The 72,089-nt window shown below is 39.9% G+C and overlaps 1 protein-coding gene across 4 annotated transcripts; it reads right to left on the reverse strand.

Annotated features, from left to right (window-relative positions):
* Nucleotides 1-3,532: 3,532 nt before the first annotated feature.
* Nucleotides 3,533-39,155, reverse strand: pik3r1 (phosphoinositide-3-kinase, regulatory subunit 1 (alpha)). Of its 4 annotated transcripts, XM_062989074.1 has the most exons (15): nucleotides 38,892-39,155; nucleotides 35,443-36,082; nucleotides 18,222-18,317; nucleotides 18,065-18,139; nucleotides 16,249-16,380; nucleotides 15,170-15,371; nucleotides 12,936-13,018; nucleotides 8,231-8,333; nucleotides 8,053-8,151; nucleotides 7,321-7,501; nucleotides 6,932-7,200; nucleotides 6,656-6,832; nucleotides 6,486-6,560; nucleotides 6,216-6,386; nucleotides 3,533-5,327 (listed from the first exon to the last, which is right to left on the reverse strand). In XM_062989074.1, the coding sequence occupies exons 2-15, from the start codon at nucleotides 35,774-35,776 to the stop codon at nucleotides 5,138-5,140; spliced, it is 2,187 nt and encodes a 728-aa protein (XP_062845144.1). In that variant the 5' UTR covers nucleotides 35,777-36,082; nucleotides 38,892-39,155; the 3' UTR covers nucleotides 3,533-5,137. The 4 variants fall into 4 exon arrangements, with proteins under 4 accessions (XP_062845144.1, XP_062845146.1, XP_062845147.1 ...); XM_062989076.1 differs by lacking the exons at nucleotides 12,936-13,018; nucleotides 15,170-15,371; nucleotides 16,249-16,380; ... (2 more) ...; nucleotides 35,443-36,082; nucleotides 38,892-39,155 and adding an exon at nucleotides 10,803-11,155; XM_062989077.1 differs by lacking the exons at nucleotides 12,936-13,018; nucleotides 15,170-15,371; nucleotides 16,249-16,380; ... (2 more) ...; nucleotides 35,443-36,082; nucleotides 38,892-39,155 and adding an exon at nucleotides 9,640-10,295.
* Between the last annotated feature and the right edge of the window lie 32,934 nt (nucleotides 39,156-72,089).

Here is a 72,089-nt window from a genome sequence, read left to right on the forward strand (position 1 = left end):
AAAGCTGATCGGCGTATGAACTCGCCTCGTGAAGGTGAAAAAATGCAGTCGGCTACTGCGCACGTCGGAGGGGGCGTGTGTCAGTCACGCTCTCCTCAATCTGGGCGGGGGTTAGCACCAGTGAACAGGAAGCATAATGCAATTGGGAAAAAATTGGACGTGCTAAAGTCGGGAGAAAAAGGGAGAAAATGCATTAAAATAAACATAGATGCACCCAGGTGTCTGAACCCACTCACTGTCCACTCTATTAGACACTCCTACCTAGTTGGTCCACCTTGTAGATGTAAAGTCAGAGATGATCGCTCATCTATTGCTGCTGTTCGAGTTGGTCATCTTCTAGACCTTCATGAGTGGTCACAGGACGCTGCCCACAGGGAGCTGTTGGCTGGATATTTTTTTGGTTGGCGGAATACTCTCAGTCCAGCAGGGACAGTGAGGTGTTTAAAAACTCCATCAACGCTGCTGTGTCTGATCCACTCATACCAGCACAACACACAAACACACCACCGCCATGTCAGGGTCACTGCAGTGCTGAGAATGGTCCACCACCTAAATAATATCTGATCATTGAAGAACAGACTAAAAGGAGGTTTAAAAAATTACAAAGTGCTTCTATATAGTAAGTGGAGCTGATATTGTGTCGTTATTTTCTGAAAAAAAAAAATGCTCTAAATGCCAGTATTTGTATTTAAAACGTCAATAGCTTAAAGAATAAAACACAAGTCTTTTTAATATGTATGTATATGTGTGTCACGCCAGCTCACATTTCACCACTTCATTTGAGTCGATGCAAAATCTGTGTGCAAAATCTTATCTTAAAACAACAGAGAAAAAAAAAACCTTGCAGTGTACCAATCAGAGCATGACTGCACCCAGCACAGGAACAAGAAGTACTGCAACTTCATGTCCCCGTTTAGTACTGGTGACATCAATGGCGTGCCATCGTGTCATACCACTGAATTTGCATAACCTCAGTCGCTTCTTTAACAAAGTTCAACATCTAACAGAGCTAGTGGCGGCATGCCAGCAAGATAGATACTAACCCCATTTCCAGAGAAGTGGGGACATTTGGTAAAATGTATTTAAAAAAGAATAGGAATTGTTAATTGTATTGAATATTTAATTTAAAAAGTAGAAAAAATATTTCCAGTGTTTTTACTGATCACTCCATTGTAGCTTGTAAATATAAACAAATTTAGAATTTGATACCTGCATCAGACTACAAAAACAATTGGAACAAAGACGTGTATTTCATTACCTGTGTTTCACATTACCTTTCCTATTAATGAGACTTTTTAATGGTTTGGGAATTGAGGACAATTGAGTGGATTAAGTGGATTTTTTTCCTCAATTCTTGCTTGATACAAGACTTAAGCAGCTCAACAGTCCGTTATTGCTGTCGTCTGAGTCTGTCTACTCCTTATGCTGCACTGTACATTTTCAACAGGATACAGATCTAGACTGCAGGCAGGCCAGTCTAGCACGCACACTGTGTGTCTATTAAGTCATGCTGTTGTAGCACCAGCTTGTTGAAATAACCAAGGACCTCCCAGGAACAGATGTCACCTTGGTAGTAGCACTTCTCTGTCTTCTCTTTCTCTGTCTTCCACTGATAACAGTCTGGATTGTCCTTTTTGTCTTCGTCACAGAACAAATTGTCCTTTCTCCCAGAGAACAAGCTAAAATGTACAATCATCTTTCCACTGTCCATCTGAAGTGAGATCTGGCCCAGTGAACTTCATAGAATTGATGTCTGGATTTCTTTTTGTGTAATAGAGTTTCAGGTTGCATTTCTTGTTGCAGTGGCGGACTGTGTTATGCGACAATAGTTTTCTGTAGTACACCCGATACCATGTCATGGATTATATGTCACAGCAGCATGACCGTTTCTCACGCAATGTCATCTGAGCACACATTCAGTAGGGCTTTTCGAGATATCCCGAGATTCCCTGAATCTTTTTACAATATCATGCAAAGTAGATGGTGAAAGATCTTAATTATTTGCATTCTCTCTAAATTGATTGACGATTCTCTTACAAAGTTTGGAACACAGTGGTAAGCCACCAGCCATTGTTGTACAAACGGAGCCGTTGGTGGATCCTCCTTTTATAGAGAATCATGATTCCCTTACCTGTTACCAATTTACCTGCTTATTGTGGAATGTTTTAAAACAGTGTAACTTTTTACTCTTAAAGTGTAAATTTTGCCTGTCCCAACTTTTTCAGTGTGTGTTACCGGCATAAAATTCTAAATGTCTTTATACTAATAAACTACAATTAAGTTGATCAGTGAAAACATTGGAATGCTTTTCTTACTACTTTTATGAGTAAAATAAAGATTTAAGAGAATTAACAAACGTCCAAACCGATGACTTATTTATGAGGTTATTACCCAAACAAGTGTCTGCTAAATATAAGAGTGAACTCGGAGTTCCCCTAAAACACAGCACCAGAGCACGTTTCAGTTAGAACTTCCTGTCTGCTGCATGCTTAACACAACAGAGGGATGCTGGACCTCCGTTTCTTGCAATTATTTGCAATTCTAGGCATTAAGAGCTGTTGATAAATTTATTAAGAAACCAAATAGAAAAAGGAGTTCACTTCCTAAGAAACTAAGAGTCCAGAATAAATTACCAGCTTGTTATTTAGCTACATTAACATGTCTAACTTGTCTTTTAATGGTTTAAAAATTATAGCTATATACACACTGATCAGGCATAACATTATGACCACCTTCCAATATTGTGTTGGTCCCGCTTTTGCTGCCAAAACAGCCCTGTAACTGCGATACACCGTGTATTCTGACACCTTCCTATCAGAACCAGCAGTAACTTCAGCAATTTGAGCTACAGTAGCTCGTCTGTTGGATCGGACCACACGGGCCAGCCTTCTTCTCCCCACATGCATCAACGAGCCTTGGCCGTCCATGACCCTGTCGCCGGTTTACCACTTGGAGATGCTCTGCCCAGTCGTCTCGCCATCACAATTTGGCCCTCATCAAACTCGCTCAAATCCTTACACTTGTCCATTTTACCTGCTTCTAACACATCAACTTTGAGGATAAAATGTTCACTTGCTTCCTAATATATCCCACCCACTAACATGTGCCGTGATGAAGAGACAATCAGCGTTATTCATTTCATAATGTTATGCCTGGTCGGTGTAAGTTGTGAAACCAAATAGCATAGCTTGTTCTGCAGTCAATCAGATAAAGGCAATTGTGCCACTGCATAATTAGGGCTGTGTTTAGTGTATTAGCATTAACAATATTGTTACAGTGAGGGTGCTAAAAGCAAACCTGGTGTTAATTAATAAAACATGAATTCCAGACAAACACACACATACTCCCAACTCTGTGATGTAAACACACACAAAGGCCCTGTTCCAAACTGCATGTGACAGTAATGCAACAGAGGTCCTGCATTATTAAGCCAGTAAAGGACTATTATTTGAGATACAGCCACGACTAGTTATAGGACCTCTATTAAACCTCTGGTGCCTACTGTAACAAAAACAAGCTCCCAAACTGGAAATTGGTGTCACAATGGTGTTTATTTATGCAAAATATCATTGGATGCATAACTGCAATATAGACACGATTCAAGCTGGAGGCAAATCCTTATGGCAAACAGACTTCACCAGTCATAAAGCTTGAGAAATCGAACGACAGCGATGAATTGTGGCCACCGAGCTGGCAGTTACAAATGAAAGTAACTTGAGTTTCTTTGAAATGGTAAGGCTACCATTTATTAGAATTAAGTGAAACCAGAATATAGGTGCAATTCAAAATAACAAAATGACTCACTCATGTAAACACTAGTACATTTTTCTGATACAGAAAAACATCATGGATAAGGAACGTGGGGTGGCGTTTGTACCACTTGAATATGACAGTATAGTCTCGGACTTGCCTTATTCCACATTTGTGGAACATGTACCACAAACACAATGGCTTAACAAAAATTCATTAGACTGAAAAGATGTGAAGACTTTAAACTGATCAAACGTTCAGATATATTACCGGAACTACTGAAAAAAAAAGCAGCACTACTGTCCTACAGGCTCTGCCTAGACAAAATGAGCTGAACGTGAAAAATACTCGTTTAATCTTATTAGCTGTAAATAGAGATTTGTAATAATAAAGTACTTTATCATTTGTTGTAAAACTGAAGTCATCTTTGATTCTTAACATCCGTTTACTAACATAAAAAAGACTTCAAGCTTTAAAAACCAAAAGAAAGTTTATATTATGGATAGCAACATGTAAAATAAAAAAAATCACAACTCTGGCATGAAGAACAAATCTTGCATAGCACATTAGAATACAACAGAAAGAACCGAGCGCTAATTTTGGTACAATATTCATCGTTTCATCGTTTTGAATATCTCCTTATGTACAGCGTGTAAGTCCGTCTAGGGTCCTTTCGCTTTGCCTTGCTTGTCCGTGAGAGAGAGAGAAGTCGTCTCTGTAATGCTTACAAAAGTAAATGCCACGCATCCTGTCGTCCTCTTTGTTTTGCTCGTTCGAGATTTGACGTTCACTAGTTCAGTTTTGAAGTCCTCTATAAAGGAAAAGAAAATATACTGATTTGAAAGTGCTATCTTGCTACATTGATCAGCTGATTCCATGGTCTGTTCATGTTCATGAAGGTTTCCTTCCTCATGTCGTCACCTTGAACGCCCCATGGACGAATAGCTTTAATATACTGTGAGTTTTGGTCACATTATGCCCGCGAACACATCCACTTCTCTCGCTCGTGTACGCGCGTGTTTGCGCTCCGAGTAGCGTGAAAAAGATGCACCCCAGAGGTTCTCATAGTCACATTTCAGCAGCAGGTAAAAAGCTTTGAAATGAACAAGCACCGATTACGAAAGGCCTCCAGAAGTCCTTCATTTTGTGAGAGAGATATTAGAAGATATTTTGTCCTCCTCTTGACTGCCAAAAAAAACCAACATTCAAGATTCTGGACTGGTCACCAGTTAAAACTCCCCTTTTAGGTTGAGTTTTGTCCGCCAGCCATGGGTGAAAGCCAGCCGTCTATCCTGAAACCAAAGTGGAGGCGCTGCTGCAGGAGCCGAGACCTTCTTCTAAGCTTCCGTCTGTCAAGAGTGTCCCATTGAGGTTCGTTGTCCGGTCCTCACCGCCTCTGGTGTGCGTACACTGGGTACGCTAATGTGACATTCAGAGAGTCATTGTGCTGAACCAGGGATGTGTGCTGGTAGTGCAAGACGAGTTCTTTCAGGGAGCCGTACAAGTTGTAGGGCTCCGCGAAGCCGAAGCCTGTGGGAGTTTTGTTGATGACGCAGTGCTTGACCTCGTTATCCACGCTGCAACAACAACAAACAGACAACGATTATTAGAAAGTGTGCTCAAATGAACTGTTATACAAGTCTGCTATACACCGATCAGGCATAACATTATGACCACCTCCTTGTTTCTACGCTCGCTGTCCATTGTATCAGCTCCACTTCTTCTTCAATGATCAGGACCACTACAGAGCGATAGATGAGCGGCCGTCTCTGACTTCACATATACAAGGTGGGCCGACTAGGTAGGAGTGTCTAATAGAGTGGACAGTGAGTGGACACGGTATTTTAAAAACTCCAGCAGTGCTGCTGTGTCTGATCCACCCATACCAGCACAACACACACTAACACACCACCACCATGTCAGTGTCACTGCTGTGCCGAGAATGATCCACCACCTAAATAATACCTGTTCTGTGGGGGTCCTGACCATTGAAGAACAGTGTGAAAGCAGGTTAAAAACGTATGTAGAGAAATAGATGGACTACAGTCAGTAATTGTAGAACTACAAAGTGCTTCTTTATGGTAAGTGGAGCTGATAAAATAGACAGTGAGTGTAGAAACAAGGAGGTGGTTTTAATGTTATGGCTGATCAGTGTATCAGTGCTGTCACTGCAGAGAGAAGAGAATGAGTAGCCCAAATGCAAAACCCACACTGACTAAAATTTTACTGAATAGGGGCGTGTCTCTGATGAGCCTGCTTTAGCAACCCTAGCATTTTTTTCCATAACGTGCTACACCAGTAAATAAAGAGACCTGGACTAAATATAACAGCATGCATCTTTAAGACTTACACCAATGCATACTGAGGCAGTGAATCATTGTGTAAACCTAAACAATATATTAAATCGCAAAATACTACTAATAATACTATGATTTTAATTTAAAATGAATTTAAAAGCAACATACACGACACTGCAGGCGTAGCAGCCCGGTTTGCTGCTCTCTCGGACCAGGAATGTTCCGTTTCTTTTGCCACGCAGTACAGCTTCAGCCTGGGTGCGGTTAATGTTGCCCAGTTTCCAGGCGCGCTCGTCGTGATGTGGCAGGTCCTCGTCATCCTCCACCATCGAGTATTGACTGTCAAAAAAGTTCAAGGGGTAAGTGTCTGTGCTCATTTTTTAAACAACATGCCATGCCATGCTATAGAGCATTTGCTTTGACAGAATTGATACTCACTCTTCCTGGTTTTCGTTTTTTATTCCCAGCCACTCGTTGAGCTTCTTTTGCCTGACGCCCTTTTGTGTCAACCAACTAAGGATCAAGAGGAAGAGCACGTGTCACATTGGTTATCAACCTGAGAAAACAGTTAACACGTACATGGAGCTTATGGAGGTGGAGGGACTTACAGGAGATACTGATCCCTGGTCTTCCTGAGCTGGATGAGGTCGGGCTTTATGCTGTTCATCTTCTTGTCGATCTCTCTGTAGTCGGCTGCCTGCTTCTTCAAGTCTTCCTCCAGACGACGTTTGCTGTCCACGATCTCGCTGATCCTGGACTTCAGCTTCTCATAGTTTCCCATGATCCTAAAAGAGAGTGCCTATTACAACCTGAACTAGGTACAAAAAGTACGAATCGCGTTCACTATCGGTCAATTCTTTGCACGTCATGCAGCATTTACGCACCTCTGGATCTCTTTTTCATTGCCCTCTCTTCTGAACTTCTCGATGTACTCTTTGCTGTAGCGCTCCTGAGTTTGACACTGCTCCTCAAAGATCTTGATGGTCTCGTTGAAGGCTTCGATAGCTGTCCTTTTCATCTGGATCTCCTGAGACGTTCTGGTGTACTCCTCGTACAGTCGGTCATATTCCCTGTTTTTCTCTTGGTACTGCAAATGGTATTCGTGCAATTTCTTGCCCACAGCTTCGACGTTGTCCTCTTTTACTACCTGATCCTAGTAAAGACAAAAGATGTTAAAATGTTATGCAAATGACTACCAACGTGTAATTTATTTTCAGTAAGATTTTTATTTTCACACACACACACACACACACACACACAAGCTTAAAATTACCTGCTGGTGCTTAGACACAGGATACAGCAGTTTCACATCTAGTTTGGGGTTGTACTGTGCAAGCGATTCGTGCCGGTAGTGATTAATCAGCTCGACCACCGAGTTAAAAGTCAAAGGATCTGAGAAACCATATTTCCCATCGTGATGAAATATTTTGATCAGCTTGTTGTTACCTCCTTTTCTGTAAACCAAATTAAAACAGAACGGTTTTAATTATGAAACAAAACGCATCATGTGATTTTAAAGCACTTTTCATGTTTTTTGAACATTCATTTATTGACTGTTCAACTATACAGGCAGATAAAACTTAAGAAAACATTTTATTTACATCAATTTTCAAATAGTTTAATATGAATTCTAAGAGCCAGGTTCTTAATAAAGCAATGACAATGGTCAGTAGTACAAATTCATACAAACGTAATTTCTGAATGATTAGGCTGGTTTAGTTTACTATGTCAGGTGAACTACATGAATAAAAATCTCAGTAAATGAGAATTTATCCTATGTGATAGAGACATCATACTACATGGATTAGATCTAACAATTTTTGGTTGAAGTGATCCTGGTAAATTCAGTTTAAAATACATTTAATTCTAAACTATATAAAACAAGCACAACCCCATTTAAATACATACATATTTCATTACACACTTAAACCAATTTTAGACATTTAAATAGTAAGAAGGAATATAAGGTTCAGAAATGAATATAGTTCATGGCTGTAAAAATTACCTTAAAGTAAGTGTGTAGTCGCCGTGCATTTTAGTGGAGGCATCTCGAACTAAAAACGTTCCGTCAGCTGTGTCTCTCAGCTTCTCGTTGACCTCCTCCCTACACGAGAGAAACCAAGGTTTAGTATGTTGAAAGAATGTCCTAAGCTTCCACGTTCATGTAGGAAACTTGTACTTGCCTTGAAATGTCACCCCAGTACCATTCAGCATCTTGCAGAGCCATGTTGTTGTTCATACCGTTGTTAGTGACAGGGGTCGGCTTGGGTGGTTTTGGAGGTAGTGCTGTGGAGAAAGGAACCCGGGTTAATATAGGGCTGCTCTGATTTACATGCAAATGCACCGGCTCCATTCGAGGTCATTTACATATGAAATGCGCTGAGGCGAGTCTTAACCTGCACGTCTGGACATGTCCACATGACCTGAACCTAGAGCCGAGAATTGGACTTTTCCTGCTCTGGAGTGGAATCGGAAAATAAGAAGCCTGCTGAGTGACGGCTTAATTCAACTCAGCTCCAACCTCCTTTGTACATGCATGCATTTATTTTTCTACAGCTGGAAGGCTGGTAATGACTGAGGGTGAGTATGATGGGGGGAAAAAAAACCACCACATTTTTATTGCTTTTTTTAATTTTTTTAACTAAAGCAGAGGAGGATGCAGCAATAAATTACAGCAGTGGTACACATGCAGCAGCAGTAATACACACCGTGTATTGACCACCTGACAGAATCATATAGCCAGTTTATGACCAAGTGGGACCGAGAGCGGGATCCATTTGCGAATGATGAATGACATCATGGTCAAAAGCAAAGATGTGCAGATAGGCTGCTAATACGCCGCAGCACGCACTCTGAAACGCTGCTCTCTTTCACCAGCCATTGAGAACGTGTTGCATCATCGGTAACAGGAAAGGAGCGCAAGCGATTGGCTGGTAGGCTGAGTGACAGAGAACCGTGGGGGGAGTGTGGTCTCTGTGGAACATGAGGCAGAGCTTCAGCACTGGGCTATTTTTATCCCCATCATCTACCTACACTCCCCTTTGTTCACTTCAGTAACTAAGCACAGGCAATGACAGTTTGACCATCTTTGTTTTATGTGCTATACATCAGAGCATATAACAAAATGTACAAATGCACAAAGCCAAATGATTAAATGATTAAAAAAAAAAAATGCATGTATTAGCAAAAGTAAACATTTTGCATACAATTAATAAAACTATACATTATCCTCACAGCTGTGCCAGCTTACATGAACATGCTCACGTTCAAATCAATTATAAAAAACAGGCATCTACTTATTCAAAATCAATCTAGAACTATTATATCAGCTGGAATTGATGACATGTCACAACATGTCTAGCAGTTTACCTGATTGTTCTACTTCTAAGAAAAACTGCATCAGTCGCAGAGCTTTGATCCAATCCCAGACAATCCATCATCACCTCACAGTTAAATATGTGGCGCATATCTAAGTAAACCAACATGCAATTTTCCAGCCTCTCGAATATGACTCAGCAAGTCATATTTCTCGACCCAGTTTTACGGTTTCACAAAATCACAAAAACGCAGGGTTAAACATTACATCACTCACCCCAGCCAATGGCGATGCAAGACTGTTGCTAGCCACTCCTGCATTATCATCTGCCCCTATAACGCTAATTCTCCTGAACGAAATGACGCCACTGTAAAACCACGTTTATTCCAGCTCGCAGAACGAAAGCACAGTACGGATCTCTGCTCAGTCCTTCAATACCATCCGCCTCCGTAATGTCTGACCGATGCGCAGTGGACCGAAGTACTAGTTCAGCAGAAGAAGCTCTCTGGTGTGAACCGCACGGTCGCCCAGCATCGTTTCGAGTGAAAAGAGGATCTGGTACTTGGTCTCCTCCTCTAATCTCCTCCCTCTCTTTGCTCTTACAGGTCTCCTTGGCCCCTCCTCTAAGCCAGTGGGGTGGCTGTAACCAGCCTCTGTGCTGGCAGGCAGACAAAGGCTGTACATGCTGATTGCTGTCACAGAGGCACGTAGGCAGCTGCTACGTCAAAGCACATGGCCCGGTCACAGGCGGACAGGAGCTCGCAGATGCCTCCAGTAATCCCATAATGTGAAGCTCACGGAGGGGTGAAATCTAACGGACTGAGAGAAGGGAGCCACCTGAAATAGCCACAGTTCTCTAGAAGAAGCTCCAGTTACGTGGCCTATTGTGCACTACGGTTCAAAGTGCAGAGGCCCAGTGAAAGGCTAGCTCCTGAACTCTTGAACGTGTTAATACCGGTTTTACTGGTTTAATAGAAAACCTCAGTTCTTAGACTTCAAAAAAACTGAAGCATGAACGTTTAATGAAGATTTTAGCAATCGAACACAGTTACTGATGTGTTAAAAAGGCATTGATCAGCTGAGCTCATGAATAACTACACACGTTCTACACGCGCTTAGACGTGTTGAGACCGGACCCAGACTGAGTAAACTGGTTAGCCTGCTTTTTTCTGACACGGTGTACTCAGTCACAGTACCTGCATTTATCAAGCATCTGTAAAGGCACTGACAGGCATGGCACTAAATGCCCCACAGTATTTCTCTGAACTTTCAGAAGTTTCAGATAAGAAAACCTGGTCTGACTACTGCGGCAACCAGCACTGTCCAAAACCAGTCCGACTACATTAACACCAAGGCAGTCATGCTTTAAATCTCAACCAGCCCTGGTTTTCTTTCTCAGTGTCAAGACCAACACAACATTATTTAAATAAATCACTTACATTGCAAATTATGCATGTTCCACAGAGACACCAGTTCAATTAGATGAAGTATGTACAATCCATTCGATGTTCAATTTCCAGTTATTAAAATGCAAAATGACAACATCCGAAGTTCTTAAGAGAAGTCCCAATCTTCCAGAAGAAGCAATCTGGACCTTTCTCACAGCACCCGAACAAGCTGACTGTGGTAGTGGAAGCAAAAACTGGGTAAATCAACAGATGAATTGTCTTGAAACTCAGTACGCAATAAGCGGTAAGATAAGCTAGTTAATGACAACTGGCCCGCGGGTGAGTGGTTAATGATTTCTGGAATGGCCGGTCCTTGCACTAGTCCTTTCAGACAGCCAGCTCTCAGCACTGTGCTGGCTTAAAGACACCGGTCTTATGATTAACTCGCTCTGGTTTAAATATTTGCTGAGCTGGGCAGTTTTAGGAGGGACATTCAGCGCGGAAAGGAGGGGTGTCCGAGGGTGGACTGAAGCCCTAGAAAGCGTGTGTATTTTTAAAAGTGTGTGTGTGTGTGTACAAGAGATCAGTCACTGCTTGCAAACTGACGAGGGTTCTAGGGATCAGATGCCGCTTCCAGCCAACCAACTCTAAGTGGGGCTTTAGCCACCAGCTTAAAAATAGCCTGCTTGTAACTGGGACCAGACAGACATGTACAGCCTGACCACAAACATACACAATTTCAGTCTGCACCGCCACATTTGTCGACAACAAGTAAGGTTGAGGAAAGTGATAGATGAAGAAATGTGAGGGCAGCGAAGAAGCATGCACAGTCATCCGATGCCTCGCGATATGAAAAAAAGAGGACTTATCAAAAATAGAATTCGATTCCGCTGGTTGACATAAAGGAAGCAACTTGAATCAGTAAAGATTGAACTAAGCAGAAAAGTTTCTTTCTTTTATTTTCTTTTTAACGCCGTGTTTACTCTTGTGAGTTATATTCACGGCAGGAAAGGTTTTGTATCGGTTACGTTGTCTCTGATATTATATGTATATTCCTAATTTAGTAATTGTAATGAATTTTAAAAGTTTTTCTGTTTTTCCAAGGTTAAAAATGTCTTCCATTGTTCCAGTTATGGATCATTTTCGTCTTTCCCTTTGATATTTAGGGCACTCAGTCAATATGTGTTTAATTGTGATGCGTAATTGGCAGGATTCACATTGCGGGGCATCCTCCCCTTTTATTAAGTGGGAGTGTGTAAGGCTGGTGTGTCCAATGCGACATGTGGAGTAGATAACTTGATCTTTACGTTTATCTGGGTATGATTTCTCAGAAAAGTTTTTAACTAATGGCCAATCCACTAGGAAAAGTGGTAGCCTAGTGGGTAGAGCTTTGAGCCATCAACCGGAAGATTGGTGGTTCAAATTCAGGCTCTGCCATGCAGCCACTGTTGGGTCCTTGAGCAAGGCCCTTAACCCCTTCTGCTCCAGGGGCACCGTACGATGGCTGACCAGGTGCTCTGACCCCAGCTTCCAAAACAAGCGAAGAAAGAATTTCATTGTACTGTACAACTGCATATGTATATATGACAAATAATATATATTATTAATAGACATAATAGTATATCTTCTATATCTTTAATCCTGGCAGTGCTGTATGCAGTGTAACACTACTAAACCACACTTAGCTTCCCTCCTTAAACCTTACGTGACGACTGGATTAATACGAATTCAAGCCACATCAGAACTGGAGTGCATTCTCACCTTAATCTGAGATCAGTTTTGGATGTGTATGTGTGGATGCAGTAATAAAAAGTAATTGTGAAGACAATAAAACTAAAAATAAAAATGTAAAAAAAAAAGTCACAGTCATGAGCTGCAGTGCAGAGGCTGCTGCTGCGGTAGTGCCACTGCTTTCACATTCAAACCAGCAGACATGCTAATAATAGAAATAGCTCTCTTGCTCTTATTCTCATTCACAGTCCACAGAATGCTTACTTAACGCTAACCTAACAAAAAGAAACTCACCAAGTGACTAGATAACACAGATATTACTGACATACACGTTTTTAAAACCTCTCTCAAGCAATATGGAACATAACATCACTGCCAAACAAGCAACACAGTATCAGTATGTAGAAGCTCAGGCTTTTAAGGTGGTTTGCAATAGCATAAAGGTTCATTTACCTGGAGCTGCCTGGCTGCTGCTCCATTCGCTGGTCACCAGGACTTCAATAACTCTAATGTGGGACTCTGGGATGGGCTCACAGCTATAGGAAAAAAAGAAAGAATGAAGATCAGTAAAGAAAATCATCTGCATTTATCTTATGTAACATAACTTTAGGGCTGCACAGTTAATTGTATTTTAACTGTTGGTACATTTTGGCTCACTGAGTTTGATGTGGTTTGCTGGGGTAGCTTAGTTTGGAACAGTTTCTATTGACTGGTGCATTAAACCATTTGCATCCAGTTAATTTGGTTGCATATTGAAATGTCATATGTATAATGTCAGTTATTAGATCAAACTAAATTAGTCTTAGTCTAGTCCTAGTCTTAGTTTTAAAAGTACAATATACATGTATAAATATCTAATTTTCTGTTGACTTATAATGACACAACAATAAAGCTTAATAAATAAACTGGCTAAGTAACTGTGCTGAATCACTGTGGTTTTAATATTAAGTGAATGCTTAATGATCCAGAGCATGAAGCATGAATAAAACAGTGGTAGTGGTAAGGTACTAGACTAGTGATCAGAATGTCGCTGGTTCAAGCCCCACCACCATAACATGTAATTTTTTATAATATAGCCTATATAATTAATTTTATATAACTGTTGTATTGATGATTCACAGCGATATTTTGCTAGTAATTTGTAAAAGTGTATTATGTAAAACAATACATAAACATCTATCCTATGTAAAAAGCTCATAAATGCCCAGTTCATGAGTCAGAATACAATTGCTCCTCATATTTAACCTTGACGCCCCAAAAAAGAACACATGGAGTTCAGGCATAGATAGAGGCATGGCCCTAATAAGCACTTGTAAGAAACTGCTTATTTATAAAGTATAATGACTGGGACACTCTATAAATTCATACACGTTAACTAACTTAATATAAAGTAAATGGACAACATGTATTTTAAAGCACTATCCATCCAGCCATTAACCCATCCATCCATCTATTTATTAACTCCACGTTTACTCTTGTGAGTTACGTTCATGGCAGGAAAGGTTTATGTGGGTGCTTTGTATCCGTTAGGTAGTCTCTGATATTATGTGTGTATTCCTAATTTAGTGATAGTAACAAAGTTTAAAAGTTTTTTGGTTTTTCTAAGGTTAAAAATGTCTTTCATTGTTTCAGCTATGGAGAATTTTTGTCTTTTCCTTTGGTATTTAGGGCACTCGGTTAGTATGTGTTTAATCGTGATGGGTATTTGGAAGGATTCGCATTGCGGGGCAATTTTAAAGCACTAAAATTTAAACAACATAAGCTAGGAAAAGGGATAGAGAATGAAGTTTGATGGACAAGCCCAAAAAGAAACATTTAGTTTTAATACATACCCTTGTATATGCTTATGAATACATAATTTTAGTTGATATTCATTAGTAAACATTATATGAGTAAATTTATTGTATACGTTTACAATCAGGCATACACTATGTGGCCAATCATTCATGGACACCCAACCACATGATTCGAGTTCGAGTGTTTTAGCTACACACATTAATTACTTATTTCTTTATTAATATTTTAACATCATGTTTTGACACTTTGGTTACATTCATGACGGGACAGGTAGTTACTAACCGGTTACACAAGATTCATCAGTTCACAAGTTTAATGTCAAACACAATCATGGACAATTTTGTATCTCCTTTGTATTCACCTCCCTTGGATGTTTTTGGAGGAAAGGGAGAACATGCAAACTTCACACAGAAAAGATCCGGACCACCCCACCTGGGACCCGGACCTTCTTGCTGTGAGGCTACAGTGCTACCCACTGAGCCACCGTGCCACACATTGATTATATGAAATGAATAATATACTTTGTGGCAACAGTATGTGCCAGGCCTATTCTATTCCAGTATGACCAGTGTACAAAATAAGCTCCATATAGTTTGACATGTTTGATGTGGTTGAACCAGTGACCACAGGCACACTTTAAAACCCAAAGAGAGGAGTGGGAGGTCTACTTCACATTACTGAAACTGGATCTTCAAAGAATTCATGGTCAGGTGTCCACATACATAAAGTGCATGTAGTAATTTCACTGATATTATTTTGGGACATTTAAATGACAACCTTGCGAACACTGAGCGCATTACCTAGTGCAGCCATATTTACGTGTGGTGTGTGTGGTTTTCATGTATACCACTTGTATGCTAGGTAGTGTTTAAGAGCATGTGACTAGGCACCTGGACGTTTGATGTCGGAACAGTGCAGGGCTGAAGATCTCGGCAAGTGCATGGGCATTTAGCAGGTTAGCCGCTGAGGCCTGGCACACGTGCGCAAAGTGTCTCAGCAGGCACTGCAGCGTCAGCCAGTACTGTGGGGGCAGAGCAGAGGAACTGGCAACCCTCCGCAGGTGCTGTGCACACTCATCTGTGCCCTGAGCCTCTGTAGTGAACAAGAAAAATAAAAGACAAGTCACGAATTAGCAAAACTGCAGCACTTGCTTCGTCGAATGAGTGATATTCTACAAGGTGTAAATCAAACACAAAAAAGCAAAGACCTAAACGTTTTAACAGGCAGGTGGAAAATTGTGCTCTGGGTTTCAAACCACACGACGATCATGTGTGGCAATGACAAAGGAAAGCGAGACATACGGCACGCTGATTGGCTGACGAGTCTGATGCTGCAGATAAGCTTTCAGCCTTCTTTTAGACCCTATTAACCACAGAATCCTGTTTTATGCAGCATGACTATGATAGACTGAAGTCACTCTTCACACGCGCTCTCTTTTTTTGACACTCCCCTATTGCTATGAAGTTACATTTTTCTGTGTATTAGTTTCATTTTTCAATAACATGGCAGAAGCAAACACTTTTTTTTTTGCCTTTGGCTAAATTCAAACTGGTAAAATAGTAGACCAGTTGGAAACTGTTTACACTAGCAACATTTACATAACTGCCTAACACTTAAATTGCCAGAATGCACAGTTATTGGCTCAGGCCCATCTTCAGGCTGTTATGCAAAAAGAAACGGGATAACAGTCACATTACTGGCGCAACAAAAGAACAATTGTGGTCACAGCAAGCGGACTATAATAGAGTTTCAAAACAAGAGCACCACCATGTGGTACCTACTTCACATCAGTGGGGAAATTACTGCCAAGTTCCTTTCACAGTATTCTAAATGTTCTAATCAATGAATCTAAGTTTTATTTTTTGCACAAAATTGAGATCTCTTGACTAATTGTAAAAAGCAAGCTGTTTACAAAGCAACACACATTAGAAATTAGAAACAGTTGTAGTCCAGTATATTGTGTTCTTACCTTGGGCAATGTGTACCATCTCAGTGTAGATTGCAGAGGGAACGACAGGCTGGGGCAAATCCAACAGATAGCGTCTCAGACCATCACACAAGGTCTGCAGGTCTAGCTGCTCCAGATCCACCGGTGGACCATCTAATTTAAAAACAAACACTGTTAGAAGTTTGCAACTGATCGCTGTACAGTTCACACAAGTGGATCTCTTGCACTCAGGAGTCTTTTCAGTTGTTGTGTATTTTACACTACGTGACTGATCGGCGATAGGGGGTTTGACATTACACAATCTATTACCGTGAGGAATCTCGGACGAGTCTGTCTGGTCTCCCAGACTACGTTTTGTCACAAAAACAAACGCAAGAATGACGAGGAGGTTAACCATACTACGTCCAAAAATGCACGTCAACAATAAGCGAGCGACCAAAGCTTGTGAGCTGATGTGCAGCGTAAAAGCAAAGAGGAAAAATAAATGAATCGGAGCTGATTTGGCTACACGAACAGCATGGATTGTCTGTATTGTAGTGAGTTGGAGGTTAAGAAATATTTTTTGCAATGCAGTGTTGGTATTACGTTTTGTCGCGAACGATAAGGTCAGAAATACTGTAAAACGTGTGCATGTGTATTCTGATAGAAACTATATTATGCCCCTGTCCTACTGACATTTAGTATGCTAGATATATCTCTTCAGGCGAGCCACTCAGATAGAGTCGTTGAGCAGTTTACACAGCTTTCGAGAGCAAACATCGTGTAGTGTGAACTAGGCATAGGGTTCGAGATCAGATTCTATTGACATTCAGTTTGTTTATACTGTATCTTGAAAGTGCTTCATTTAGGGTTAGTCTAAACAGGTCAAACTTCTAAACTGACCTTTATGCCAGGGTGGGGTACAGAGTCACATTACGTAGTTGGTATTTAAAGCAAACCAGAATCAATGTGGGACTTTTTACACAGTACTTAATACTTCTAGTGAGAGCCGAATAAATCAAGCAGTATATCAAGAAAATCTGACTAAAGGTAAAGACACAAAAGCAAGTTTGAAATCATAAATTTAATAAAAATATAATACTTTTTCATTTTTTTCGTTTCAGGGTCGCCCCAGTGGATCATTCTGGTCGGCATACATGTATCGGCACAGTTTTCAAAGCTGTATGCTGTTCCTGACGCAACCCTTCTTATTTTATCCGTGCTTGGGCCTGGCACTGAGAGCGCACCTCTCAATGGCTAGGCTGTTCTGCCGCCCCACCTCCACCTCAGGCACTGCCAATCTATCTGTCTATAGCATGTCTGAGATTTACACCCCAGAGCTCAGAGGCAGTGGGCTAGCATATTTCACTGCTGATATTGTAATAGAAGTTACAGGCAGTTGTAACCTAGTGGTTAAGGCACTTGACTAGTAATCAGAAGGTCACTGGTTTAAGCCCCACCACTGCCAGGTCGCTGCTGGTGGGTCCTGGAGCAAGGTCCTTAACCCTCAATTGCTCAGACTGTATAATGTCACTATTGTATGTCGCTTTGGATAAAGGTCTCAGCTAAACGCCAAAAATTTAAATGTAATACAATTAAATAAAATGTAAGCAATAAGTATTTAAGCTATTTTTGAATGACCCCCCTAATTTACAACCATGTAAAATGGCATTTTGTTAGTTAGTTCAGACTGAGGCTGCATTGACGCAGATAACATTTATGAAAATGGCCCAGATTAAAATCTCAGTTTTTTTTGCTTTCCACAAATGTCACATACGAAGAAAAGGACTGCATTTGGGCTGCTTTTAACCATACTGTTAAACTAGCCTTAAAATCCATCACACAAAATGCAACTTACCCAGATCAAAACACTGTCGGACATCCAGTCCACCTCCAGCAGTGAAATTTCTGTACAGGGTCGGGTTGTCCAGACCTGCAAAGAGTACAATTAAGGTAAGAAGGATACACTAAAGAAGAACATGGCATAAAAAGAAGACTTAAAAAACTACACTTGCCTTTCCTTTCGATGGCCTCCAGCAGTTTAAGCAGCATGGGTGGGGCCATTTCGGGAAGAGCGAACTGCTCAGTCAGATCTAGCAAAGCACTGGGACCTGTGGAGGAAGAGCACAGAAAAGTGCAATTAAAATCTGGCGGTAAGAAAGCCAACACAGGCCTCTTTTACAAGCCTACCACCAAATCATTAAACGTCAAAGCTGGAACTACACAGAGTAAGGACCTTGCCAGGAATTTACCAAAAAGGCGTGTGGACCAGCTACCTTTATGAGTTTGTGTTGACTCCAAAAATGGCAGGGTGGAGATTTTTTGCAAAGCACATCTGGAATTGGTCAAAAGTGAACAGGGTGTGCAAAGAAAAGCACTCAATGTGAAAGTCAGAAGCTAACGGAAGGATGAAGGTAAAGGTGACTGGGAATTTTAGGAAAAACTGGCTGACTGGCCAACTTATGTGGAAAGAGCAGCACAGGTGCGCGTTTAAAAGGGCTGTGTGGCTTAAAGGATGTTTTATTTGGATTTACAGGCCGGTGTTTCAGAAGCATACACTTCTCACAAGCCTGTATACTGGCAGTGTTAAAGCTGTGTAATACACTGAGTGCTTACGAATGGGACACATTTACTGTTGCTTCTATTCTTTGAACTAAAACTAGTTTATGTAAAATTTATGTCATTGGTCCACAGACTTACGCCAAGTTCACACTACACGACTTTCCAAGTCGTCAGATCGCTGAACAGTTCACACTACACAACTGGATATCTATCGGGAGTCTTTCAAGGCGGTGGGGTTCACACTACACCATCTATCACCAACTGGAAACGCAGGTGAGCTTCTCTGGTCTCCCAGACTACATTTTGTCACGAAAACAAACGCGAGAGATGACGAAAAGTTTAATGATACCACGTCCAAAAATGCACGTCAACAAGTGGCGATGTGCAGCGTAAAATCAAGGAGAAAAACTAAATGAATCGGAGTTGATTTGGCTACGCGAACAGCATGGATTGTTCTATAGTGAGTTGAAGGTTAATAAATATTTTTGCAATGCAACGTTGGTAATATGTTTTGTAGAGAATGATAAACTATATTATGCCCCTGTCCCACCTTTTTACAACGCCTTCCCTGCGTTTCCCCTCACACCGTATCTTGCGTTCTCATTGGCTGTTCGATACCGCACTCATTGCCAGTTGCGCGACTCAGATCCAGATATTTGACAAGCTAGATATCTCACTTTAGTCTCCTAGCGCTCGGCGAGTCGCTCGAATCGAGTTGTCGAGCAGTTCACACAGTGATTGGGAGCCAAGTTTTGATCGCCGAGCGAATGCAGAGTTGCTCCCGAGCTGGCAAATCTAGCGTCGACCAGTCGGCGAGCGAAAATCAGGGGAAAAATTGTTATGTGTGAACTAGGCATAAGACAACTGTAGAATTTAAAGTGCCATTTGGGACAGACTCTTGTATATTATAATGTCTATCAACCACAAGTAAGTGATGCATCAATAAACTGTGCTAAAAATGTAACAAAATGCTTTAGAGACACTTAAGAACAATTTAAACTGCTACATTTGAAGAGTTTTATTTTTCATTAAAAAGCATCAAATGTATTACAAAAAACAATTAAAATACAAATGTATGGTCATTTCAAGTAATAGCTTGTTAAATGTTATTGTTTCTCACACCCAAAAGCACAGGACACATTGCCACATCAACATGTGTTGGTGATATCAAGTTAAAAGCTGCGACTGCAAGTTATTATTTTCCTAAGGTGTGGAAAGAAACAAAACAAACAGAAGTACTGTGCTGCCAAGTCATCCAAGGTGTAACCTTTACCCTACAGTTTCTGAGAACCAGCCTGCTGAACCTGGCTACAGTGGATAAGATGTCCGTCAGGGCTAATTTTATTCTCTCTGCTCTACTTAAAAGTTCCAATACGGGTCTAATTTGTTTTAGAGAAACACACTTTTTAAACAATGAACGTATAAATATTAAATGCAGATCCTCCCGACATATGATAGATTTATCACACAAGTTCTACACCGATCAGTTATAACATTAAAACCACCTCCTTGTTTCTACACTCAGGGTCCTTACACAGCGTATGAAGACCCCACCCACGTAGTCCGGTCATCCCGCCCTAGCAGAACCGTGTCTGCTGCAGGCACTGCCAATAATGCCCGCTAGATTGGTAGCAACGGCGAGTTTTGAATTGAGGAGTTTAGAATCTCGGCGCTGGTGTGCTGGCGGAATATCCCGCTGCGCCACCTGGACGCCTTTACAATATCTTTTAAATGTGTCAGGGCGTAGTGTGCCCTTACGGTTCCCCTCTAGTATTTGGTGCACACAGCTTAAAACTGGGGAAAAGCAACATCATTTATACATAAATGTGTTATTTATTTAACAGTAGTTCTTTCTGAATGTTCAAGGAGAAGAAAAAAGTCAACACTGAAAATGGCTGCTTGTTAACTCATTAAAATAATTTCCATGTGCAAAAAAACGAATGTGAAAAACAGGCGAATAAAAACCTGTTTAAAGTAAGCTTTTTTTTTTTACTGTAATAAGAACAGCATTTTTATTGAAATAACTAAACACAGAAGTACAAAGTCTGAGTTTACTAAACTATTCCAATTTGCTTTAATGGTACCAATTAAACCTTCTGTTATGTAAAGCCAACAAGCTGTGTATGTTCGGCCAACTTCATGGTATAAAGCTCAGGTCTCCTGAACTGTTTACAAGTGCTTCCAAAGAAACAAAAAAATACATATACAGGGTGCCACGATTTGAATCAGTAATTCATGTCAAATGAATCGATATTCACTAGGGATGTAACGGTTCACCACAATACAGTTAATAACCGATTCAAAAATTCCACGATTCAAATCGATTTGACATGTATAATAAATTGATATTCACTTAAAACAGCACAGGGCACTGGCGCTATACACCTCACCTGGTTAAACGTCACTGGCGCTATACGCCTGGATGCCAAATTCGGGGTTTTTCAGCCAAATTGGGCTTAATTTAAAATTGTTTGCACAGTTTGTACCTACCTCAGAAATAAAAGGGTATTCATTATTTAGATAAATAAACGATAAGCACAAATACAGTATTTTATTTTTTTGAGAGAAATAATCATCATTTGCCTTCAATTTCAATAAAAAAAAACATCGGGAAAAAAATCGTGTTGTAAACCCAGTATCGTGAATCGCATCACATCATGGGTAGAGTCCCTAATATTCACTTTAAACACCAGAGGCCACTGGCGCTATTCACCTCGCCTGGTTGACATCACTACACAGGATTTTGTACAGAATTTTCCAGCCAAATTTATTTATGTGAAATACTTTCTTTATTTGTATTATTCATTTATTTATATTATGTAGGATTTGTTTTAAAATTCATTTGTTTTTTTTGGTTTTTTACACAAAAAGGGAAATGTGCAGCATTGTTTTGCATAGTTTGTACCTACCTCAGAAATAAAAGGGCATTCATTATTTAGATAAATAAAATATGTTTTATTCTTAAGAGAAATAATAAAAGGAAGCTGTCTCAATTCTGCTTCAATTTCATTTTGTTTTTTAAAAAAAAAACGGGAAAAAATCGTATCGTGAACTCGGTATTGTGAATCGTATCGCATTGTGGGTAGATCATTACATCCCTATTAATTACAGAACTTCTTCATATCAGTTAAAATCATGTTTGTTTTGCAGTGTTAGACAAACACTAGGTGCCTGTGTAATAAGTGGTCGAGGTTTAGAAAAGAACTAAGGTAAGGTGCTTTTTGGAACACTTGTACAAAGACGCCCATTTCAACAGCAAATATATGTCAGTTAGCTTTGTTATGAGTTTAATTCACCTCTCTGGGCTAGTACTAAAACACTTCTTAAAATAACTCACACTTATTTCTATATTTTACACAGAAATCTCATTACATATTGTATTAAATTCTCTAAAAACTTAAATGAAATCTGTTTCATAGAGCCTCATGCATGGTCATAGTGGAACAAGTAGGAGGGTTGGGTTGCGTTTCTTTCTAGGAAAACTAGGTGACTCGATATCACTGGTACTCGGATCGCTTAGGTTAAATGACACTAATAAAAATTGGCGAGATGTTTTCGGCTCATTGCTTTAGCATTTCTCGGAAACACTCCTTTCCAGACCAAATGTAGAGAGAAAGAAGGTGACGCTGAAAGTTAAAGCCAGTCAGATGCTATCTTTATCCTCTTGATAATGATAATGATATCAGGTGTGACAATAAATGTGTTTACATGAACACAGTTTGAATCATCAGAATCTGGTAGTAATTCGATTACTCAAATAGCCACATATACACATAACTTTAATTATTATAAGGTCTTTTTTTTTTTTTTATGATGAATAATTTCATTAAACTAGCTTAATTTCTACTCCGTAATTAGTTTATTTATGTCATACACATGGGCAATAGACATGCTGCGTGTTGATGGGCCGGTAGTTGCAGCATAATGTTGTCTGAATCAGTTCTTCAATACATCATGCACCTGGACAAACCATGCATAGATTCAATTGCAATGTTAAAATGTGTTGCTGGTTTAAATACATACAGACTGTAAAAATGAGACTGTTTATCAGTTAGAAGAACAATATTGCAGTTACGTTCAATGACCGAGATGTTTTTTGAGCTATTGTTTGTGGTCTAAGTAACCTAATATGATTCTAAATGTTTTGCTTTCCTTCTTGTCATCCAGTTCCTCGGGTAGTTATGTCTATTTTTATTTCAAGCAACTGCTTTACCCTGGACAGGGTCGTGGCTGGTCCCATTCCAACGGAAAACGCTGTGTGCAAGGCAAGAACACCCTGGACAGGGTGCCAATCCAATGCAGAGCTTCGCCTATCCCCTAAGAATTTTTGTTAGAATGCAGAGTGGATATTCCGCTAGCGCACCAGTGCGGAGATTCTGAACTCTTCGATTCGAAACCCAGCGTTGCCACCGGTCGGCTGGGCACCGTCCAGTGGGCGTAATTGGCAGTGCCTGCAGCAGACACGTTTCTGCTAGGGCGGGTTCGTTAAACGCTGTGTACTAAGTAGGTAGCACTGTCGCCTCACAGCAAGGAGGTCCTGGGTTTGATCCCCAGGTGGGGCGGTCCGGGTCCTTTCTGTGTGGAGTTTGCATGTTCTCCCTGTGTCCGCGTGGGTTTACTCCGGGAGCTCCGGTTTCCTCCCACAGTCCAAAGACATGCAAGTGAGGTAAATTGGAGACACAAAATTGTCCATCACTGTGTTTGATATAACCTTGTGAACTGATTAATCTTGTGTAATGAGTAACTACCGTTCCTGTCATGAATGTAACCAAAGAGTGTAAAACATGACGTTAAAATCCGAATAAACAAACAAACAAATGAACAAACGCTGTGTAAGGACCCTAATTGGCAGATAGAGAGGCCCCTGTGCAGAATGCATAGGTGAAAAAGGGTCCCGTGCGGGTCGTCGGAGGCGTGAGCAGCAATATACCCTAAACTACGCTAAATTGGAAGAGAATGCATAAATAAAACAAATAGACAAAAAAAACAAAGAATGCAGAGTGCTTATGTACACAAGCATAGTTGCAGAAAACTCTGTATGCATGAGTAGAATAACCCACATATTGGGCAAAAATCCAGGTAGCTTCATCAAAATCAATCATAATGCAAATATGTGCCTAATTAAAGATAATTAAAGTATGCTGTCCACATGAGCATTAGAATAATCACATTACTGCCAGAATGTGAGCTTAATCTAATCATTGGTGCGCATGTAAGCACAATCACTGACTTCCTAAATTGAAGGTTGTAGTCTCCGGCATACATATAGAGCTTTTAGAAAGCCCATTTTCTATCAAAATACTATGTAACAGTCCGAAATGACTTGTAACATCATTCAGACACATTCTTCATTGCTGCATGTGCAATTGGTAAATAGCAGAATTTTATGAGCCACTCCAAGCAGAAATAAAGGTGCCTGTGCTCTCTAACCGGTCATGTGACATGTGATGCACACGCCACTTCCCGCCACCAATAGGAGAAGCTGCTCTGCTTTCGGTTACCACAGTAACAGGGAGGAACAGGGCCTCGGGAGCGAGTCGACACACGCCTCGGACTACGAACGAGGCAGCGCTCTCAGTTTTGTTCTGTAAGGTAGGCGAGAGGAGGACTGTATTTGCGGAACCTCTAGGTAAAGCTGGCCATGGCGTGCAGTGCATGCAGGCTTAGACGGTCTGTCTGAATCGGCCGAACTGCAGGGTGAGCTAAAGATAGCAGACCCACGAGCTAAATTAGAGGGTCCGATTGTGTAACCTGCTTTTCCTTAGACCCACAAATAAATGGGTTTTCTTAAAGGGCTTTTCAACGGTCACTGTAACTGTGCACTTTCTGGGGGAGTTCATTCACTTCCAAAAGATGATGCTTAAAATTAAATCGGCTGGTTTCAATTATGTTATTGTGTGTTTTTTAATCGAGTTCCAGCATTTGGCTGGTATACATTTAGTTTAAAGTGATTTTACATTTACATTGTCAGCATTTAGCAGATGCTTTTATCCAAAGCGACTTACAGTACCATGACAGTGTATTATCTAAGCATATGAAGGTTAAGGGCCTTGCTCAAGAGCCCTACAGTGGCAACCTGGCAGTGGCGGGGCTTGAACTAGCGATCTTTGGATTACTATTCGAGTACCTTAACAGCTAGGCTACAATTGCCCTTTTAAGAACTATTTAATTTTTTCTGGTCTTTACCTAGACATGTATGGTCTTTTAGAAGAACAGGTTTCCTTCAAGGTGACACTAGTTTAAACAAATGGAATGAACCAAAGGATGTGGCTTTTTATATGTTTTATTCTCTACTCAAGAAAGGAATATAAAAAGAAAGCAAACTACACAAGACTACTACACCGACTGGAGGACTTCAGAAGGGACCTTTCTATCAGTTTTACTATTATTTTCAGTTCTCCGTGTGCATATTATAGTTCTTCTTCGCCCTCGCTGTCTTCATCTCCCCTCCATTCAATGTGTTGCTAATCTGTCGATCAGACATGCTCAGCCTCCAGTAAGAAGATTTGCCAATTCAGCCCTGAGTCTCTGGAGGCGGCCAGTAATGAAAGACACATGTGTGCGTTCTCACGCACATGACCTCTTAAATAAGAGCGTTTTACTGCAGCTCCCAAAACCACAGCCCAGGCGCACACACACATAAACATGGAAAAAATATCAACTGCTTTTCTTAGGTTTAAAAGGGCCCTTTTTGTTGGGCTACAGTAATTCTGAATGCAATTAGTAACATTCTGTTTTTTTATTAAAAGCTAGAAAAATTTTATTTTCACTGTAAAGAAACTGACATTCCCTCTGGCTTAATAAAGTTTCCGCCTATACTTTAGTGATGGCATTTTGGTTATTTTCAGTAGTATAAAAAAAGTTAATAAACTGCTGAAATCAGGGCTCAAATTTTAACGATGCTGTTGGTAGGCTGAGCATCTATATGGACATTATTGGCTGTGTTTGACGGCCAATCCAGGGTATTCTTTCCTTGAGCCTATGATTTACAATGAAAGTGGACCTGTTGCCAACCTGACCAGAATGAACCAGTGGATGAAAAATAAATTAGGGTATAAAAATGTTTTTATTTTAATTAATTTAATTAATTGTACAAGAGGTATAAACAGAAGACTGACAAGCTCGATTTATATATATAATAATAATTATTATTATTTTTTTCTTTATGCTTTTTCTCCCTTTTTAGCGCATCCAACTGCCCGATTGCGTCATGCTTCCTCTCCACCAATGCTGATCCCCGCTCCGATTGAGGAGAACAAAGCTAACCCATGCCCCCTCCGACACGTGGGCAGCAGTGCAGTGCAGCTCAGCGTTGTGTACGCAGAGACGCACCCTGAGAGCACTCTTTTCTCATCTCCTTGCAGGAGCCATCAATCAGCCAGCAGGTCGTAATTGCACCATATATGAGAGAGCGACCCCAGCCGGCTTAGTCTCGCCCATTTCTGAAAAACAGGCCAATCGTTGTTCATGTGGCCGCTCAGCCTTAGTCGGTAGGCAGAGCTGAGATTCGATACCATGTATTCGAGATCCCAGCTCTGGTTCCAGAGTGTGTTTTTACCGCTGCGCCACCTGAGCGGCTTGAATTATATAATTAACCAAACAAACCAACCACTTTATAATTATGCTCATTTCAGCCTGCTTCACATATTAAATAAATGTGAATGTTTAACCTGCTTTAAAAGCTAATTAAAACTATTATTGATCTAATAAGCTGCTAAAAGTTGACAAATCTAGAATTTTATATTGAAACTATTATTTATTTCTTAAACACAGATAAAGTTGCACTGTACATTTTATTTTAAATGTTTGCACGGTGCTGTTAAACAAGCCAAAATGCTGCTAAATGTTCTGTGTGTAAAAGTTCAAATAAAAACAGCAGTTTTGCACAAGTGTGTTGTAGGTTCTGTATTTATTCCTTTAGAATATTTGTTTCACAGTCTGAGCATTGTTATTTAGATAGCTAGTTTAACCATGGTGCATTGAGACATGTATTATTACTGCTTAGTTGTTTGAGAGGAGAAATGACCGTATCGGACTGGTATCGGTAGATACTCAATTTGCAGTATCGGACATAAAAAAGTGGTATCGAGCCAGCCGTAGTAGCAATTAATAACTCCGTATTCAGCCTTTTAAGCATGTCCAGCTTATTAAACAAAGACCCACTTGTTCTGAATATGGTGCAGTGAAACAAAAACGTGTACAACTTCCAATCGTCTTAACACAAGTCGACTTCAGTTCAGTTATTTTTAGCATCCGTTTCAATAAATCCATTTTCCAACCATCCAGCTATTTGAAAACACGATATTTAGGGTGGTGGTGCTTTGTGGGATCATGTACTTCCACCACTTCCAGACATTCCACTACTGCAGCATTTCCTTTGCCTTACACTCATTTGCTATGCATAAACGACTGCACAACTTTCCGAGCCCTTCCCAAAGTATAAAAAAAAAAAAAAAAAAAAGTGTGGGAGTACAGACTGTTTCAACCTAAAATCTGGTTTTGTAGCCCAGTATGGCAGCCAAGATTTCTACGCCTTACCGAGCTCCTGATCAGTGCCATCTGCACAGAGACAATTGTAGTGGGTAAGCACAAAGCTAAATCTGTCTGCTGGGTACAAGTTGTCCAAGCTTGCCGACAGAAACGCGTACAGAAACATATAACCACAACTGCAGGCTGGTCACAGTCTAGCCACTAGGGCTCAGAATGTGGGGGGTGGAGGCTGTCCTTTCTGGACGCTCACCAAGCCAAAGCATTTGTTAGGGTCTTTTCCGGGGCAGAGGGTGTATTAAACACAAGGGTATATCTATATTGCTGTACACTGGGAAAAGAGGAGGACCATACAACCCCCAGCTGCTTATTCCTGGGCTCAGGGGAAAGTGCACATTCTTTGTGAAGTAACAATTCTCCTTCAGTGAGTGGTTTCGCACAGCAGATGTTCAACCAAGTGCTAAAGAGGCCCTGAGAAGGAGAGTCCTACATTATCTTAAACTCCAGCTACGCGACGTGTAGTCCTGTACTTCATTCTCTGTGTCTTGTTCCAACACCCTCTCAGTTTTCTTCCTTTCAGTTCCATACTTTTCAAGCACAACTTTTTTTTTAGGTGCATCTAAAATTTGGCCTTGTGGTGAGCCTCAATAGTTTCTTTCTTTCTTCCCTAGAGCCCAAGTGTTCCAAATTTATTTTAAGTGTGTCATCAGTGTAAGAAATATGGTTTCTATGAACTGCTTAACAAAACAAAAGATAAAGGCCTCTTAGACTTGCTCAATAAAGAAAAAAGCAAAAAAGGAAAACCTCTGACAAAAATTAACATAAAAGAAAAGCAACAGATCAAGTACCCTCATGTATTATGCCTTAAGGCAACAAACCTCTTATCAGCTTATAAAATAAAAGGCCTCAGCTTGTGTGTTACTAATTTAAGAGAAAGGAGAAAAAAAATCCATTTCACTGTGTGATCAAAACACCCAAGACCTGCAAGAACTTGCAAAGTGTGTATTTCCTTTTGCTCAACAAAGCAAATGTTTGAACACTTTCACTTGTCAGCATAACATTAAAACCACCTCCTAGTTTCTACACTTACTGTCCATTTCATCAGCTCTACTAACCATATAGGAGCACTTTGTAGTTCTACAATTACTGACTGTAGTCTATCTGTTTCTCTGCATGCTTTGTTAGCCCCCTTTAATGCTGTTCTTCAATGGCCAGGACCCACACAGGACCACTACAGAGCAGGTATTATTTTAGGTGGTGGATCATTCTCAGCACTGCAGTGACACTGACATGGTGGTGGTGGTGTGTTAGTGTGTGTTGTGCTGGTATGAGCGCTGCTGGAGTTTTTAAACACCTCAGTCACTGCTGGACTGAGAATAGTCCACCAACCTAAAATATCCAGCCAACAGCACCCTGTGGGCAGCGTCCTGTGACCACTGATGAAGGTCTACAAGATGACCGACTCAAACAGCAGCAATAGATGAGAAATCGTCTCTGACTTTACATCTACAAGGTGGACCAACTAGATAGGGGTGTCTAATAGAATGGACAGTGAGTGGACACGGTATTTAAAAACTCCAGCAGCACTGCTGTGTCTGATCCACTCATACCAGAACACACACTAACACACCACCACCATGTCAGTGTCACTGCAGAGCTGAGAATGATCCACCACCTAAATAACACCTGCTCTGTGGTGGTCCTGACCATTGAAGAACAGGGTGAAAGCAGGTTAAAAAAAAAAGTATGCAGAGAAACAGATGGACTACAGTCAGTAATTGTAGAACTACAAAGTGCTACAAAATATCTATATCTATATCTATATATATATATATAAAAGAGTCAAAGCCAAAAAAGTGTAGCAGCACATTTCCAAAGAGACAAACCACTACACAGAGTCCAACAAAACAAGCATATTACTGGTGCTACATCTTCCCGTCCCTCACCTTGACACAAAGATAGATAAAAATCGGGTCATTTAGGTTGTATCCAATTTAACTAGATCAGTCATCACTATTCTCAATACAAACAACAAGACACAGCACTATTGTGCAGATTGTTCCTACAGATAAGCTTTTTATGCTTTCCTAATGGAAAAAAAAAGTTTGAGAAAACAAAAATGTTCTAAACAGACATACATACACCGACCAGGCATAACATTAAAACCACCTCCTGGTTTCTACACTACCTTCATCAGTGGTCACAGGACACTGCCTACAGGGTGTTGTTGGCTGGATATATTTTTGGTTGGTGGACTATTCTCGGTCCAACAGTGAGAGTGAGGTGTTTAAAAACTCCGTCAGTGCTGCTGTGTCTGATCCACTCATACCAGCACAACACACACTAACACACCACCACCATGTCAGTGACACTGCAGTGCTGAGGATGATCCACCACCCAAATAATATCTACTCTGTAGTGGTCCTGGGAGAGTCCTGACCATTGAAGAACAGCATGAAAGGGGGGTAACAAAGCATGCAGAAACACAGAAGGACTACAGTCAAAAACTGTAGAACTACAAAGTGCTTTTATGTTGTAAGTGGAGCTGATAAAATGGACAAAGTGTGGTTGGTTGTTTGCTTATTGAATTTTAACGTCATGTTTTACACTTTGGTTACATTCATGACAGGAAAGGTAGTTACTCATTACACAAGCACCTGGAGGAAACCCACACAGACACAGGGAGAACCACTGCATCTTTATTAATGATTAGGATGTTTAGTCACCACTTGTAATAACTGGTTACAGACTACAGGTTACATTCTGTTGAACTGGTTCTGCTTGCGGTGTTTATGTTCTACATTAGTGGCATGTTCACAATGTTTCATATAAACAAGTCTTTCTACTTTATGAAATAAAAACAGTGTAATGTAGTGACTTGGTTTACATTGTAGTGAGGGATTATAAGGTTGTCAGTTATCAATTACTCATCAACTAATGTCAAGTTTTTAGGGCTGCCGCGATTGGTCGACCTAGTCGATGACGTCAACGCAAAAATGCGTCGACATCAATATTTTAAGTCGATGCATCATTTTTAAAACTATGCTTATAAACGATCTTTTGTAATTTCAACAATGTTTCCATTCATATAAGAGTTCATATGATTTCCCTTAGCACTACTTGCACTACTTGCGTGCATGACCTAAGTCGTATTTGGTCCAGTCACTGGTTGCTGGCATTAAGTGCAGTCTTAAAAAATGCTGTCTGCAGCAGTCAGAGACCGATTGTAGAGAGCTTTCAAAGAAAAGCTCAAAGTTTTCCAAGACCCAAATCATCAAAAGTTTGGGAATACTTAAAACTGGCACCAGAGCAGCACTAGCGCGATGTTGCACATCCTGTTTCATTAAACTTCTTAATCGTGGAGATCCTAGAATACTGTATTCCTTAGTGAGTTCGGTTAGGGCGCATTTTTACTTCTACTGTATATTGGTTCATTAAGCTTCTTAATCGCAGAGATCTTGGAATACCGCATTTCTTAACGACCGCCACGCACTTTGCTCCGTTGGACTCGCAATTTTTGTGGGATTTTGCGCGGTCAAAGTGAAACGCTTACCACTTTGTTTACATGGCTTAGAATTTGAAGTACATTTGAGTGAATGTGTAAGTTAGAATCTGGACTCATTCTGTCATGACTGTATGTTGGACTTAATGAGACGTGCCCACCTCTAACTGTTTTATTTCTGCCATAAGTTTAAGCACTTTGCTTTGTGTACGGAATGCCATAAACACATGGTGCACTTTGTTTAATATGGAGCACTTGAGAATTTGATAATATGGACATAAACCCTGTTTACATTTAGTTTTGTGCCATATTATGCCGTACAGTTTGTTGTTAAAATAAAAGAGTAAAAGAGATTCAGAATTAATCATTAGATTAATCGACTAATCCATAAAATAGTTAGTGGCAGCCCTACAAGTTTTTTTTTGGTTAAAAATTTTATCCCTAATAGACAGTGTATATTGTAATATGCTTAAAAAGTAACTGTTTAGCTATATGTAAGGACCTATTTTATCCTAACTTAACTTTTTTCAGAATAAAAGTGAAAAACAGAGTATGTGACATGTTAAATTTCCTCCTGGTGTGTGCCTGTATGTAACATGGCCAAATTAAAGCGAATACATTTTGATGCATAAAACTTAATTTGCAAACACTGTCGTCAGTTAAAGCTTACTAAATCAAATTGTGGCTTCTTATAAAAACTAAAGCTTTGGAAAGCAAAGCAAAGCAAAATGAGTGGAAGCAGTTGTGAAAAGAGCTATTCTAAAGTTGGCTGTGCTGGTTTCGCCAGAGCACATACCGATCCTCTCACTCCAGAGGCCTGCGAAAAGGAGCACATTAATGTTTTTAAAAGCTAGGGAGCCGGAACGAACTGGAATTCCACATCTGCTACTCTCTGAAGTAAGCCCATGTGGCTTGGAGAGAGAAAAAGAGAGAGGGTTGAGCAAGAACCCACAAACGCAAAGCTCCTGCTTTCAACCCTTCCCCTCAAAGCCAGCCTTCTTCCTCAACTTTGGCCTCCCCCCCTCCTCCAGCTGAACGGAGTCCCAGCTACATCAACATTAAAAGGAGAAACGGGGGGAAAGAAGCGTGGAGAGAAGAGGGAGGGGATGAAAGAAGAGAGACAGAAATATCTGCCAGATCCTTGGATGGCAGGTAATAAATCACAAGGGTCAAGAAACAACAAGATTCCAGACCCTGGGCCTCAGTGCCTGCGTTTAGTCCCTTTCTCTGCCTCCCACTAAAGCAAACAGAGACTTTTCTTCTCTTGGTGCCACAATCACCCTTGCACCAAGCTACAAAGCTGTCACTAAACACTGCCAGCCTTCATAGAGACTGCTACCTCTGCAGACCTCACAAGAATTTCACAATGTCATCCCAAGGAGACTAAAAGACCCGAAGGAAACCTGCGACCGGGTAGATTCCAGACAGGAGTCAGCTCTAGAGTAGCTTGTCATAACAGCAAAAACGAAAGTAAATGCTTAAATTATAAGTATTGGAACAAGACCATGTTTAAACAAAGTTTCTTTTTAACCTCTTTTCACAACCAAAAAAATAACTAAATAGCAGGGAAGAAGCCAGTATCTTAAAGCTATTGCTGACATTAGTTAAAACAATATAATTCGTAGTTTAACAGCTATACAGCAGCACTGACATATACACATGCAGAATTTCATATTCTATGTGTTTAAAATGACTAATGCATTACAACATATCAGAGATGGGGACTCGTAAACAACAAGAGTCCCTAGCGTCAGCATGTGTTAACATTAGTTATGTGTCACAATTATATTTGAAGTGCACTTCATTTCAACATTTTCGTTACCTTTGGATTGGAATCTCACTTAAAATGGTGGAATAACCTACGTAGTGCACTTCACAGGAACAACTGGGGTGAATGGAACGCTCCTACAGAATTGGCGCCAATGGTTGAAAGACCGCTTTCTGAACCAATCAGACCTTCTGATTTTAAATTTTAGTAAGAAATGCTGTTATTTGCATTTATTCAGTTTGTGTCACACAGATGATGTGTCAATGAAACGCTTGATTGGCTTTCTAACGAGTTCGTGTTTTACTTAACAATCGGGAAAAGTTTGGAGGTTCTTAATTATAAGCACACATTTATAAAATAACGGATTATATTCCTAATGGAACAACACACGCTTATAAATTTAATAGCATCTGGAAGAACAGAAGCTAAGGTAAGCAGTGGTTATGATTTTTTTTTTTGCTGTGTTTTGGATTTTGGCCGCTCTGCCGTGATTTATTGCGCACTTTTGTTTTGCAATGAAAACAAAACGTACCAGTTTAAGCTTTTAACTGGTACCTTCTTGTTACGGAAATTACATTCGTTTGCACAATGACTAGGAAAGTAAAGGCACAAAGTAAAACGGCAAAATAATCTGTTGCTAATCTGTTGTTGTTTTTTATCTGAACTTATATATTATTTGTTTATTTCTACACTACATTTCCAATATGTGTTTTGTGTATATTATATTGACTTGTGACTTGACTCGGACTCGTATTTTGTGACTTGTGAAGATCTCTGCAACATATACTATGTATGCCTAATGGTTTAAGATTAATTGTTTGTTTCGCTGTTCATAGCAGGAAAGCATTTGAGAACAAAATTCTTACTGCATAACACTTAGTACTATACTCTCTAATATTAACTGTCAGTTATTAAAAATGACTTCATAACTATCAGAATTGAATTTTTGAATGTTGATAAACAATAACGTGTTTAATTGTGCCAGAAAACCTAGTATTCTGTGCACCTCCAGTGTAACAGACGTTCTCTATTAATGATGTATTACTGGTAATCTAAACTTTAAAATACTCGATTTTCAGATTAAAAACTTATTATGAATGCTAATTACTAGCAAGTGACTAACAGTAATTTAAACAATGTTTTGGGTTAAAATAATGAACCTAATTTTAACAGCCAAGTGACATTAATGCCAGGATGACAAGAGTTGAGTTAACTGACTTTGCCTGCATGCACGAGTTCAGGCAAGTAAAATTAACATATCACTACTACAACAGTCAGTACTCATACTGGGTCAAACCAGCATTCTGTGGTACTCCAAAAGCTCTGCCTAATATCAAGGACATACATGTTATGCTGTTTAGCCTCCTCCCCCTCAAACGGGTTTTGTTGCGGCCGGTTAAAATCTACCAAATGCGACCGCTGAAAGTTCTTAACCTTTGAAATAGCAAACTGTAGTACGAGGGGTAATGCTGGATTTTTAAGAACTATCTATATGAGCATTTCTGTACCTCAGAGAAAGACTGACAGGGCCTTAGCATAGCATATGGTATATAAGACAGGACAGACCACATAGGGTCAGGAAGTAGAACGACATGCTGGTTTAACCATTGTCAATTATGAGAACTAATAAAACACTATTTATCTAATGTTCTGTGTGCTAATAAAAGAGCTTCTAGTCATTTTGCAACCATGGCAACAATAATTTTTCTCTATGCTTACTAATCAGAATCTAATGCAGCATGCGTCACTAATTTTCTTTCTTTACTCAATGCATTAGGTTCTGATCAGGAAGCATCCGCCAGGCATGATGCACTTCAATTTGTTCAATCTAAGTGAAAGCTCTAACAGGAACAAAACATTTCTAAAACCTCTACTTTTAATTGAACGTATATACGCTGTACAGCCAAAAGTATCTGGACACCAATCTAATGACTGAGTCCAGGTGTTTCAATCAAACTAATATCTATTAAATGTATAAATGTACAAGATTAATGTGGAGAAACTTCAGATGGCCTGCACAGAGGCCTTACCCAGAGCCTCATGCCATTAAGGACCAGTGAGATAAACTGGAATGAATAGTTTCAATATCTCGTGGAAAGTATATTCAAAGGAAAGGAGGCCATTATTAGCCCCCCAACATTGATGCACATTGTTTGTTTATTAGGATTTTTAACGTCATGTTTTACACTTTGGTTACATTCATGACAGGAACGGTAGGTACTCATTACACAAGGTTATATCAAACACAGTGATGGACAATTTTGTATCTTCAATTCACCTCACTTGCATGTTTTTGGACTGTGGGAGGAAATCAGAGCTCCCGAAGGAAACCCACGCAGACACGGGGGAGAACATGCAAACTCCACACAGAAAGGACCCGGACCGGCCCACCTGGGGATTGAACCCAGGACCTTCTTGCTGTGAGGCGACAGTGCTACCCACTTGGCCACCGTGCCGCCCGCACATTAATTAAAGGGATGTCTAACAAGCTCGTGATCAAGTGTCCACATACTTTTAGCCATACAGTGTGATACCGCTGTGCTAAACACCCCTGCACCACCGTGAAAACAAAATCAGACTACTTAGCACATGCCAATACATACAGGCATTAAATGGCTTTCTGACAACTAGGCAAGAAAACAGCCCAAGAAATGTTGCCTCCAGTCACTGTCTGGAGTTTGGCATGTTTTCCCTTGTGGTTATAATGCAGGTCCTCCAGTTTTCCTCCCCCACCTTCCAAAAAGCAGAAGATTAACTGCCCTCATGAGAGTAGTGTGGTGAGATTAGTTCACATTCAGGATGTACCCAGGCACATGTTAAAGTAATGAACTAGTGATTAAAAGCTAGCTAAAAAGAGATTCCTTGATAAAACAAGGGCTTTCAAGGGAACATACCAACTAAAGTGGAGCTTACTCACCTCCTTGCTCAGAGTCCGAGTCGCTCTTGGCTGGTCCGGGTGCAACCGGCAGAGGTCTGGGAGGTCGTGGTTTTGGTGTTGGTGGAGAAATCTTCTTCTTGCCAATGAACTCCACGTAAGTACCAGGGAAGTCCCCTTTTTCCTGAGTCATTTCGTTATAACCAGGCAGCCAGCCTATCTCCTCCGGCCTTTCCTCCAGACCTTCGCCATAACCAAGTGCTAAAAGAGCACCTTTACTCACAATGAGTATGTCGCCGACATGCAGGTCAATGTCCTCCTCTCTTTCTTTCTTATAGTCATACAGTGCTCTGTACTGGTATCCTTCTGCGCTCATCTTGATATCTTAGAATTGCTTATCTTTTACTATGAACAAATTTTGTTCTGCGCCTTTGTCAAAATCCTGCAATGTTTTCACAAACTGCTTGGGATATGACTAAACTTTTTCTTTACGATGCAAAAATATATTTATCTGAAAACTACACAGTTACAAAGGTATCATGCTGCAGTTGTCCACTTGTAGTGGTCAGTCCTTTAGGTAAAACTAATTCTCCAGTGATCTAAAGTACACTCATGGTGCTTTAAAAATATTGTTTCCATTTGTGAGAGGTCTGAAATGAGGTTAAGCCAGTGTTACCACAACCTGCAACACACAAAACAAGAACTGCATATCAAACATTGTTGACAGTAGACCTAGACATGTCCCATTCTATTTGCACTTAATTGGGTTATTATGATCAAGATGAAAGTAACTAAGATTACAAAATTTATTTGTGAAACCAAGCGAAAAAAAAAACATTTTCTCAAGATCTTTAAACACAGACTGTAATAGTTACTAACAAACAAGTTATCTTCATCGAATACATGCAAATAACCAGATATTCTGGGCTAGTATTATGGACATTATTATTAAAATCAGCATGGTGATTAGTATTTCTCAGAACTAAACATGAGAAACAACCTGATCCTGGATATTTCTGCCACACATCTCTGCATTTAACATTTCTGGTCACAACATGCTCCAGTTGAATTATGCATCAATTAGAATTTTCAAGCAGTGCTTTTTAATATTTCAAATTTTTACAACAGTCTGTATTACTGCAACACATTGTGCATTCTATTCTTGTGAATTCTATTCTAAATTACACATTATAAAACGGATGGTTCCGGTCCTAAAATCTGATTGGCTGAGCCGCGTTCGAAGCCGTTGTAAAATCCCCGATAAACGCACACCTAGGACCACCTCACATCATTCCATATTAATACGCCACTGAAAAGAAAAAGTTAATGTTATTTTCACCCTCATGTTGCCTAGCAACACTGTTAATCGAACTATTTTGCGTCGCGGAAGAATGCTTTATTGTAACTTTATACACAATAAATACATTTATGAATTAAACATTGTTGTATTTATTATATTTTATGTTGACCACCGTTTTATAAAAGCAATAAGCCACTCGAGACCGTACGTTACTGTTACGATTTTAGCACGGGGAAAGAAGTTTTAAAACGTCATCCCGTGCTAAAATCACAGTAATGCACGGCCTCTCGTGGCTTATTGCTTTATTAAGGTACCTTTTAACATCTAATGTTTTTGTGTTTCGATGCAAAGAAATCACAGGACAGAGCAGTCGCATCGGCAAACTCAATAGCCTGGTGGGTTTGCCATCAAAAGTATAGGCCTAGTTTGTCTGCTTCCTTATAACGAGCAAATATATTTTACCAAATGTTTGTTTGTTTATTTGGATTTTAACGTCATGTTTTACACTTTTGGTTACATTCATGACAGGAAACGGTAGTTACTCATTACACAAAGTTCATCACTTCTCAAGGTTATATCGAACACAGTCCTGGACAATTTAGTGTCTCCAATTCACCTCACTTGCATGTCTTTGAACTGTCGGAGGAAACCGGAGCACCCGGAGGAAACCCACGCAGACACGGGGAAAACATGCAAACTCCACACAGAAAGGACCCGGACCGCCCCACCTGGGGATCGAACCCAGCACCTTCTTGCTGTGAGGCGACAGTGCTATCCACCTATTCCCAAATGTAATATATAACATGGAACAAATTTAACACAACCAAAAAAACTTCACGATCATGACAGGCTTATGCTTGTTATAAAACAATCAATCAATTTTGCATGTAAGAAACAGACTTTAGTAAAACTCACAGATTTAAGAATACTAAATTTTGCATGAATATGTACCTCTGATCTATACATAGGCATGATAAACTTTGCAAAGTGAAAATGATTATTTACCATGATTGTTTGACATAAGAGCAAATGCAGCCTTGATTTTAAATGATCTAGATGTCAAGATTAACAGTTACAATACACATTTAGTAACAAAACAGCATGGACCAAAGTAAAATTAATATGCTATAAAAGATGTCTACCCCTATGCAAGCACTAAAGTTCAACAAATAGAAGAACATTATGGTTCATTACATAAGACTGTAGCCTGCAAAAAAGCTGTTATACTGTTATAGTACATATTAAATATTAACATGGTAAATGTAAACAGAAGTAAAATAACCATAGAACACAGAAATCTCTACTCAGCAGATGTATATAAACTGATTAACTACAGTGCACATATGTTATTTGCAGTCACTAAGAATGTTTATTAGCAGGATTTGCATTTATAACATGAAACAAACACAAACTAAACATAGCTGACTCAATCTTGACTAGATTTTTGCTTTAGGACAGACTCCAGCTCTGCGGCACACAATGTTTTAGTACCAGCTAAAGCCCTCGACAGACTCTGTGTGTGTGTGTGTGTGTGTGTGTGTGTGTGTGTGTGTGTGTGTGTGTGTGTGTGTGTAATGAGATACACAGAGACTAGCTGAAACACTTGAGAACTTGTGCAGCGCTAACGTTAGCTAAAATGACTAACAATTATTGCAAACAATGCAGAAAATACAATTAAACTGTATAAAGTGGTAAATTAAATAAAATGCACAATAAACTTTTCAGAGAGCTTGAATAAGGACTGCGTTCGGTGCGTTGTCACGGCTAATGCTACATACGTGCTCGCAACAAGATATGTACTAGCGTTAGCCGGCTAAGTATGTTAGCATGATAGGCTTTGAGATTGTAAGCTTGCTAACCATATAGAAAAACGACTGTAACGTTACACTAGTCTCCAACACCACCACACAAACTACCGTGAGCATTAAATTCGCACTATTTACTCAAATATAAAACTTACGAAGCAGTTGTTACACCCTCGCAGAGCTATGCATTGACGGTTAGAACACACTGTTCCTGGCAATTGGAATAAACGAACTGAACAGAAGTACGCACAGAACTGAGTGATAAAAAGTAAAGCATAGAACATTTTTAAACCAAATACATAAAAAATACACAAAAGACATAGAACAAAATACACAATAATGCATATAAATTAGAATACAAAATTAAAAAACCGACTACAACTCACTTTGGCAACTTGAGCGAAGTCCCGTCAGAGCTGGGCCATGAAAATCTCTCTTTCCGTAAAACTGCAGTTAGCAACTAGCCGCGTTAGCTCGAAAATAAATCCCAATTTCCACCAAAATCCACTTCCAACAATCCTTCTGAGCAAACTACTAGTCTACGGTTGAATAAATTCGGGTCCGAAATGAAGTTTAGTACTATTTCTCTAACTTGGAAACGTGGCTCCTGCAGCCTATAATCACGACTCCGCCCGACTGACTCCAGCGCGAACAGGACCGATTCCCAGGCGGACCGAAAATCATCCACGTCAATCAAACTACGTCATGAGCAGAGCCTCCTCGGGAGAGCCCGCCCCCTCATCAGCGCTCTCCGCCTGGACTGCTCGCTCGCTCGCTCTCATCTGCTCTGCTGCTTTGCACGCGATGCTTCCATGTTATGTAACTTCCACTTCTGAGTTTCACTGGCGCAATTGCTTCTTTTTTCTCTTTTTTTTCTTTTTAGGCCGCTGCAAAAGGAAATAAATTATAAAAATGCATCATGTCAGTGGCATTTGCGTAGTCCCATCCTCAAGTTCCCCTAAATATTTCAATCTTAGTCAAATTTAAGAAGCTTCTACAACCCAAAATTAGAAAAAGTTGGGTTAATAAAATAACAACACAGTGTTCCTTACATAAACTTTGACTTTTATTCGATTGCAGACAGTTTGAACCCAATATATTTCATGTTTCGTCTGCTCAACTTCATTTCATTTGTTAATATACCTCCATTCCTGCATTTCAGGCCTGCAACACATTCCATAAAAAGTTAGGACGGGGGCCATTTAGGGCTAGAAATGAGGTGAAAAAACTAAATGATGTAATTCAAAGAAAGATTGGAAGGGATTTGCATATTTCTCCATCTACAGTGCATAAAATCATTAAACGAATCAAGGAATCGGGAGGAATTTCAGTGCATAAAGGCCAAGGGCGCAAGCTTAAGCTAAACGCCTGTGAACTTCGATCCCTCAGACGGCACTGCATCAAGAACCGCCACTCAACAACAGCTGATATAACCACATGGGTGAGGGATTACTTTAGCAAACCTTTGTCGAGCACTATAGTTACATGCACAAATACCACTTTAAACTTAACTGTGCAAAAAAGAAGTCTGGGCTCAGAGGCATATCTAGGATGGACCATCACACAGTGGAAACGTGTATTGTGGTGAGATGAATCAGCATTCCAGGTCTTTTTTGGAAAAAATGGACACCGTGTTCTTTGGGCCAAAGACAAAAAGGACCATCCAGACTGTTATCAGCAACAAGTCCAAAAGCCAGAGTCTGTCATGGTATGGGGCTGTGTCAGTGCCCTTGGCAAAGGTCATTTACACTTATGTGATGGCAGCATTAATGCAGAAAAGTACATTGAGACCTTGGAGCAACATATGCTGCCTTCAAGACATCATCTTTTCCAGGAATGTCCATGCATTTGTTCAACAAGACGATGCAAAACCACATGCTGCACACATTACAAAGGCACGGCTGCGGAAGAAAAGGGTACGGGTACTGGACTAACCTGCCTGCAGTCCTGACCTGTCCACAATAGAGAATGTGTAGAGAATGCAAATCTTAAGACGTGTTTGCAGGAAGAATGGGACAAAATAAAAGCTGAAACACTAAATCACTTGGTCTCCTCAGTGCCAAAACGTCTTTTAAGTGTGGTGAAAACATTAAAAAGTTGTTAATGCTTTATTGTCCCAACTTTTTTGAAATGTATAGCAGGCCTGAAATGCAGGAATGGATGTTTATTAATAAATGAAATGAAGTTGAGCAGACAAAACATGAAATATCTCAGGTTCATCCTGTCTGCAATCAAATAAAAGTCAAAGTAAATGTAAGAAACTCTGTGTGTTTTTTATTATCTGCATTTTCCATGCTGTCCCAACTTTTTCTAATTTGGGGTTGTAATTCATGACTCCTAAGATTTGATTTGATGGGTCTTCGATAATATCTACAGTTGCAATTGGATCTATTACCACAACAGGTATTATGGCAATGTATAAAATCGAATACAAATATACAACAAAAAGTCTCAGCTAACAAACATAGAACGTGTATTGACACATAAAATAAATTTAATCTTGATAAACGTCCAAGTGCACTATTATACAACCGCCAGTCTCATTACTTACCTTAATAACATTTAATAACCAATTTCAGTAAGTGCTAACCAGCTTGTGACACCTCTGTTGTGGAATTTTTCCCCATTCCTGTTGCGCAAAAGTTTCCAGCTTATTAAAGCTTACTTAAATCCCAGTATTAACAAAATATACTGCTATTCTAAAACACTAAATCAGTTTTTTCTTTGTTCATTTGCTGTATCATTCAACTGATAGACTTAATTTAAAGCAAAATCTAGCTAAGATAAGTTAGATAAAAAACTTTCTAATCTGCTACATTAATAATCTGAGTTGATGACTCACAACTTATAAAGGAACAAATTCTGAAGGTTCCTGTTACAGTCACAGGTAAAGAACACTTGCAGACATGACTGAATTTCCAAGACTGCATGACATACAATACACGTCCCTTACATATTTATGTAAACTTCAGCTGTATTATGTGTAGCTAACTCCAAACAAAACACACCTTAAAAGGCTCTTTGGAATAATCAGAAATTCTGCATTATCATACAATGTGTTTTTCTCTTTATACAAGTTAAAAGACAAAAGTACAATCTGCCAAAACGAATTACAACCCCAAATCAGAAAAAGTTGGGACAGTAAATCATTTACCACTTTGTAATGTTGCCATTCCTTTTCACCACACTTAAAAGACGTTTTGGCACCGAGGAGACCAAGTGATTTAATGATTCAGCTTTTATTTTGTCCCATTCTTCCTGCAAACACGTCTTAACATGTGCAACAGTACAAGGTCATCGTTGTCACATTTTTTGTTTTAAAATTGGGGACAGTTTAAGACTGCAGGCAGGCCAGTCCAGTACCAGTACCCTCTTCTTCTGCAGTCATGCCTTTGTAATGTGTGCAGCATGTGGTTTTGCATTGTCTTGTTGAAAAATGCATGGACGTCCCTGGAAAAGATGACGTCTTGAAGGAAGCACATGTTGCTCTAAGATCTCAGTGTACTTTTCTGCATTAATGCTGCCATCACAGACGTGTAAATGACCTTTGCCAAGGGCACTGACACAACCCTATACCATGACAGATCCTGGCTTTTGCACTTATTGCTAATAACAGTCTGGATGGTCCTTTTCGTCTTTGGTCCAGAGCACACTGCGTCCATTTTTTCCAAAAAAGACCTGGAATGCTGGTTTATCTGACCACAATACACGTTTCCACTGTGTGATGGTCCATCCTAGATGCCTCCGAGCTCAGAGAACTCAATGCCGCTTCTGGACATGGTTAACATAAAACGTCTTTTTTGCACAGTAAGGTTTTAAGTGGTATTTGTGCATGTAACTCTGTATTGTAGTGCTTGACAAAGATTTGCCAAAGTAATCCCTCACCCATGTGGTTCTATCAGCTAGTGTTGAGTGGCGGTTCTTGATGCAGTGCCGTCTGAGGGATGTTAGATCACAGGCGTTCAGCTTAAGCTTGCACCCTTGGCCTTTACGCACTGAAATTCCTCCCGATTCCTTGGATTGTTTAATGATATTATGCACTGTAGAGGGAGAAATATGCAAATCCCTTCCAATCTTTTTACATTGTTTTTAAACATTTCAATCATTTTCTCACACATTTTCTGACAAACTGGAGATCCTCTGATCATCTTTGCTCATCAAAGACTCAGCCTTTCCAGGATGCTGCTTTTGTACCAAACCATGATTACAATCACCTGTTTGGAATCGCATCATTATTTAGTTTTTTCATGTCATTACTAACCCCAATATTAAGTTAAGCAGATAAAACAAGAAATATCTTGGGTTCAAACTGTCTGCAATCAAATACAAGTCAAAGTAAATGTAAGGAGCACAGCATTTTTCTTTTATTTGTGTTTTTCATACTGTCCCAACTTTTTTCTGATTTAGGATTGTACATTTAAATGATACTATTGATCATGTCTTTGCAGGGTAAAGTAATAGTGGATCGTTCTTTCACAGCAATATCATTTTCTCTAGCTGCTAGTTTGATTTGTGCAATGATGAGGAATCTCAGTCCAGTCTAAGATATTTAAAGAGCCTTCATGCCACAGCATCTTAAATAGGTTCAGGTCTAAACTCTGATGTTCCAAAACATGATTCTAATGTAAATGTATTCATGACTTACTGTCAGTGCCTTCTGTTGAGCATCAGGTGATAAACTGCTACCCTGACATTCTCTTGTAAAACTTAACCACGCCCTTAACCACAATGCTTCCTCCAACATGCTTCCTCTTAAAATGAGGTTTTGGTGTTGATCTAAAAACCCCACAAAATCTGAAGCTCTCTGATACAAAGAGACAGTCAAAATTGCAGTCAAATGAGTACATATTAGTTTGTCTTTGGAAAAATTGGAAGTTTTCTGTTTGAAAGACAAAAAATGACCTTTAAGACAGTAAAAGATGCAAAAACTATTGCAATGGCTAGACGACTGGGTCAGAGCATCTCCAAACCTGAAGCTCTTGTGGGGTGTTCCTGGGCTGCAGTGGTCAGTATCTATCAAAAGTGGTCCAAGGAAGGAACGGTGGTAAACCGGCGACAGGGTCATGGGCGGCCAAGGCTCATTGATGCACGTGGGGAGCAAAGGCTGGCCCGTGTGGTCCGATCCAACAGATCCAACAGCTACTGTAGCTCAAATTGCTGAGGAAGCCCATGCTGACCCCTGTCCACTGCTGAAAGTGCCAACAATGGGCATGTGAGCATCGGAACTGGACCACAGAGCAATGGAAGAAGTTGGCCTGGTCTGATGAATCACACTTTCTTTTATATCACGTGGATGGCATTTTCTCCCCTTTTTCTCCCAACTTTTTAGCGCGTCCAATTGCCTCATTGCGTCACGCTTCCTCTCCACCAATGCCGACCCCCAGTCTGATTTGAGGAGAACGAAGCTAACCCACGCCCCTTCCGACAGGTGGGCAGCAGCCGTATGCATTTTGTCACCCACACTAGGCGAGTGCATATATGCGAATCAGCCTTGTGTACGGAGAGACACACCCTGATCCGCACTCTTTCCCCGCCTATGTGCAGGCGCCATCAATCAGCCAGCAGAGGTCGTAGTGCATCAGTTACGAGAAGTCCCTATCCGGCTTAATACCCCACCCCTATATGAACAACAGGCCAATCGTCGTTCATGTGGCCAGATGACAGAGCTAAGATTCAATACGATCTGGTGTGCTAGCGTGTGTTTTTACCGCTGCGCCACCTGAGCAGCGTGATTTTTTTTTTAATGCATTTTTCTTCCCATTTCTCCCGATTTAGCGCATTCAATTTGTCTTCTGCTGCTGACAGACTCCAGATTTGCATCCAAGGAGAGCACGCTGCTGCCCATTCCTTCTTTACACGTGCACAGCCCTCCTCTTCTTGTCCTTGCTTCTTGCCCAGGCGTCTCTTCTGCTAATAAGGGTCCTTACACAGAGTATGAAGACCCACCTCCATATAGTCCGGTCCGGCGTGATTTTTAATGTTCAAAAAATCTATAAACATTTACACGTTGTCATTAGGAATGTGTGTATTTGTTCGCTTTAATTAAGTAGTATGGCAGCACCCTAAATTGATACATACTACTGGTACTTGTATTTAAGTAACAGTAATTAAAGAAAAAGGACAAAAGCAGCATTATTATCACGTTTAGCAACATTACCAGTGTCATAGAATACACATTTCTGTTTTCTTATTCAAGGCATTTTAAAAGAAGGAAGATCTAACACGCATGTTCATTTAACACAGAGCACATTGTAAACTAGAATCTCCCACACTCCCCTCACGGGATGCTTTAATTAGGTGGAGCTGAATGACTTTGGTGACTGTTTCTCAGAACTGCAACACTGTGCCTTCTCAGAATGCATCCAGTCATCAGATTATATAAAGATGTCAAATGTGACTGAGCTGCTGAGAGGAGCTGGGAAACCTTTTAATACCCAGCAGTTGCTGTAGGTTAAATGTTTATCTCCAGTTACTGTCTGTGTGAAGGCTGGTGCGTTCCTCTAAATTTTGCATCGTTCAGGTTTTCAGTGAACCTCCTAAAACATTCCAGGAGATGGACTGTCTACTGTACACTGCCCCAAACAGTGATGTGAGTGAGTTAGTGATCTAACATCATCACACATTGCTGCTTTGTAATGTGTATTTATGTCTTGAGCCCAGTGTTTCCTGGGTAGACTGAACCTACTGCAAATTTGAAAAAGATTATGTCACTACTGAGGATAAACTTATGATTTAATATATAACCCCAAATTAGAAAAAGTTGGGACAGTACGAAAAACGCAAATAAAATAAAAATGCAGTGTTCCTTACATTTACTTTGACTTTTATTTGATTGCAGACAGGATGAAACTGAGATATTTCATGTTTTATCTGCTCAACTTCATTTCATTTATTAATAAACATCCATTCCTGCATTCCAAAAAAAAGTTGGGACAGTAAAGCATTTACCACTTTGTAATGTTGCCATTCCTTTTCACCACACTTAAAAGATGTTTTGGCACCAAGGATTCCAAGTGATTTAGTGTTTTTTTTGTCCCATTCCTCCTGCAAACACGTCTTAAGATGTGCAACAGTACGGAATCGTCGTTGTCGCATTTTTCGTTTCAAACAAGCAGGCCAGTCCAGTACCCGTACCCTCTTCATCCACAGCCATGTCTTTGTAATGTGTGCAGCATGTGGTTTTGCATTGTCTTGTTGAAAAATGCATGGACGTCTCTGGAAAAGATGACGTCTTGAAGGCAGCATATGTTGCTCTAAGATCTCAATGTACTTTTCTGCATTAATGCTGCATCACAGAAGTGTAAATGACCTTTGCCAAGGGCACTGACACAACCCCATACCATGACAGACCCTGGCTTTTGGACTTGTTGCTGATAACAGTCTGGATGGTCCTTTTCGTCTTTAGTCCGGAGCACACTGCGTCCATTTTTTCCAAAAAAAGACCTGGAATGTTGATACATCTGACCACAATACTAGATGCCTCCGAGCTCAGAGAAGTCAACACCGCTTCTGGACATGGTTAACATAATGCTTCTTTTTTGCACAGTAAAGATTTAAGTGGTATTTGTGCATGTAACTCTGTATTGTAGTGCTTGACAAAGATTTGCCAAAGTAATCCCTCACCCATGTGGTTCTATCAGCTATTGTTGAGTGGCGGTTCTTGGGGCAGTGCTGTCTAAGCACAGATGTTCAGCTTAAGCTTGCACCCTTGGCCTTTATGCACTAAAATTCCTCCCAATTCCTTGAATGGTTTAATGATATTATGCACTGTAGAGGGAGAAATATGCAAATCCCTTCCAATCTTTCTTTGAGGTACATTGTTTTTAAACATTGTTTTTAATCATTTTCTCACGTATTTGTTGACCAACTGGAGATCCTCTGATCATCTTTGCTAATAACGACTCAGCCTTTCCTGGATGCTGTTTTTGTACCAAACCAGGATTACCATCACCTGTTGACATCACCTGTTTAAAATCACATCATTGTTTATTTTTCACCTCATTACTAGCCCTAAACTGCCCCTGTTCCAACTTTTTTGGAATGTGTTGCAGGCCTGAAATGCAGGAATGGAGGTATATTAACAAATGAAATGAAGTTGAGCAGAGAAAACATGAAATATCTCAGGTTCATCCTGTCTGCAATCAAATAAAAGTCAAAGTAAATGTAAGGAACACTGTGTTGTTATTTTATTTGCATTTTCCATACTGTCCCAACTTTTTCTGATTTGGGGTTGTATAATTTCAAACAAAAATATGAAAAATCTTTCTGCTCCTGTTAAGAAAACTGTTTCCTGTGCTATTCAGAACAGCCAATTGTAATTTAGATTCGATAATCCCTGACACATGACTTTGAATGCGGTTGGCCTAATTAAGGGGCAAGTTAGCTGGTCGAGGTCTAGCCTTCTCAGAGAAGAATCAGCCTGTGAAAAAAAAAACACTCAAGGCCAAATAAAAGAGGGAGTGAAAGCTGGAGGGGGGATTGGGTGTCAAGTGTTTGTGTGCACATTGTACATGTTACTCTGGAAAGGCAAAAGCTTTGCACGTAGCTTCTGAAATGAACAATCACTGAGCATACGAATCCAATAATAATAATTATAATGTCATGGGAAAACCTTTGGAAAGGATTTTATAAAATAGAATAAATACAACTAACATTAGTCTTTAACTTTGTACAACCCCAAATCAAAAAAAGTTGGGACAGCATATGCAAATCCCTTCTAATCTTTTTTTGAGGTACATTGTTTTTGGTATATTCATAATAGTTAAGCAATGACTGCATATTTATTAACTGAAACAAGCCTCTGATGAGTAGATCAATTTCACCAAAGTGACGTCTAAGCATGTGCTTCAATGGAAAGGAAAATATTTGGTTTTCATTGGTCATAATCAATCTACACTTAATCACCTATGTTTTTAGAGTTCCTTTTCTACAAAAATATTCAGACCCTTTATTTAATACTTGATATGGGACACTTAGGCAGCAGTTACAGCTGCATATGTTTTGGATGCATCACTACAAGCTTTGTACACCTAGATTTAAGCAGTGTATAACATTATTCATGGTCAGTTCTAACAAGTCTGTCAACTGCCATCTTTACTTTTCTCTGCAAATGTTTGATGAGGTGTAGGTCTGTGTTTTGGATGACTGTCAAGGACCTCTTCAGAGTTGTTTTGGCTGTATGGCCCCAGTCTGAATGTGCATACACTTTCTCTTTGTTAGAGCTACTGAACATACGAGTATACACTGACCAGGCATAACATTATGAAGTGAATAGCACTGATTATCTCTTCATCACGGCACCTGTTAATGGGTGGGATATATTAGGCAGCACGTGAACATTTTATCCTCACAGTTGATGTTAGAAGCAGGAAAAATGGGCAAGCGTAAGGATTTGAGTTTGACAAGGACCAAATTGTGATGGCTAGATGACTGGGTCAGAGCATCTCCAAAACTACAGCTTTTGTGGGTTGTTCCTGGGCTGCAGTGGTCAGTATCTATCAAAAGTGGTCCAAGGAAGTAAACTGGCAACAGGGTCATGGGTGGCCAAGGCTCATTGATGCACGTGGGGAGCGAAGGCTGGCTTGTGTGGTCCAATCCAATAGACGAGCTACTGTAGCTCAAACTGCTGAAGAAGTTAATGCTGGTTCTAATAGAAAGGTGTCAGACTCCATGCCTCGACGGGTCAGGGTGTTTTGGCAGCAAAACACAATATTAGGAAGGTGGTCACAATGTTATGCCTAATCGATGTATAATCACCATAACAATTCTAATAATAAGTTAAATCTTATTAATCTTATAAAATACATACATTTTAGAATTTTCAATATTTGGGACTAGTGAATAGCAAGTAAGTACTTTTGTTAGATTAGCCATGTAAATTCCTTTACAACACAACGAAGCTTTCGCTATGGCCACCATAGCCCCCAGACTAAAACCTGAGATTCTGTATTGAAAGCTTTGTATTTTCCCTTCTTGTTATGCCTTATCGGAGTAGATTCAGTGCCGTTACATGTACATGTACACGTACATAGACATAGATAGGTACTGGGGTTACACTAGCCCACTACTGTTGGGATCCAGGGTTGAGAATCCCTATGGGTGCCACCAGTCGGCCAGGCAGCTAAATAGTGACATGATTGGCTTTGTCTGTTGGGGAAGATGGCCTACTTCATTGTGTCCGAGGAAACCAGACTCGCTGCAACCCCTACGGGAATAATGTGGTGGTAAAAAATTATGAAAATGATGATGAGGATGATAGTTAAGTATCATATGAGGAATTAAAAAAACACTGGGATATAAAACAACACTGACCACTGACCACGTTTTGTGTTCAAAGCTTCAAATGTTCAGATTAACTGGAGAGGAAAGTAAACACAACAAATCATTTGCAATATGTTTGGCACCGTATCATTGGAACCAACCCATCCGCTGCCCACTTTTATGTTTTTCCAGCTCAGTTGTCCCAGTCTGGTTGACACATTTTCAAAACCCTGCAAACAGCAAGAGGCTGAAAATCCCATGCTCAAAAATTAGCCAATTTGTTGTGCTGCATGATTATTCTAATAAGGCACTGAGCTGGGAGGGGGGGTCGATTCTTTCTTTCCTCTCCAGCAATGGTGAAATTGGCTGCAGTCCAGGTCAACAGTTGTAGAATATCAAACTGACACTGCATAAAGCACGAAGCACTAAATTATGGAGCAATTCATGCGCATATGCTGGGGTTTATTATGAGGACTGAGATTTGTACAGTTTGTCCTATTATGTTGCATTTTATTAGCTGTAGCCAGACTGCTCAAGTTACACAATGTTAGACAGTGAGGCGTTCACTGCAGTTCAACGAACTTGTTGAACATTGTGTACAATGCAACTCTATACTTACCATGTCCTGAGCACACAGTGCCAAATGCAATGTTCGGTGGTAGACATTTTATTCTACAAATACAGTATTACAACCCCAAATCAGAAAAAGTTGGGACAGTATGGAAAATGCGAATAAAATAAAAACAGTGTTCCTTACATTTACTTTGACTTTTATTTGATTGCAGAAAGTTTGAACCTGAGATATTTCATGTTTTGTCTCCTCAACTTCATTTCATTTGTTAATATACCTTCATTCCTGCATTTCAGGCCTGCAACACATTCCAAAAAAAGTTGGGACAGGGTTCAATTTAGGGCTAGTAATGAGGTTAAAACTAAACAATGATGTGATTCCAAACAGGTGATTGTAATCATGGTTTGGTACAAAAGCAGCATCTACAAAAGGCTGAGTCTTTGATAAGCAAAGATGATCAGATGATCTCCAGTTTGTCAGCAAATGTGTGAGAAAATGATTGAAATGGTTAAAAATCAATGTACCTCAAAGAAAGATTGGAAGGGTTTTGCATATTTCTCCCTCTACAGTGCATAATATCATTAAACGATTCAAGGAATCGGGAGGAATTTCAGTGCGTAAAAGCCAAGGGCGCAAGCTTAAGCTGAACGTCGGTGATCTTCAATCCCTCAGATGGCACTGCATCAAGAACCGCCACTCAACAATAGCTGATATAACCACATGGGTGAGGGATTACTCTGGCAAAACTTTGTCAAGCACTACAATACAGACATTATGACCACCTTCCTAATATTGTGTTGGTCCCCTTTTGCTGCCAAAACAGCCCTGCAACTGTGATGCACTGTGTATTCTGACACCTTTCTATCAGAACCAGCATTAACTTCTTCAGCAGTTTGAGCTACAGTAGCTCGTCTGTTGGACGTGCATCAAATGAGCCATGGCAGCCCATGACCCTGTCGCCGGTTTACCACTGTTCCTTCCTTGGACCACTTTTCAACGCCCTTGTCAAACTCACTCAAATCCCTACGTTTGCCCATTTATCCTGCTTCTAACACATCAACTTTGAGGATAAAATGTTCACTTGCTGCCTAATATACTGTATCTCACCCACTAACAGGTGCCGTGATAAATAGATAATCAGTGTTATTCAGGGCTGGGCTGGAAACAAAATTCAGCCCTGGACTTTTTTCTTGACCAGCCCACTACAAGCACATCGCGCCACACATATCACCCCCTAATCAACTGTTAGATGATTGATATTGATAGTTTTCATCTATCTTACCACTAAAGTTAATAACTCACTATAATAAAAATTTAAATAATAAAAAAAAACTACAAACAAATATATTAATATTATTATTAATATTATATATATATTAATTATATATATATATATTTCCAACACTTTCCTTTGGGATTAATAGTTCTATCCATCTATCACCCACAATTACAAATTCTACAGTATTTCTTAAGATTTACAGTTTCTTAAATGGTTCTATTGGATTTTCCCATCCTGTCTCATTAAACCGCAAGAAAACCTTTAAGTCTTTAAACCTTTAACACTGGTAAATATGCTTTTATCGCACTTTTATTCACACGTGATTCACGTTTGTTCCAAATTAGTGCATTGCTCCAATGAGCAAAGAAATAAATCACATGTGTAAATACTTTAACATGTTGACAAGGGAAATGAACCATGTGAGCTATGCCCTGTCCTGAACAAGTCAAGTCAAGTCAAGTCAACTTTATTTATATAGCGCTTTTTACAATAGACATTGTCTCAAAGCAACTTTACAAAATCCAGGACCAACAGATACAAAAACCCCTGTTGAGCAAGCCGAGGGCAACTGTGGCAAGGAAAAACTCCCTGAAAATTACAGGAAGAAACCTTGAGAGGAACCAGACTCAGCAGGGCCCATCCTTCATGGGTGGCCTGGAGGATACTTTAAATAAATACACGATTTACACAAATCATACAAACACAGAATTAAATGATCTAAAAGTCATAACTGGTAATAAATAGATAAATAAACAATTAAATAATAATAGAGTTGTTATCCGCTCTAGTCTTCAATAAAGTCTGTAGTGATTTCTTGTCGTTGCAATTACTCCAGACCAGTCACATCTGACAGGAGCAGCATCGTTGTCCCGGCAGTCTCGACTTCAATCCTTAACCTCGGCGGGTAAACAGGTTTCCATCAGAATGCCCTCGGGGTAAAACAACAGAGAATGTAGTTAATAATGTACAATGCTAGTTGACAAACAGTTTTACAGAGAGTTTTAGACTCCGGCAGCCCTAATTATTACAGCATAACTAAAAGGGAGAGCAAGCAGGTAACAAGGTCATGAAGGCTTTCACAGGACATCAGCGCCCATCTCCCCACCGTCACCAAACCAGAGTGATCGGACAAGAGAGGCAGAACGACAGCAACCCAACATCCCTGATCACCACAAGTTTCTATGACCAAGAACCCCCAAGCTCTGCGCCTTTGTCTATACTAATCAAAAGCCTGAGAAAATAAATATGTTTTCAGTTTAGACTTAAACATTGAGACTGTGTCCGAATCCCGAATAGAGGCAGGAAGATTATTCCAGAGTTGTGGAGCTTTGTAGGAAAACGCTCTTCCACCAGCCGTGATCTTTTTAATTTTAGGAACTATAAGTAACCCTGCATCTTGTGAACGAAGTGGACGCGCTGGGCTGTAGTGATTAATAAGTTCACTCAGATACTGTGGAGCCAGACCATGTAGCGCTTTATAAGTTAGTAAAAGTATTTTGTAATCAATGCGAAATTTAACTGGCAGCCAGTGTAGAGACGATAGAACAGGAGTAATATGGTCAAATTTTTTAGTTCTAGTTAGCACTCGAGCTGCTGCATTTTGAACTAACTGGAGTTTGTTTAAGGATCTACCAGAGCATCCAGTTAGAAGAGCATTACAATAATCTAACCGAGAAGTTATAAACGCATGGATCAGTTTTTCGGCGTCATTAACAGATAGTATATTTCTTATTTTAGAAATGTTACGCAAATGATAGAAAGCAACTCTAGTAATATTATTAACGTGTGTATCAAATGAGAGATCTGAATCTATTGTGACACCTAAGTTTTTTACATCTGGGCTGGGAGTAACAGAGAACGTGTTTAAGTTTAGCACCAGGTTAGACAATTTGTCTCTTGCAGCTTTAGAGCCAACAAGTAAAACCTCTGTTTTATCTGAATTAAGTAAAAGAAAATTACACGACATCCAGTTTTTTATGTCGTTTACACAATCTTCTATCTTACTGATTGTGTCAGTATCATTTGGTTTGGCTGATATATACAGCTGTGTGTCATCTGCATAGCAGTGAAAGTTTATGCCATGTTTATGAATAATTTCACCTAGTGGAAGCATATAGAGTGTAAATAATAGCGGTCCCAGTACCGACCCCTGTGGAACACCATACTTTACTTTTGTAGTTTCCGAGCATTTATTATTTACATAAACGAATTGAGAGCGGTCAGTCAGATATGATTTAAACCAAGAGAGTGCGAGTCCTTTAACACCTACTGTATTTTCTAGCCTCTCCAGTAAAATGTTATGATCGACCGTATCAAACGCTGCACTAAGATCTAATAGAACAAGAAAAGAGACACATCCATTATCAGAAGACATTAACAACTCGTTAACTACTCTAATTAATGCGGTTTCGGTACTATGATTGGGTCTAAATCCTGATTGAAATTTTTCATGAATACAATTTTCATTCAAATAAGAACATAACTGTTTGGAAACGACTTTTTCTAATATCTTTGAGACAAAAGGAAGGTTTGAAATTGGCCTATAATTAGCTAGTACATGTGGATCAAGATTAGGTTTTTTAATCAGGGGTTTAATAACAGCACTTTTAAACAATTTAGGTACATATCCAAGGCTAAGGGATGCATTGATTAATGTAAGCAGGGGCTCTACAATAGCTGGGAGTAAATCTTTAAGTAAACGAGTTGGAACAGGATCGAGTATACACGATGATGACTTCGATGATTTAATCAACACAGTTAGTTCATTTTGGGAGATTGGATTAAAGGAATTTAGTTGGATTAACTCGTTACTATTATCACCACTGTTATCACCAATGCTGCTCGGAGTGAGTCCATACTTAACATTGGCAAGTGACACACTCTGACTCTGAAGTCGTATTTTTTCTATCTTGTCATTAAAGAATTTTAAAAAATCATCGCTGGTACAGTCAGGCGGTATATTAGATTCAGTTTCATTAACGTTTTTAGTTAATTTGGACACTGTCTCAAAAAGGAATCTGGGATTGTTTTTATTTTTCTCTATTAGGGATGAATAATATAAAGATTTAGCTTTTATAAGTGCATGTTTATACTCAGTTAGAGCATCTTTCCAAGCAATCTTATACACTTCTAGTGTAGTGTGACGCCACTTGCGTTCTAATTTCCGTGCTGCTTGTTTAAGTGCGCATGTGTGGTCATTGTACCAAGGAGCAAGTTTTTTCTCCCTAATCAGTTTAGTTTTGAGTGGGGCTACGTTATCTAAGGTTGTGCGCAGTACGGTCTCTAGGTTTTGAGTTGCCTGATCTAGTTCTTTAGGTTCTGATGCTGATATATTTGGTAATTCTGGTAGGCAGTTTATGAACGCTGCTGCAGTTGCAGATGTAATAGTGCGCTTACATTTAAAACGATTTGGTTGCTGTATATTATTGGACAGGGACACTTCATAAATTAGTAGAGAGTGATCAGAGATTAAGTCATTCTGTGGTATAATTTCCAGGTTGTCTATGTTTATACCATAAGTAAGTATTAAATCTAAGGTATGTTTACAGCGGTGAGTGGGTCCTGTTACATTTTGGGTGATGCCTAAGGATTCTAAAATAGAGTCAAACGCAATTTTGAGTGGATTACACTTATCCTCATAATGAATATTAAAGTCACCAACAATTAAAGCTTTCTTAGTTGATAAAACTAATTTAGAAAGAAAATCGGCAAATTCGTTAAGAAATTCTGAGTAAGGACCAGGGGGTCGATAAACAGTAACCAGCTTAAACATACTATTTTTATCAGATGAACATTTATTGGTTATGTCAGAGATAAGAACTTCAAACGAGTTTGTTATGGGAGATGATTTTACAGTAAGACCTATGTCTTTATCATAAATTGCGGCTATTCCTCCACCACGACCGCTAAGACGTGGCTTATGTTCATAACTGTAACCCGGAGGAGATGCTTCATTTAAACCTAGATACTCATCAGGTCTAGCCCAGGTCTCGGTTAAACACAGGGCACTAAGACAATTATCTGTAATTATTTCATTTACAATTACTGTTTTGCATGCAAGTGACCTGATGTTTAGAAGTCCTAACTTTAGTTTAACTTTACTAGGGTTTTCATGATGCTCATTTAGATTAATTTTAATTAAGTTATTATGACATACTTTTTGATTTTGTTTTGGCTTACACCTGCCACGGTAAACAGACACAGTCTCAATGGTTTGTGACCTAAGGATTCCAGGTGACGTCCGATGGCGACTCGCAGACAGTCGGTTAGGCCTGTTAGTCTGCTGCCTGGTCTTGGCTCTGGATAGTCATTTAACACAACAACTGCATTTTCCGTTCTGTATTATAGAGGACAAGATGAGGAGCAGAGACTAATGGTACCATCTCAAATTATATCCACCGCCCTATGTAGTGTACTATGTTGGACATGACATAATAGAACTTTCAGAAAAATAGTCCTTAACATGGCTGGTTTAAAGCCCCTGGTATCCAACAGTAGCTTAGATAACTACTTATTAATCATTCAGTACCCTAAGTAGGGCATAAACGACATTTGAGATGGGCCCACAGTCTCTTCTTAAACAGCGTTACTAACGAAGCAGAGGCTCTGAACTCTATATCTTTTTGCTCTCTGGCTATGCTGTAGTTCCTCACTGCCAAACAGGTTGTCCAGTTTCCTTCACTTTTCTGCATCTGCTTGCAGCTTTTTCTGTTTTTTTATCACAGGCTTTTTCTGCACCTCCTTTACGCCTTTTCGACCATTTCTCCATCTCGCACTCATTCACTATGTATTTTTTGTACCGGTGGTTGTGATTACGGTTAATCCTGGGGGAGGGACATTTCTGTGATTGGCCAATGGAAATGCAGTGAGGATACTGTGGTGGGCCAATACACACTTCAGGATTATTATTCAGGAATATTTAAAACAGAATTTATTTTTCACTCCCTCAGCGGTCCACATACAGAGCGGCCCACCGGGAAAACTCCCGACCCTCCCGATGGCCAGTCCATCCCTGGTGTTATTCACTTCACCTGTCAGTGGTCATAAGGTTATGCCTGGTTGGTGTACTGTCACAGTACTGTAAGTCAATTTGGATAAAAGCGTCTGCTAAATGCTGAAAATAAAAAATGAAATGAAATGAAGATAGCAAACAATCCAGGTCTTTCACCAACTACCGTTCATAATATTGTAAAAAGATTTAGACATTCTGGAGCTGGAATCTACTGTTGAATGTGTATGACCTTTGAGCCCTCAGGTGCTATCATCACAGATTAATGATACTTTTAGTTGAAGCAGACCTTCTGTTTGCAGGGCAAGTTAAGATATGCATAAGACACAAAAATAGCACAGGCTAGTCATTAAATCATTCACTTCTGCTCAGTTTTCTGTTTTCTAAGCCACTATACAACATACAAGTGAACAAAAAATTCACTAAAATTCTGTGTTTTTCTATCTTCTCTGTAACAAGACCAGTTCTGCTCGAAGCTGTGTTTGCTTTATTGTGTAATATGCACAAGCTTATGCAAGAGCTCTGCTAAATATAGCCTAACATAGATTATGTGATTACTGACTGTTTTCTCTGCTTATACACCGATCAGCCATAATATTAAAACCACTTCCTTGTTTCTACACTCACTGTCCATTTTATCAGCTCCACTGACCATATAGGAGCACTTTGTAGTTCTACAATTACTGACTGTAGTCCATTTGTTTCTCTGCATGCTTTGTTAGCTCCCTTTCATGCTGTTCTTCAATGGTCAGGACCCCCACAGGACCACTCAGAGCAGGTATTATTTAGGTAGTGGATCATTCTCAGCACTGCAGTGACACTGACATGGTGGTGGTGTGTTAGTGTGTGTTGTGCTGGTACGAGTGGATCAGACACAGCAGTGCTGCTGGAGTTTTTAAATACCGTGTCCACTCACTGCCCACTCTATTAGACACTCCTACCTAGTTGGTCCACCTTGTAGATGTAAAGTCATCTACTGCTGCTGTTTGAGTTGGTCATCTTCTAGACCTTCATCTTTGATTTGGTTTAATTATTTTTGGTTGGTGGACTATTCTCAGTCCAGTAGTGACAGTGAGGTGTTTAAATCAGGTGTTTAAATGAGGTGTTTCATCAGTACATACTCTAAATTGTAGTGCATCGGTTCGAAACCTAAACGGTCACGTCAGCTGGCCCCCTGGCTCTTGTTAAACTCTTGCACAACGTTAGACATGTTGGCATTATTCATGTTTATGACCACGGGATAAGACTGAGCCACATTAAATCATGCACCACTGCAGAGAAGGCATTTAAAATGCTAATCAAAGAGGGACCCAATGTGAACCACCGACTGCAACTTGCAGCACATGACAGTCAGCAGTCTGAGAAAAAGGATCATGTATGAACAGAATACATTCCATATGACACATTAGATTGATTCTTTTAAGTGATTCCAACCTTCTCTCTGTCTCTCTCTCTCTCTGTCTCTCTCTCTAAGTAAATGCTGAGTTTGGTTTAGGTATGTGACAAAGGGCCTCTCTCCCTCTGGCCATTCTTGTTAATGTTTAATCTGCCCTCTAAGAATTCACTTTAAAGTAAAGTGCGGCGCTTAAACCTGCCCTTCTTGCCTGTTCCCTTTTTTGCTGTCGTGTTCTGGCAGCAAATAACAGTTCTAGTTTTAACAAGTTTGCAGCTTTCTAGCAACCTAACTACTTATAATATTTGTAAAAATTATAACTATGTCAATGTCATATTGAATTATTAACATTCTCTATAAATAATACATTTTATTACATTGATTACATATATATATATATATACAGTATATATGAATTAGTATGTTTTTTATGCCTAGAAACACATTTACACCTTTTTACATTATGTACCCAAAACGATATGTATTAACTTCGCAAAGCAGCCCCACAACATTATGGATCCTATATCATGTTTCACCGTATATATTAACTTTCACAATATGTATTAACTTTGAAAAGCAGCCCCACAACATTATGGATCCTATATCATGTTTCACTGTAGGTAGGGTGAACTTTTCGTTACAGGACACTGACATTTACATTTCTGGCATTTAGCAGACACTTTTATCCAAAGCGACTTACAGTACTGTGACAGTATATTGTCCAACCAATTAAGGCTTAAGGGCCTTGCTCAAGGGCCCAACAGTGGCAACCCTGCAGTGGTGGGGCTTGAATTAGCAACCTTTGAATTACTAGTCCAGTACCTTAACCACTAGGCTACAACACTTAAAAAAAGCATAACTGCATGTTCTGGCAGCAAATTACAGTTCTAGTTTTAACCAGTTTGCAGGTTTTAGAACCCTAACTACTTATAATGTTTTAATGTAACATTCCCAATAAATAACACATTTGATTACACTGATTATGTTGTTTAGTAAGTTTCTTATGCCTAGGAACACATCTACACCTTTTTACATTATATACCCAAAACGATATGGACCTCTACCCTATGTATTAACTTTAGGACTTTCAGAGTGTTAGACCGCTGTGCCACAGCAAAGCAGCCCCACAACATTATGGGTCTCAGCATTTAACATTGTATAACATTTTCTGTAAATAATACATTTGATTACTGATTATATTGTTTAGTATGTTTCTTATGCCTAAGAACACATTCACACCTTGTTACACTATATACACAAAATCATTTGGACCCCTACCCTATTTATTAAGTTTAGCAGTTTTAGCGTGTTAGACTGCTGTGCCACTGGTGTGCCCATTCTTGCCAAATTGTTGATAATTCTAGAAGTAGTACACACAATGAATTGCTTAAAGTCTACATTGGTGGAAATGAGTCAAACTGGCATTGCAGTCTAAATCTGTCATTAAATTCTTAGCTATTTATTTAATTATAAAAAGTATTAAAAACAGGTAACTATATTTTACAAAAACGTCAATTTCATGTGTCTGTTAGCTCACAGTCAAAAAGCTTACAAGCAGCCCAGTTAGCTAAACATTTATTATAAACAGAATGTACACTGGTACATTTACAAAAAAACTTACACTTTGTATAAGCAACCTCTCTGTATTTCATTTAATACTAGACCAGTCAAAATGTAGTAAAATAACCACAGTTCAAGGTATGTGGCATTGATGAAGTCGATTTATGCCATTTAGAACACATCAATCAACAAGTGTCTTCCACTGTGGTCGATCAGACCCACCAGTCATTGTTTACACAGCAAGCTTGACTTTATGGAGCTGGAGAGTTGGCCCAATGCCAAACCCTCCTCCTTTCATACCCAGGCTTGTGACTGGGACTAGTTTATTACAAATTACCAATAGTTTAAATGTACTATAATAAAAGCATTTTCTAGCCTTGAATCCTGCTAGAACATTAAAAGTGTAATCCTCTGATGATTGTTCCTGTAACATGTTAAAGGTTGATTCTTTTAAGAACATCATGTTAAAAGCAAAGCAGCCCCACAACATTATGGATCCTATATCATGTTTCACTGTAGGTAAGTTGAACGTTTCATTACAGGCTTCATTTTGTTGTTTGTAAACATACAAAGCATTCCATGTTCCTTATAAAACGTTACTCCCTTTACTCGAGGACAACACTTTAAAAACATAACTCGGACTTGGCTCAGGGCAGAGCCCTCAGACTCTCTGTCTCTTTCGCTAGCTCCCTTGCTAGCATGATTTATAGATCCCTGAGCTTCTAGAAAACTAGAATTCATAGCAAAACTCACAAGCTGGATCAGTTGTGGCAAACATTATGGGCACCCTTGCCATTTTGTCATTCCAAACCATTTTTGTTTGTTTGATTCAAACCAAATTGGGAGAACAGTTTGCTTTAAGATGTTAATCCTCTGATGATTGTTCCTGTGACATGTTAAAAGCAAAGCAGCCCCACAACATTATGGATCCTATATCATTTTTCACTGTAGGTAAGTTGAACATTTCTTTACAGGCTTAATTTTGTGGTTTGTAAACATACAAAGCATTCTATGTTCCTCATAAAATGTTACTCCCTTTACTCGAGGACAACACTTTAAAAACATAAATGGGACTTGGCCTAGGGCCTTAGCCCTCAGACTCTCTGTCTCTTTCACTAGCTCCCTTGCTAGCATGATTTATAGATCCCTGCGCTTCTAGCAAACCTGATTTCATAGCAAAACTCACAAGCTTGATGAGGGAAAGTTACAAGAAGTACAGTTGTGGCCAACATTATGGGCACCCTTGCCATTTCGCCCCTCCAAACCATTCTTGTTTGTTTGATTCAAACCAAATTGTTCTATGCTTGCGAGAACAGTTCGCTTTAACATGTAAATCCTCTGATGATTGTTCTTGTAACATGTTAAAAGCAAAGCAGCCCCACAACATTATGGATCCTATATCATGTTTCACTGTAAACAAACAAAGCATTCCATGTTCCTCATTAAACGTTACTCCCTTTACTCGAGGACAACACTTTAAAAACATAACTAGGACTTGACTTAGGGCTGAGCCCTCAGACTCTCTGTCTCCTTTGCTAGCTCTCTTGCTAGAATTCTTCAGCTCTGGTTTCTAGGAACTCAGTAGGTAAATTATAGTGGCTTTTAGGTTACTGCCATGGGCATCTTTCTGTTTTGAGTTTTCCCTTGGGTGGTAGCTTTTCAGGTTCTTCAGTAAGTTTTCTCAGTGAGCAATCTTGTCTTGTTTCTCTTGTGAGTGATTGGGTTGTAATTAGATACCGCATAGCTGGCAGATTTACACTGCTCTTTTTTTATTTATTATTATTTTTTTACAAAAGAGAATAGACAAAAAACAGAGATAAATAAAAGAAACAAAAGAAGCTGAGAGGTGAAAAAAGAGATAGACAAATACACAAGTGGGATAGAGGGTATCACACCCCTCATCCTCACCCAGAAAAGAAAAAGATATGTTACCAGAAAACTCTTGACCATGCAATTGGTGACGCAGTGGCAAGTCCCCAGCACTTCATGACCATAGCTATTTGAACCACCTGTGTGTAAAAGTTTTTAGAAAAAAGACACACAGTAAAAGAGAGAAGACCTCAGTACAAGCTGAGATGGCAATTAAAAAGAAGCGCAGCTGCCAATCCACTATTGACGTAGTCTGGGTTCAGTGGGACTCCATTTGTTTGGCTCTGTTTAAAGGGTGCCAAGTTCTTTGAAAGAAAGCAAAAACAAAAGTACCAGAACATGATGGTGTCAAGAAGGTGCAGACACCAAACAGGATACATACCATATGTTACAGTGTCTCTTTAAGAATTTTGACTTATACTGATCAGTACTTGCCATTCTAGGCTGTGTTCATACTTTGGTCCTTTGGTCCGGACAAACCAAAAAATTATACACTGTAAAATTTTTGTCCTGGTTTGCTTATGAATGACATATGTATGATGTATGACATATTTTGCGAGCTGGTCATCAGACTTTCTATAATGCAGTACACTGAGAATGTTCACTGTATGTGCTTGCATATTGAACACATTTTGTCCCTTGAGGTTTCCACAATCGACGGAAATGTGTGTTCCGCACCACAGATCATCGCTTTGTTTTGTGTTGCACCTTGAAACAGTTAGTACATTACAGTTATTCTGTCTCAGTACATTTTATTTCTTACCTTATGAGTTCAGTGAACCCTAAATGCACTCAGTTACAGTCAGAACAAGGCACTTCAGGGTTGTGTATACCTCAGTGCGATGAGGTTTGTGGCATTAATTCATTCAGTGCCAGATTTACAAATACAGTGGTACCATAAAACTGTCATGAATGTAACCAAAGCATGTAAAACATGACATTAAAATACTAACAAATAAATACATTTAGTGTCACATCTTGTGACAACATGTCATGATAGGTTTGTTTAGATGACGTTGGACTGTATTGCGCTCACACCTGAAATGAATCGCAATAGAATTTGTTTGGAAATGGACCCAGTCCCCCTGCTTATTTGGTGCACACCAGAGTTAGAAAGGAAGTGTTCATGCTTACTGTAACGAATCACACCAGAGTTTGTTTTAATCGAACCAAAGCTGACCAATATGAAGTCAACCAGATGGACAGACATAGCTTAGAAAATATGTACAGTTCTACTTTAAAGATTTGCAGTAATGTACATGCCACTGCCTCCTTCAATCGATGAACTGCCTCTGACCTCAGACTGATTATAGCCCTGCTAGCCTCTTACCCTGCACTTAATGGGGAGTGTCTGAGTTAAATAAGAGACAAATGAAGCACGAGAGACAGAGAGAGAGAGAGAGAGAGAGAGAGAGAGAGAGAGAGAGAGAGAGCGAGAGCGAGAGAGAGAAATTAGTGGATGATAGGACAGGCAGACCAAGACCGTAACGTGTCAGGGGAAATGAGTACAAAAGAGAGAGAGGTCAACCCCCAGTCCTGAGAGGATCAAGCTTTTGAGGCAGAGAAAAGGCTTGACCTATTTTTCTGCACCAACATATCTGTTGCTTATGGGCACAGGGCAGCGATTCCCCGAGCAGAAATTGTAGCCTCGTTCCAGGCCTCTTTTTCAGTCTGCCAGCACTTTATAAAAAGACGACACAATGATCCAAGCTGTATAGGAAGACTGCAGCCAATCAGCAAGCCTGAATCCTGCTGCCTCTTTTCTTTAGGTCAATTTAATCTGGGGCCCAATGCACTATTGTACACAATGTGTAAAATCCAAAAGACGCAACCAGGCTGACTGTGACTGTAGGGGAATATCAAGAAGGCGGACAGGGGTGTTTGGTGTAGTTGCTTAAATGCCTACAGAACAAACAACAGTGGAATTTCTGCATCAAGGTCTCAATTTGCACCATTATATTTATGCATTAATGCATTCATTTGCTCTACTTGCTTTATTCTGATTCTGAACAGGGTGTCAATATACTGTACAACCCCAAATCAAAAAAAGTTGGGACAGTATGGAAAATGCAAATAAAATAAAAATGCAGTGTTCCTTACATTTACTTTGACTTTTATTTGATTGCAGAGTTTGAACCTGAGATATTTTATGTTTTGTCTGCTCAACTTCATTTCATTTATTAATAAACCTCTATTCCTGCATTTCACTATCTAGGATGGACCATCACACAGTGGAAACGTGTATTGTGGTCAGATGAATCAGCATTCCAGGTCTTTTTTGGAAAAAATGGATGTCATGTGTTCCGGACCAAAGACAAAAACAACCATCCAGACTGTCATCAGGAACAAGTCCAAAAGCCAGGGTCTGTCATGGTATGGGGCTGTGTCAGTGCCCTTGGCAAAGGTCATTTACACTTCTGTGATGCAGCATTAATACAGAAAAGTACATTGAGATCTTAGAGCAACATGTGCTGCCTTCAAGACGTCATCTTTTCCAGGGACGTTCATGCATTTTTCAACAAGACGATGCAAAACCACATGCTGCACACATTACAAAGGCATGACTGCAGAAGAAGAGGATACGGGTACTGGACTGGCCTGCCTGCAGTCCTGACATGTCCCCAATAGAGAATGTGTGGAGAATTTCAAAACGAAAAATGTGACAACGACGACCCCGTACTGTTACACATCTTAAGACGTGTTTGCAGGTAGAATGAGACAAAATAAAAGCTGAAACACTAAATCACTTGGTCTCCTCGGTGCCAAAACGTCTTTTAAGTGTGGTGAAAAGAAATGGCAACATTACAAAGTGGTAAAACTTTTTTCGGAATGTGTTGCAGGCCTGAAATGCAGGAATGGATGTTTATTAATAAATGAAATAAACAGAAATATCTCAGGTTTATCCTGTCTGCAGTCAAATAAAAGTGAAAGTAAATGCAAGAAACTCTGTGTTTTTTTTTTCTTATTTGCATTTTCCATGCTGTCCCAACTTTTTCTGACATGCAGACATTTAAAGGTAGGAGCAATTCAAAGTAGCAAATTTACCCAGGGCTGTTGAGAAGTGGAAGAAAATTAAGTTCCCTGGGCGAAAACATGCAACACTGCTCACAAATCGAAGGCAAGAAATAAACCCACCCCTACGTTTTGCTGTACAATTGTGCTGACTATTATTTTCACAGCGACTTATGTAATAGTAGCCAAAGCTGTCAAAATACATTGTCAAGTCACAATATTATGACCAGTAGCTAGACAGCAGCTAGACGGGCTGGGAGTGACTCAATAAGGTCCTGGTAGGTTGTCACAGGGTATCTGGAGCTAGGCTTACTGCAGCGCATCCCACATTCAAAGAGCGAACACGACAATCGAGGTGGTCCCACAGATGCTCAATTGGGTTCAAGTCTGGGGAGGTAGGGGGCCAGGGTAATACTTGGAAGTCTTGGTCATGCTCAACCAATGTCAATCCCATCTGCCCCAGGAAAGACATTCAGCATGTATGGGTGTACGTAATCTGCAAGGATGGATTCATACCCAAATTGGTTGAGAGTGCTTTCCACATGGTTGCATGGGCCCAGAGAATGCATTTCCCAAAACATAACGCTGCCACAGCCGTCGAAAGTAGAAAGTGGTCATAATAATGTGACTCATCAGTGTATATCTATAATAACAAGACCTTTTTGTGTAGGTATTTTTAGAGAATTTGAAAGTTAAATAAAGTGCATTTAAAGGTGAACTGGTTTCAGGGGGTGCGGGGGGGGGGGGGGGGGGGGGGGGGCATATGCATATATACTGTATATGGCATATTCATATATACCTGTATATGAAATTTGTTGCACTGGGGCCCATGAGCTCCTAGTTACACCACTGACTGGATTGTATAAAATTATGACAATTACAAACAAGGTGAAAATATCTAAAGAACAATCCAAAACCCCAGAATAATTGAGATACTGTAATCAAAGTAAGTGTATCACAATTCACACTTATTCACACAATCAGTTTATAGACATGCTCGCTGGGCTTTTCCTCTGCCCCATTCTTTACTGCTTACAAATAAAAACCTGACAGACCCGCTGCTAAATGACTAGCATCTTATTCCACACTTGGTGAAGGAGAAAACACATCCACTGCTATAGTTCAGCTTGAAACCAGTATAGCCACAATTCTAATTTGTGCACCATTAAATCTCTTAAAATGTATTAAAAGAAACCAATCAGTACACAAGAACATGAAGAAAAACAACTTTCAAGTGTTTCGGTAGCTTCAGGGTCACCGCAGGTGGACAGAGAGGCAGAACATGTGCATATTCAGGACCGTTTGTTTGTTTGATTGATTTTTTTTATTTATGCATTTTCTCCACTTTTCTCCCGATTTTTTTAGTGCATCCAATTTTTATCCAATTGCGTTATGCTTCCTCTCTACTCGTGCTGACCCCCGCCCCGATTGAGGGCAGCGAACTGACACAGGCCCCCTCCGACACGTGCAGTAGCCGACTGCATCTTTTCACCTGCACAAGGCGAGTTCATATGCGGATCAGCTTTGTATACGGAGCCACACCTTGATCAACACATTATTCCTCAACTCTGCGCAGACGCCATCAATTAGCCAGCAGAGGTCGTAATTGAGGTCATGAGGTCCCTATCCGGCATTTCCCTCCCTGTATGAACAACAGCCAATCGTTGTTCATGTAGCCGCCCAGCCCAGCCGGATGGCAGAGCTGAGATTCGAACCGACGAGCTCTGGTGTGCTAGCGTGTTTTTCCTCTGCGTCACCTGAGCGTCATTGTTTGATTGATTTTTTACACGGTCAGCTGCTGTGGCTGTGAATAATTCCGTCTTTAAAAAGTTAAGTAAGGGATGAATTTGTTTCTTTACTTGTGTACTTGGGGATTAGGGAGTTGTTTGAGTGACTGTTAGATGTAGAGTTTAACAGATTTTTCATTTCCAGGTGGTTGTTAGAATTTGAGCAGTTTATTTCTGAGGGGTGGAGGGTGGGGTGAAGATATCCAGGACTGTTACTAAACCTTTGTGGGCCCTAATCACCATTTCTTGGGGCCCCCCTCACCCTGCCCAATTGTATTATAAAGTAATACAAAATAACACATAAATAATACTTCAACATGTCTCATAAAGAAGTATAAGTAAGATATTACATGTGTTACAATATAACTATGATCAGCATATAAAAGAAAACAGAACAAAACAACAAACTATATAATAAATAATAAAAATACTATCATTTTAATAGTGTCAAAAATGAATGACTTAATGGCCACACAAAACTAAATGGTTTTGTAATAATCATGTTTAAGGTTGATAGTCGCAGTCAAAAAATCTCAGCCAAAAGAAATGAAACCATCAACCAGTTATTGATTTTTATCGAGGATTTTAGCTAGATAGTTAGCAGTTTAATGTTAGTTAGGCCGTACACACCATATGAATTCGCCTCATGCAGGTGAAAAGACGCAGTTGGTTACTGCACACGTGTCAGTGGGGGCGTGTTAGTCACGGCTCTCCTCGGTCAGGAGCGGAGGTCTGCAGCCGTAGAGAGGAAGCGTAATGCAATCAGGTGATTGGATACGACTAGATTGGGAGAAAAGTTGGGAAAAATTTATAAAAAATATGGTCACAGATTACTGGGTTAAGTGAGGGCTCACCATCACTTATCACCAGATATTATTATTGCCATGAACAATAAAGAAAAAAAAACCCTGGGGACTTGAGGGCCCTAAGAAGCTGCTTATATTGTTTATAGCTATAAATGGTCCTTTGCATATTATTGGCAATCGCTTTATTCAAGCTAGTCTACTAATCAGAGTCATGATCTTTAGCAGGGGTTAGTAAACAACCAAGGTAAATAGTTCAGTCATTTTTTCCAGTAAGAGAATGAAATCCCTTTTTTGGTTTGTGTAAAAGGTAATAGGCAACAAAGAGCAAAGGAAATGGAGCTGGTAGTGGAGAGATGGGCTTAATCCTTGACAAATTTTGAAGCATATTTAAAAGCCCAATGGTGCTGAGGCACCTTGCCAAATCCTCTCACATGTAAACCGCCTTGTTAAAAATATTCTGAAAATCAGAACCTCTAAAAAGCATTTTTGTCTTAATTTATATTCCTTTTTGTTTTGAATGGCGAAAAAGGCTACAAAGGCATTTCTAAAGACCAGAGTATTCATCAGTCCACAATACTGTAAGATAAACTGTATTTACGTAAAGAAAATTCCCTACTGTTGCTTCTGCTTTTATTTATTTATTTTTTTTTTTTTTTTTGCAGTTGAGGGTATATTGCTGCTCACGCCTCCTACAACCCGCGCACAGCCCTTAACGCAGGGGTGGGCAATTAAATTTTGCAAGGGGCCACAAAAGAAAATGGGACTGTTGTGGAGGGCTAGACCAATAAGGTGAACTTAATTCTGCTCAATATTCATTTTATCTCTTTATAAAAAGCAGTAAATTGTACAGTTCTGGTAATCTGTTACTGTTTAGATGTTACAATCAGAAAATGAGAAGTAGGCAGAGTAAAAACATCAACATTATTTCACTATTTAATCAACAAATTTCTCAAAAACAAATGTGAACAAAATGTGCAGGTTTTTAAACTTTACACAAAGTTCTTTTGCTATTTTGTTTGGAGTCTAATGACCTAATTTGCTGTTTTTCAGTCCTTTGTTATTGTTGGATATTATTTTTAAATTCACAAAGCTGGTCCTGACTGCTTCAATTCTGGATGTGTTAAACTTTATAAAAAAAAGTCCTTGTTGCTTTTGCAGTTTAGTTAGCGAAGCTTCAGGTGTGACGCTCCGCATCGTTCATGTTCTTGTATTTCTCTGTTTAGTACCGTAACAGTGATTTAAACCTTAAATTGTAATCCTTAAACAGCTTTACACCTGACTTCAGTAAATAAATACTTCAGAAGTCCATGTCTTGTTAAAAATTCGATAGCTGGATACACTTCTTGCTGTGAGGTGACAGTGCTACCCACTTATCCACCATGCCGCCCCTTCTATATGGTAAGTGGAGCTGATAAAATGGATAGTGAGTGTAGAAACAAGGAGGTGGTTTTAATGTTATGGTTAATCGGTGAATTGCCTACACTAAATTGAGAGAAAATGCATAAAATAGCAAAGAAGTGAGCTATTAGTTTAGGCTAAATGTTTGTTTATTGTGGTCCGGGATAGTTATCCAAGTCATTACAATTGTTATTTATACCCCAGAACACTGCAAATTTTTACATCAACTTTATTAACTGATGTAAACAACGTAGAAAATACAAGTAATTTTACAAACGTCCTTTTTGGAACTGTAACTGTTGCAAACACTCAGTGAAACTGCAGGTCAGAATGCCTGGAAAATGTAACCGAGCCCCAGATTAAAACCTACGAGATAAATCATTTTCTAATTACAGACGACTCCCGGACTGCTCGCTGTGTTCATTATGTAACCAAGGCAACCACAAATCAAAGGTGTCTCAGACGGGATAAATGTAGCTTCTCCTGTTTACCAAGAGACTCATTTGTGTGTGTGTGTGTGTATGTGTGTGTGTGGCTATCGCAACAAAGATCCCCCAAGAAGAGCCTTAATGGTTCCGATTCACAGTGCCACCGTGGATCAAAGTCTCAGGCCACAAGAAAAAGAACCAGATCTTGACCCCGGAACCTCTCTGAATCACTCCAACAAAGGCCACCAGACCTCATTTCCTGACATTGCTCACATACTTTAACAACCAGTGTCTGCTTTTAATGTGGCTAAGTTATCTCCGGTTTAATAAAAATTGGAACTGGTGTCAGATAAAACACTAGTTCTGATGCATGGTATAAACACGGTCCTTTTATAAAGATTCGACTTGTGAGTGGTTTGCTTTGTGCATGTGGAAAATGTTTCTCCAAGATTTAAAGTAAACACTACGGCCACAAGTAACTGCTGCTCACTGGAGCGACATGTGTAAATTAAAGCCAGATTTTAGAAACACAGTAACTTGGTACTCAACTGCTTTGAAACTTGTCAAATTTGGTACTTAACGCATTTTGATGCATTAAGTCCTGGTACTCGTCGTTTGGTATTGGTACTTGTTGGTGTCGGTTGCCTTGTGACTCGCTACCCTTTCCAGCCGAAACAAAGGGTTACACGTTGATCACGCGGTAGCCCTGTGCACATATTCTTGCTGTATTTTTGTCATGGGTCCTAAGAAAATAAACAGTAATAGCACTGAGCAGAAAAGAAAATTTCACTGGCTTTCACTGGATATTCCGTCAGAACACCAGCACTGGGATTCTAAACTCCCCAAGTTTGAATCTCAGCTCTGCTACCGGTCGGCTGGGCGTCCCCTAGCATGCACAATTTGCAGTGCCTGCAACAGACAAAATTGGTCACTAGTCTGCTGCATGGGAAAAAGACCGGACTAATAAGAGGGAGGGATCTTTGACGCTGGTGTCTGACTCTCTGAGCGCTAGACTGGACTCGTGCAAATCCACCTAAATCGGTGGACTGTGAGCGCGTTGGATGGAATGTGTATATATATACCGATCAGCCATAACATTATAACCACCTCCTTGTTTCTACACTCACTGTCGATTTTATCAGCTCCACTTACCATAGCACTTACCAAGCACTTTAAAGTTCTACAGTTACTTACTGTAGTCAATGTTTCTCTGCATGCTTTGTTAGCCCCCTTTCATGCTGCTCTTCAATGGTCAGGACTCTCCCAGGACCACCACAGAGCAGGTATTATTTGGGTGGTGGATCATTCTCAGCACTGCAGTGACACTGACATGGTGGTGGTGTGTTAGTGTGTGTTGTGCTGGTATGAGTGGATCAGACACAGCAGCACTGACGGAGTTTTTAAACACCTCAATGTCACTGCTGGACTGAGAATAGTCAACCAACCAAAAATATCCAGCCAACAGCGCCCTGTGGGCAGCGTCCTGTGACCACTGATGAAGGTCTAGAAGATGACCAACTCAAACAGCAGCAATAGATGAGCGATCGTCTCTGACTTTACATCTACAAGGTGGACCAACTAGGTAGGAGTGTCTAATAGAGTGGACAGTGAGTGGACACGGTATTTAAAAACTCCAGCAGCGCTGCTGTGTCTGATCCACTCATACCAGCACAACACACACTAACACCATGTCAGTGTCACTGCAGTGCTGAGAATGATCCACCACCTAAATAATACTTACTCTGTGGTGGTCCTGACCATTGAAAAACAGGGTGAAAGCAGGTTAAACAGTATGTAGAGAAACAGATGGACTACAGTCAGTAATTGTAGAACTACAAAGTGCTTCTATATGGTAAGTGGAGCTGATAAAATGGCTGCTCGATGTGTATATATACGTATATACAGTATACAGTGTATCACAAAAGTGAGTACACCCCTCACATTTCTGCAAATATTTCATTATATCTTTTCATGGGACAACACTATAGACATGAAACTTGGATATAACTTAGAGTAGTCAGTGTACAACTTGTATAGCAGTGTAGATTTACTGTCTTCTGAAAATAACTCAACACACAGCCATTAATGTCTAAATGGCTGGCAACATAAGTGAGTACACCCCACAGTGAACATGTCCAAATTGTGCCCAAAGTGTCAATATTTTGTGTGACCACCATTATTATCCAGCACTGCCTTAACCCTCCTGGGCATGGAATTCACCAGAGCTGCACAGGTTGCTACTGGAATCCTCTTCCACTCCTCCATGATGACATCACGGAGCTGGTGGATGTTAGACACCTTGAACTCCTCCACCTTCCACTTCCACAGGATGCGCCACAGGTGCTCAATTGGGTTTAGTCCATCACCTTTACCTTCAGCTTCCTCAGCAAGGCAGTTGTCATCTTGGAGGTTGTGTTTGGGGTCGTTATCCTGTTGGAAAACTGCCATGAGGCCCAGTTTTCGAAGGGAGGGGATCATGCTCTGTTTCAGAATGTCACAGTACATGTTGGAATTCATGTTTCCCTCAATGAACTGCAGCTCCCCAGTGCCAGCAACACTCATGCAGCCCAAGACCATGATGCTACCACCACCATGCTTGACTGTAGGCAAGATACAGTTGTCTTGGTACTTCTCACCAGGGCGCCGCCACACATGCTGGACACCATCTGAGCCAAACAAGTTTATCTTGGTCTCGTCAGACCACAGGGCATTCCAGTAATCCATGTTCTTGCACTGCTTGTCTTCAGCAAACTGTTTGCTGGCTTTCTTGTGCGTCAGCTTCCTTCTGGGATGACGACCATGCAGACCGAGTTGATGCAGTGTGCGGCGTATGGTCTGAGCACTGACAGGCTGACCTCCCACGTCTTCAACCTCTGCAGCAATGCTGGCAGCACTCACGTGTCTATTTTTTAAAGCCAACCTCTGGATATGACGCCGAACACGTGGACTCGACTTCTTTGGTCGACCCTGGCGAAGCCTGTTCCGAGTGGAACCTGTCCTGGAAAACCGCTGTATGACCTTGGCCACCATGCTGTAGCTCAGTTTCAGGGTGTTAGCAATCTTCTTATAGCCCAGGCCATCTTTGTGGAGAGCAACAATTCTATTTCTCACATCCTCAGAGAGTTCCTTGCCATGAGGTGCCATGTTGAATATCCAGTGGCCAGTATGAGAGAATTGTACCCAAAACACCAAATTTAACAGCCCTGCTCCCCATTTACACCTGGGACCTTGACACATGACACCAGGGAGGGACAACGACACATTTGGGCACAATTTGGACATGTTCACTGTGGGGTGTACTCACTTATGTTGCCAGCTATTTAGACATTAATGGCTGTGTGTTGAGTTATTTTCAGAAGACAGTAAATCTACACTGCTATACAAGCTGTACACTGACTACTCTAAGTTATATCCAAGTTTCATGTCTATAGTGTTGTTCCTTGAAAAGATATAATGAAATATTTGCAGAAATGTGAGGGGTGTACTTACTTTTGTGATACACTGTATATATATACTGTATATAGTGGGTTGATAAATCTCCAGGCTTGATGATTCTCAAAATATGTTTGTCTGTTATTATGACTTATTATGACTATACACAGATTTACTGTTAGTGTGTATAAACAGGGCTGTTATTGCTATAAGTGGTATAAGCAGTTGATAAAAGACTTCAGGTGCTCCTAAAATATTTGGTATGTTGTGTGGCACTAAGGTGCACTAAGACCTTAGTAAATACAGTAGATTCTAAGTAAATAGATTTGTTTTTTGTGAGTTCAGATATAAAATAAAGCCTTAGTAGCTGACCAGCTCATACCTAGAATAAAGAAAAAAGAATAGTAGAAATGTTATTTATCTATATGTATAGAGAATAGAGATCTAGAAAAACAGAGAGAATAGCTCTTTCTAAGAATTTGCCTCTGGCGGGTTGAACAAAGTTTACCAGATTTCAACAGAGTGCAAAGAGAACCAAATATATGCAAAATACAGTCATGTGAAAAAGTTAGGCCACCCTATGAAAACCTTTGTCTTTTTGAACATATTTAAACATATGAACATTTGAGCTTCATTTGAACAGTACAGAGAGATGGAGCTTATATACTGTAACTAAACAACAAAAATGTTAAAAATTACTTTTAAACACAAGTTGCAAAATGTAATGAACAACAATGGAAATTGATTGTGAGGAAAAAGTTAGGACACCCCCACATTTATT

Source organism: Trichomycterus rosablanca, chromosome 26, assembly GCF_030014385.1.
Source record: "Trichomycterus rosablanca isolate fTriRos1 chromosome 26, fTriRos1.hap1, whole genome shotgun sequence".
NCBI lineage: Eukaryota > Metazoa > Chordata > Actinopteri > Siluriformes > Trichomycteridae > Trichomycterus > Trichomycterus rosablanca.

Coding starts and splice junctions, on each gene's coding strand:
- pik3r1 (XM_062989074.1), bottom strand. CDS start 35,776: ATGAGCGCAGAAGGATACCAGTACAGAGCACTGTATGACTATAAGAAA. Junction 16,381..18,064: donor CCGACAGTGTTTTGATCTGG/GTAAGTTGCATT, acceptor TTTTTAAATTAG/ATGGTCCACCGGTGGATCTG. Junction 8,334..12,935: donor CAGCAGCCAGGCAGCTCCAG/GTAAATGAACCT, acceptor CTTTCTCCACAG/CACTACCTCCAAAACCACCC.